The sequence below is a fragment of the Molothrus ater genome, chromosome 1 (genome assembly GCF_012460135.2).
Source record: "Molothrus ater isolate BHLD 08-10-18 breed brown headed cowbird chromosome 1, BPBGC_Mater_1.1, whole genome shotgun sequence".
NCBI classification, from domain to species: Eukaryota; Metazoa; Chordata; class Aves; order Passeriformes; family Icteridae; genus Molothrus; species Molothrus ater.
The window spans coordinates 39,849,494-39,921,582 of record NC_050478.2 but is presented as its reverse complement, the minus strand read 5'-3'; the positions used below and the strand labels follow the sequence as shown (position 1 = coordinate 39,921,582).

The following is a 72,089-nucleotide window of genomic DNA, read 5'->3' as shown; positions in this document are numbered from 1 at the left end:
CAGCTGGTGCAATTCAATGTACTTCCAGAGGAATGAGTACAGAAGTGAATCACTACAGCAGAATAATAATAACCTATATATTTATAGAAGAAGTGGCAAAAATAGCACTTGTCAAAAAACATTACTCAAAGCTAAAGCAAAATGCTTATCGAAGTAGACCACATTCTGTGAAGAGAGCTGTGATTACTATATTATGATTACACTAAAGGCAGGCAATGCATAGACTCAGTTAATTTTAAATGCAATTTAAGCAAGAAATACTTGGTAACTATGATACAGATGGTAACAGTCCCAAAAAGGAAGGGATCATGTTTATATTTTCCTCCATGGCAGTATTTTTGGAGTGACAATGGCTAAGTCAGAACAAATACTTAAGTGGATCCTGCTCAGCTGGGTATATATCTGATCACATTTCAAACCTTGCCAGTTTTGTCTTGGATATAATTATCTCAGGCTCTGGAGAATTACTGAAGGAATTTTACTTATCAGAGGCAACAGGCGATTTTAAAGGAGGGGCATTCCCCATCAGCCTGTGGGCAAAAGGAAACCAAAGGCTGAGATTGTCTCAGACAACATAAACCTGACTTTTAGATTTCTTGCTTTGAAATGAGATATTAGATCTCCAATCTTCCCTGTTTCAAAACCATCCTGCTCAGCTCCTGAGAAATTTTACTGTTGAGAAAACTTGAGAGACAGAATAGATGAGGAAATGCTACTTTCCTCTTTGGCTGATTTTTTTTTTCACTTGAATAGAAAACTTTCATAAAGTTGGAAAAATTCTGCTCCAAGAGGAGTAAACAGGAGGAGAAACATGCTTGCTGGCTGGCATCCTTCAGGCCAACAATACTGCTAAATCTGTGCTTTAATCACTGACATTTTATGCAACCGTCTATAATTAAAAGCAGAGTTTTCACCCAAAATGTATCTTATGCAAGCAACATATGTTTTGTGCAAGTGAGCTTAACTGTTCCCATGCACTGAAGGAGCAACTCCATTCCTGGAGAGCTGAGACCAGCCTCCTTCCAAGGCTGCTGTGCTCCAGGAAGCCGAGCATTAGCCTTGCCAGGCTCATGGGGAGTGATACCCTCGCTGTTGTAAATCAGCGTAGCATGGTACTCACTACACTGATTTAAACCCCCAGAGACTGGGACTCCTGCAGGAGCAGCACTGTCTGACTGCTGAACCTTCACACAGTGCCAGGATAATTGCATCCAGAAGCAGTTTTCACCCACAGTGGCTAAATGCAAAGCCCTGTAGCAGAGCCAGCTCCCCAGATGTGCTGCTGGGTCACTGCATCCATTTCACACTGAGCAGCCTCCCATGAACCATTTCAGGATGGTGCACCTCAGCATAACAGAGTAATGACAACTGGCAGAAAGGGCTCTACTGTCTCTTTCAATGAGGTTAAGGAATAATTCAATAGCACAAAAGTCACACTGTTTAATTGAAAGTTTTCATAGCTATTAAAATGTTAACAGCGTTCCAGCGTGCCTTCCCAAAGATCAATGAAAGCTGAATGTGTGTGTTATTTCTTTGAGAACTAGCACAGTCACGAAGTGTTAGGGTTATTGGCTTTAAATGGAAGCCAACAAATTATAAAACATCTAAACCAACAGCTTTGATTCACACTACTTGCTTTGCAGCTGAATAGGCTAAAATGAAATAAAACTAGTATATATGCCTCAAGGTTAAAATATATTTTTTCTATAGAGTAGTAAAGTAAGACACTTTTTATTTTAAACTGAAGAATAACATCAAAAAAACAAAAAAAAAACTTCAGGAAAATTTAAACACTAATTGGATCTGTTTGCAAAACATCAACAACTTCTCCAAAAGTAAAGAAGGTAACTTTTCCACATCAGATTGAACCAACTCTTCTCAAATGCTTAGAAATCTCTTCTAAGAGACAAGAATTGGCACCAACTTCAATTTTGTGCTGCAACATCACAAAACACAGTTTAGTAGGATAATATCGCTCTTCTTGTTCTCTTAATATTTTCCCCCTGGCTTCTTTTGTGCAGAAATGTCCTGAAGATTCTTTTTCCATTAGTTCTGTTTTGCTTGAAATACTGATCTGGTGTTGATGTGCTCTGTGAACTCATTACCTTATTCTCTGACTAATGTGTCACTGGCTGTCCCTGCAAAGCTGACACGATGGTGCCAAGATGCCTGTAGAGCAGCAAAAAATGTTTTCATGGTTTGGTTATTTATACTTAATCATTTTAGAAATACCAGAAACCATGCAACTGGTCACACACTGTGTCACCACTTCTATTACATTCTATTGATGTAGATTTTGTTCCAGTCTTTTCTACAGTGAACCTGTGCTTTATGTACATGTGTATACTGTGTATACTCTGCCTTCTGTGCACAAGAGGCTTCTTGTTCCTCGCTGGAAATTCTGACATTAGCCTTGCACATGGTCACTTAGGATGGTGCACTGGCACTGAAATGCTCAGGAAGCCTCACTGGCTGATTATACTCTCCTAGCAGAGACAAGGGTATCTGGGGCTGTGCAGTAACAAAAATTGCAGACCAAGTCTGCAGATGTGATTAGCAAATCTGTCCAAACTCTGTTTAGTAATAGGCAAACTCTTTCCAATCACCTAGTGACAATCATTACATTTGGATTTTTGAAATCCCATTTATTCCATATTTACCAGTTCATGTTTTCTCCAATTTGCCAGAAGACTCTGTCTTTAATGTTGTCAGTGGGCTGGAACAAGATTATATTGAAAAGTGGACAGTGGTGCTGGGCGTGATTTGAGACAGACTTGCAAAATAAGCAGTTGATTGGTGAACCTCTGGTCTGCTCTATGAATATCAAGATTAGTGGGATAATGAATACTATTTGCTCTCAAAGTTGAAAACACTGTATCCATTTAAACAGCAACAGCATTGTTTTAGCTGTCATAAGGCCTCTGGCAAAATACATGGGAGAAGTTGACATGCTTTTGTAGCCAACTGACATAATTGGGAGAAAAAAAAAAACAAGCAAGAATTTTTTCAGTTTCTTCTGCAGTTTGAAAGATCTTGTCTATTGGGTCCCCCCCCTTTTTCTCAGCTATATCCACAAGTCTAAGAAAAGACAGTACCTTTTACTTTTATAACAACTACATTAAGCAAGGGGGAGCAAGTGCAAATGTGCTTGAGGGCTTAGGAGTAATGTAAGGTCTTTGATAATTCAATTCAAAACCAGCCAGCTGGAAAACCTTGAGTGAACTTTAGAGTTCTTTAATGGTAGATAGGGATGATCAGGAAAAACATATGGCATCCCCCTATATATAAAATTTTGCAAGTGTTTTGCTGAATGTCATAACCATCATCATTGGTGGAACATCTTAGCAGATGTTCACAACACTGACAGGTCTCAGGTGAGTGAAAATAGTTTAGACAGCTGGATGTATAAGGGGATAACATAAAACACAGTTTATTCCATCATAAAATTCTGTCACAGAGTATAATTTTTTATCCTAGTCTGTCTCAAGGTTTCCTGTTGTTTCCCCACCCCCTTTTCCTAACATAACTGCAAATACAAGACAGGAAGGTGAACTCAGATACTCCATATCATGTAACAAGCCACAGAAGTTTGTCTCTCAGCAAACAAGCCATTCTGTTGTCAGCTACTTTTGAAGAGGTTGCAGATGCACAAATTGATCTTCATGCTGAATTTGATGAGCAAAAGTGGAAGCACTTCAGTATGTCACATATTTATAAAGCCAGACTTTCCCCGCCAGATGATTAATTAATACTCCATTAGGATATGATATCTGATACCAAGACCTTTAGTTCTAATGGGTAGCCAAGAATTTGGATACTCGGAGCCCTTCATCCTCATTCAAGATGCTGAAGTAAATGCAGTTTTCCTCCGGCAATAGTCTTAGAAAACAGGAAACAAAAGCAATGCCCTCTCTTTAAAAGTGGTTACTAGCAAGCTGCATGTGTTTTGGAGGAGCTCTTTAGGCTTTGCACTTACAATGCCAGAGCCCCCCTTGCCCTGTGTGCAAAAGATACAGACAGCACATTGCCTGTAGAAAACAGCACTCTCAAAACGTGAGACTCCTTATCTAAGCACACTTCCTCCCATTATGGGAATCACGAGTGGGGAAGACAAACTGTTCTGCAGGGCTTGGAGCTGGATATATCTGCAGATTAGTCCCCAGCCCTTGGGCCCTGCTGGGGTATGTCGTTGTTCTGCATTGACACAGAGGACTGAACCTTCCCTTCAGTGAATTACAGGAAGGAAAAAATCAAAGTGGAAAGGCAAGAAACACTTGCCACAAACACCCCCGGAGCTGGGGGGCCATACGGGAGATGATCTGGGTGAGCACCACAGCAGTCCCATGCATGGTGGGGAAGGTTCAAGGTGTGGAGGCAGGAGCAGTGCAAACTCTTGCTGATGACCAGGCTGACAACCCACCAAACTGGCGAAGCCATGCCTTGCCCTCACCCCAGGCAGGGCCTGAAAAAGCAGCTCCCATCTGATTGATTCTCACCCCACCCGTAGCAATATCCCCACACACCCTCACTCAGCATCTGTGAGCACCAAAGCTCAGCACAAAAAGATGGGGTCCTGGGCTTGTCTTCATTCTCCCAGGCTGCCCTGCACTTTTGAAATGAAGAATTATTTTTATTAAAGAAAGATGCTTTGATTTCTGGCTTTTACCATCTTCCTAAATAGGCATTTCCAATCTCTGTCTTCCTCAACAAGATGCTAAAGGATGCCTCCTTATTTAAGAGAAAATTTTAATCTCCTTGACTTCCAAAACAATCTGATAATCCAGGCTTAAGTCTCCTCATCAAGGCCAGATTTATAAACACAATCAGACTTTTGCTTGAGGTTTTGCAAATTTGGTTTTTAGTTTCTGTAGGCTTAGAGCTGCACAGGTCAGTTTGAAAATTTGGGAAATTAAAAGAAATTAAAACCTCTACACCAAATATTCCTTCCATTGCAGCTGACATGAGAGAAGATAGATATTTTGTATGAAGCTTGTCTTCCCCATCAATTTGGTGGCTAAATTACAGCTGCTGGGTCAAGGACAGATGAAGAGGATAAAGCTAAAACCTTCTTGGTTTTAGTCTCCTTTAGATCAATTTGAAAGATCAAGAGTTTAGTCTTTCACACTTTCCATGGCTTAATAAAGGATGCATCAAGGATGTTCGAGTTCTTGCATCTTCATGAAGGACCGAAATTGATATTAAAGACTTTACAATCTCTTTTATCTGAAGTTAATTAGCCACTGAAAAATAAATTAGCAGAGTCTAAGACAATTTGACTTAAAAAAAACCCATTTCTTTTATTAAACATCCCCTCGTTTGGCTGTGGCAATTCACTACTTTTCTATTTCTCCAATCACTGTAAAATTTTGCAGGACTTCATTTTCAAAAGTGAAAAAAAAAGAAAGAGAGAAACACTAAAAGTGAACCATCTATTTTCTGAACACATTTCCAATCAAGCTCCACAGATTCTTTCCTTCAAAAGTGAGCTTCATCCAGGTGTATTTGTTTAAAAATTGAACAACATTCCTATATCAACAGGAGTTTCTCAGTCTTTTTTGATATCAAACACCCCAGCAGACCAGCCTCCCATCTGTTTCCATCTAAGAATGATGAGGTCCTAGGGCTTACATTCATGGTGCTTGAGTACATTTAATAGAATTAAGGGTAATAATAGACCTGAAAAATTCTCATTGCCTTGACTATGATGAGGATCTTAGGTAGACACAGCCACTGTATCTAAAATAAGTTACATAAACCTGCAAAACAAGTTTTTTTAAATGCAGGATGCCTGCTTGTAAACTATTTATCCATAAATTCCTCATGAGAGCAAGTGACATAATCTTAGCATTATAAACATTAACCTTAATAAAACTCTGGTTTAAAAGTTTTTAACTTAAGACAAAGCCTGAGACTAATATTTTAAAAGTAACTTAATTTTTTAAAAATCTTGTTGGGCAAGGGAAATACCTCTAAACTGGGAGGGAGGCATGTCTTCAGTCAGCTGAAGAAAAATTTTGCTTTTAGTAAAGTCGGCTTTACTGGCCTTGCAGTATAGCAACAACATTTTCAGTATGGTAATAGCTTTGAAACAATAATATTGAACCATATAATTCCAGGAAAAAGAACAGGAGTTATATTGGCCTTCACAGGCCTTGGGATAAAACAAAAGACAGGTTTGCTCCTACTTTTAAGATAGAAGAGTTCATGTTTCTTCTTGCCCTTCTAAGCACTGATGAAACAATATGATCTTTTCAAAATTCAGCGAAGATCCTAATTAAAATTAGATTCTCTTATCTACAAAGCCTTGAAGCTGTCATAATTTGAGTGCTATTCTTCTTGATCTACTTAGCCCTGACAGCTTAAGTCAATGTTGAATTAAACTTGTGCTAAACCATCCCCTTTATCAGCATCTTTTTCTCTGATAGGAATCCCTAGGCACAACTGAAATAGGAGAACCTTTAAAGTAGACTGGCTAAATAGTCCCCCCCAAATTACCATGGATTTCTTTCCCTCATGCTCAGGGAGGATGCTGGCAGTTAAAAATACTGTCTGCAAGAGGACCTTTACCTTTACTGTGATAAATGAAAACTGCTCCTTTGATTTTAATGGAATTACATTAAACTACTGCAAGTAAGGATCTGACCCTCTACACTTTTGGATGTCACTCAGGCAGACATTACAGCAGGATAGGTGGTGTCCCAGCTGAAAAATTTTAAAAATACATACAAAGCAGTTAGAAACATACAAGGGATGACTTCATTATACACACTATATTTTCCCTCTGTTTCAAAGGGCACATGCAGCTGGTTTAAAAACCTTTCAGTGGGAAAGCAGAGCATGGACATTATTTATGATTCACCTCCTAGAAAGAAAAATATAAAATAAAGGCTGGGCAGGGAAGAGCCAAGTATCAGCTTGAAGAGCAAAGCTGTGGAGTAGCAAAATGGCAGAGGCAGATCAACCCAGAAGCCACCAGAGAAGCTGGAAGCTTTTCTCCCCCACCCCACTCAGTGGGAAACAGCCTCACAGCAGGAGCAGTGCTGGTGGTGGGATGCCTTCCACCCACCCAGCTTTCAGGAGCTCCAGCTTCAGGAGTGTCCAGGTAGAACCACTCTGGCCAGCCCAGGTGGGACTGGGTAACTGACCATCAGAAGCATAAACCTCCTAATACCTCTCCTAGCTCAGCTCTGCCCCAGACAGCCTTTCTGGAGCAGAGAAAGGATCAATGGTGTTATGGGAGGTGGAACACAAGGCATGGTGTCAGCAAGGGCTGGGGCAACTGAACAGGAGAATTCCCTGCATCTCCCCCACCCTCCCCAGCACCTGCCTGAACGAATGCATATCTCCATGCAGAGCATCCTCTCCAGGTAGGCATCTTACCTCAGCTTCTCCCTCCTATTCCTCCACTCTCTGCAGAGAGTTCAGGGCTTCTCCCATATACAGATTGCCAAATTTCTGGCGTTTATTGACTTTTCCAGGCACTCCAGTAACCCCTTGCCTCAAATGAAGTTCTGCTTCATCCACCCCAACCTTTTCTTCCTGGAAGCATAACACACAGATTCTCATCATCTTTCACCTATCCCCTCTGAATGACATCTTCACTCCAACAAGAAATGAAGTTTACATGTGGCAACACACAATGTTTGAGAGATGAGTAGATAGTTTGCCTCTGACAGACACAGAGAACCCTCCTGAGTGTGGCTGCCAGGTGAACAAGGTGTGTTTTGCTCAGTTGTGTGCCCTGCAGTCAGGCAGGGATGTACCAAGAACGTGGCTGACTCCTTGCCTGGGGAATCTCCCAGAGAAAAGCGACGTGACAGGCTCTGATGTGACATGTAACATACAGTAATCAAGCGCTTCTTCACTACGGCAGAAACATTGTGGCATTACTGATAAGTAAGAATTTAATTACTCCTTCATTTTTACAGAAGAGGCTCCAGTATTAAACCAGTAAGAAAACAGAAAACAGAATAAACACAAGACACTTATATGAATACTTCAATAGCATATGATTATGGCAAGCAAACTCTGACCTTCTCCCACCCACTCTCCAGCAAGTGCGCAGAGAGCTTCCCAGGGATATTGTTGCCATCCAACATTATCATCTGTACACACAGTCACTCACAACGTCCAGCACAGAAATTCTGCTCTCCCACCAGCAAGACCTAGCTGAGTCAAGTGTTGCTGGACCCACAGAAGTGCACAAACACACACACACACACAAATGTGTATGGGAACAGGAAGCTGGAACAGCTGAGGTCCATGTGTCATGAACCACTGTGGTTTTCCACAAGGGATGAGAACTTGTGTTTCAAACCAAGTTCATCAGGAACAGCATCATCGGGCCTGCAGCGAGAGGTGCCATCTGCCAACTCTCCCTGAATTCAGGTGGCCCACGCAGCTCAGGCATCCTCTCAGTTTGTGTGGAAAAGCTGGTTCTCCATGGAGCTCAGTGCAGCACCTGCAGCAGAAGGAGCACACTCGTCAGACACCCAACACTGAGCTCACGTAACGTGAGCAGTCGTCACCCATCCGCCTCTGCAGCTAAAACTGACTGCCGTACCCAGAGCTGCCATCACCACGCTGTGTCAAAACAAATCTACTGGCAGCACATGGAAAGGCATTTCAAGACTGATTAAAGACTTGCCTGCAGGATTTTCCAAATGTAAAGCCTATTTAATCATTGCATTTCTGTGTGCTTTCAGGAAAAGCAACTCGGCTTTGAATGACTCACCCTTCTCAGCCCAAACCATTTGTTCTCTGTGCTAAGTATGGCATCTATTTACTCAGGCAGTCAGGGGCCAGGCATGAAATGTGTGTCAGGTCTCCTCAGGTCCACGATTATGTACTGTCATATTTTTAATTGAGGTAGTTTCCATTAAAGACCTTTTTTCCACACCCTCAGGACAGCTTGGAAACTCAGAGCTCGTTCCTCCCAAAACAATCACCTCCACAGTGGTGCTCACAGAGGGAACACAATACTGCAGAAACAAAAATAATTGTGGAAAAATACTGGAACACAAGCATTTAAACAATAGTGGTGGGTATTTTCCAGAAGCCTGCTGACTCCAATGATTTTGCTATACAGTAACTTTGTGGGTGATGGCTGCCTGAAATGCAATCCATTACTGGAAGCTAATTACATGCAGTCAACCCACTTAAATTCCTTTTTCTTCACTCTAAAAGCCTGTCCTCATACACATATACTTAAGAGATTCCAGAGGTCTATGTGGAGCCAAATACAAAAAAGACACTACATGCCTTTTGTCATATAAACAATAACAAATTAAGGTAATTGTCATGGCTATCTGCCACCAGGATAAGGAAAGGATAGTTCCTCATTGCCACGCTAGAAGTCTGAGGGTGCACCACTGCCGAGCTGTGTGCTGTCATTATTTAGATGTTAAACCCAAATCAACCCTTTCAAAAGTACAAAAGCAATTGCCAGTATGGTGGCTCAGTTCACCCTGAATAATAACACATTTATGAAGGAAATGCTGATCTCACTGAAGGCAATTTCAAAACTTCTGTCTCACAAACAGTCCAAAGTACATTCCTGAACTTAGGAAGAAAGCTTGCTAACTAAGAAAGCACAATTTCAAGTTCAGCCAGGAATTTTGGTACATTACACAGGGTGAGAACCAAATGGAGAGATGGCTTTTCTTTAATTATCAATTAAAGATCAAGTAATTATTATTATTATTTTCAGCATTGCAATTTACATCTACTATCCTGCAACTATAGTTTCAGGGTTGCCACAGCTTTTGAAAACAAAAAGATGTTTCCATGTACTTCAGACCTTGTTGTTTGAAGGAATACCTTTATACCTCACCCAGCTCTCCTAAACAGATCATCCTTTTTTACTTCAGAACTTCAGAATAGAATCAGCAAATTTCACTTTGTTCATTTCTTGATTAGCCCTGTTTTTAAAAAAAGGTTGTTCATACATACATCATCTACTCTGAAAAACTCCCTAATATATTAATCAGTTCAGGAATTTTGCAAAAAACATGAGAAAAGAACAAATCTGCTGACCCATGAATACATTTCCCAGTGAGGTTTACCATTAATAGCAATTGGAAATCTTTTCTGATAAGTGAAAACAAGCTTGCTTGAAGATTCAATCTGAAGAGCCATGAAGTTTATTCAACCACAAATGTAACACTAAACAACAAAGACTAAAGACAAGGGAAAATATTCTAGTTTGAGTACAGCTGCAATGTGGTTAGACACCCTTGTCTTGAAAACCAAACAGGCTGTGCTGGTCTTTTTCAGTTTATAGTACTGGAAAGTTTGATGTACCAAAAATAACTTGAATCATTCTGAAGGAAAGCAAGCTACCTATGGTTTTAAATGATGAAGTCTCTCGGATCCTGGCCTGTGATGTATCTGCTACTAGTGGTAAGCAAGTCCCTTCAAGAGTGAGAGGCTTCACAGATCTCATCCAAACAGCAGTTTCCCTCCTTTTACAATTGGCCTAAAGCAACACATCTGGCAGTTCTGAGGTGAGACTCTGAACAGACTGCTTTCAGTGAGGGTGGCATTTCCCAGACATGGCATTCCCCAAAGCCTTTGTCCTTAAGGACTACATGAAGACAGGGACAGTAGGTTTTGTGTCCTGTAACAGCCACCAGACCCAGAGCTTCTGAAATAGAATAGTGAAAAGGTGTGTTGGTTGTCCCATACACTGTCACATTAAAAACACAAAGCCAGCATCTACTCGAGAACCTGAAATCTCTCTAGTATTACCTTAATTCAACAAATGTTTTCCTTTGCCACTAAATTTAATTAACGGGGTATAGAGATACTGTCTAGAGGGCTTATTTGTTGCAGTCACAGGTTTTTTTTTCAGATAACATGATATATTTCAGTATTCTCTGTGGCTAAGAACTCCATTTATAAGAGACTTTGCTGAAAGTGAATGCTAATCTGGCTTAGGTACAGAAATAAAAAATTGGTAAACCATGAAATGTAGCATTGAGCACAAAGTTAATCCTCAAAGGAAGAAAAAAAGAATAGGTTTTGATAGAGCTTTTTTTTCCCTCTCCTTTTTGTCCCGCTTTGATGCCTGAAGGCAACCTGAAAGTTATGGGGTCTGTTCTTCCTTCCCAAATTTTCCCTTCCCTATATTAAAAATTTCCAAAGCATATTTGAAAGAGCATGATTTTATAACAACATCTATGTGCAGAAAATGTGTATTTTTCTAATATATACCTAAAGGTTTTTTTTACAGGTGTGCAGACAGGCATAGAAACGGACCTCAGTGCAGACAAGGTTTAACTAATACGTTCAACTTCAGCTCCTAACTACCAGTGTTAGGGCATTGTATTTAAACAGACATATTTTTTGGCAAATTAAAATGGAGCTGTGAAGAATTCAAGAGATCACAAACTCTTTCATTATAAGGCAGGGACTACTAATTGTGAAGGATGAAGATACCTAAACAGATGGTTTAATGTGGACTTTTTGTTTGGTTGGTTTTTTTGCTTATCTGGGTTTTGTTGTTATTGTTAGTGGTTTTGTCACGTTGGTTTGGTTTTGGTGTTTTTTCTCCTCAATGTCCAGTTTAATCTGCCCCTAGCAGGCTATGGAAATTGCTGCTTTGTTATGAAATCTGCTTGCAGACTGCTCCACCAAACCAGCAGGATGCTCACAATGTGCTTTTAAAACCTCAATCAGCATTAAGAATAATACAGAAGTTTGATTTCCCAAAAACTTAACTGCTTCTCAAGTTTCCTTGCAGTAGGGAAATCTTAAAACCATCTCATTTTTCATTCTGGCATTTCTTTTGGAATTAGCAGCTGTATTCAGACACACAGCCAACTCAAGGAATTTCCTCCAAGGGTTATAACTATCTCCTAGGAGAAAAACAGAGCCAAACACACTTGTAATGCCAAGAACCTACTCATTTACAAATGCAAAAGAAGAGAACTGATCCAGGAACGTGAGCTGCAGTTGCACTGTCCAGTTTTCATTAACAGGGCAGTTCCTTATGAGCTTGAAGGCATTACATCATCCACCTAAATATCTTGCTTTCTAGGAAGTTGTATTGCTTTCTGAGCCAGCTGGAAAACAAAAGGTTGTTCACAACGGTCTGTAACAGCTCAATATGGTAGCCAATGGATGTGACTAAGGATCTCAGAAACAGTATGAGCTGTACCAGTGTCGCTTCATTTTCTTCCACATTCTGTGTAGCTGGTACTGGGATCAGGGAGCATTGTGAAAGGCTGAGGATGGAGGTGTACTTGGCTTAAATGCAATATGAATCATGGCTTTGAAGCAACAAAGCAACTCTTTTCATGATTAAATAGGGCAAATGAAAACATCCAAAGGAGATAGTGTTTTATGTGCATGCGTGTGTATGTACAGCTAACTGAACACTGTAGTAAACCCCATGGACCTGGGTAAGGCCCCATGGAGGATCGAAGAATAGGAACTGCTGAGACAGCAACATAAGTTCCTGTCTCCCTGACCCCCGCCCCAAAGCTTATCTCTGTAACCCTATAGGCTATGTTACCTAAACCTTACTATTGGTCAAGTTTGGATTCCCCTTAACCCTATAAAAGGGGCATGCTTTAGCCCATTGGACAGAAGAAGAGCTGTCGCTGGGACCCTTCACAGACTCCCCCAATAAACATCGCTGTGGAACGCCAGGACCTCTCCTTCTCCTCTCTCATGTCTGCTGCAGCCTCAGCCAAGGGCACCCTACCTTAGCAAGCAAGAGCTGAGATCCTAAGAGAGCTTGCAATCACTAAAGAGCTGACAATCACCCAGCTTGCCAAGGGGGTTAGCCCGTGGCGATCGGCCTTGAGCCAGCCTAGCTTTTGGGCACCCTGTCTCCCTGAGGACTGGGCTCCTGGGCTATCCTGCACTGCTTGATAATAAGGCCAGAATAAAGGCTTTATTATTGAACACGACTAACACAGGGAAATATGACTGAGCTTCAGAGATGTATATCCATACATCTGCACATGAACATGTACATACTCATGGATGCACTGGCATGCAAAAAACACCTCCTTCATATATTGCTATGGCATGGCATGTATATGCCTCTGTCTGATGCTTGTTGGTCACTTTTGCTCCTCAGATTCATTCCAGAAAAACAAAACCAAAGCTTCCAGGCATTTCCCTGTCATAAGTGGCACTGGTGAAGTACTTATATTTTCAAGAATTCATCACACCAGTTTTCACTTGAAGAAACAACAATGAAGGGATTTCTTTGTGAAAATCAAGTCCTTAACCTTGTTTTAATGAAGAACCTGCAGAGAAATTTCCATTCTTTCTAAATGGACCACCAGGTGAGCTGTAAGAATAGTATCAATTTACATAAATATGTCAAGCAAGGTTTGATTTAATTTTTCCACAGATCCCCAGTGGAAAGCTGTCACTCCTTTAGTTAACACAGTCTTGGCACAACAGGGCACAGAGTGCTCGAACCTTGTCCACCAGTTAGTGCTGCAATTCACATTGAGAAGACACCAACACTTACATGGGATTTTTCTTTTCCTAGACTTCATGCCTACCCCATGCACAGAAAATCTCATTTTTTCTGCTACAAATACCAGCCTCTCAGGAAGACAGCTTGATTTTCATCCCTCTGGACATAGGAGAGCACCAGTGCCATACAAATCAAGCCCACCTTCCCTTCTCCTCAACAAACACCCACAACAGCCTCTCAGAGAGTAAGAGAAGCACAAACCTGTAAGCATTTCCTAGGGAAACCATCCCTGCTTCCTAGGATGAGCAGGGACTTCCCTTGTTGAGAACTGTATCTATATAATGTTAGCATTGTTAACTATTAACAACCTCGACTTCCAGGAATTTGTGGAGTCCTACCTTTGAATATGTTTTCTTCTCTACAGTAACCTGTACTTCATTTAAATGCATGCTCTCTACAAAAATGTTAAAAAAACCCCTAGCATCCATTGCCTGATATTGTTTAACCAAATTGCTGTTTTCTATTGCAAGAAACAAGAGCTCAGAGCTTCTGAATTTCCCTTTTGTTTACTACTCCAGTTATTACAGTGAGTTCTAATGTCATCTCACCTCCATGACTGGGGATGTTAGATGTTTTCTCCTATGGAAACAAACTTCATATCCTTGATTATCTTATTATCTTTCTCTACATATTCAGTACTTCAGAAGTAAGTTCATTTTCCTTGAAGACAAGGAAAACTGAAATGCAATGCTCCAGATGTGTGTTCATCACAGATTTTATTCAGTGGTTTATCATGCCTTTCCACCACGCTGTTTGATTATTTCCCTCCTAATAATTTCTGGTGTTTGTCATTGAAGAGCTTCCCACTGTGCCTCCAAGACGTTTTTTCCATTTGATTACAGCCAATTTAGAGAATATCCTCATGTTCAGATGTGCCATATGCAGTACTTTGTAATTATTCACACAAAATCCAATCTTCTTTATATCATCATCTGCCAACTTAGAAATGTGAGAACCTTCTGTATTTCTTCACAGTTAGCTGTAGGCTGGACTGCCCTCCATAACTGTTTATAACCCACAAATGTTATCAGCTCATTATCAATTCCCTTCTTCAGGAATACACTGTACAGCACTGCTCCCATTCTGATTTCCGTGGGACACCTCAGAAATATCAGTAACCATTCTCCTTCAAGTCAACAGATTATTTCTACTTACTTTTGTTTCTTATCTTTTAACCAGTAACTAATTGATAGGTGACTTTTTCCCCTTCTCAAATGCTAGCCTAGTTTCTTTCAAAACATTTGCCCTACCTAGTCACAGTGCTCCTTTAATACCTGATGAACTCTCGGCTCTTGCTTTAGTTGGACTCTTGTTTCTCACTTGCTTAGGAAAAAATGTTCCCATTTGTTTTGCCCATTCTATGGCATTACATGTAACCTCAGAATTTATATTCTCCTATATTTTCCTTCTTTAGATTTCCCTCCTAAAGATTAAAGATTGTTTTTAAAAGAGATCTCATTTACTCTTGTTTAGCTTGTTTAGCTCTTTTTCTAGGTGTGGAAGTGAAATGACATCCTTTTAAAAATTGATTTAGATTCACTCTGAGACCCCACTGCACTTTTAAACATGTTGCAAGACTCCATGACACCTTCAAGTGTTTAAGCCTACAGCTGCTTCTTTTACTTACTTTTTTTTTGATTTCTAATGCTTCTGATTGTCCCCTTTTAACCTGAAAAACAAATGTGGTAGATTTTCTGCATGGCATCTATTTTTCCTGGGAAGACCAGAACGTGGATCACCACATTTTCTGTTCATACTCAACTCCTGAAATTCATGGCAATTGCAGTGCAAAATCTTGCTACCGAAGACTTAAGAATATAATGTACATTAACAGTGAAGAGATCTGTATCTAACAGTGTACCAAATCAAGAATAAAATAAACACATAAAGCTTGAGCTTTAATACACACAGACCAAATGCACTACCACAGATCTTACCCACAGAGCATAACACTAGAAAACTAGCAGAGAAAAATCACCATTATTTTTAAGAAAAAATAAAGTTGACAGTTATCCTTTACCATTTAGAAACAAAAATATGGATGTTTTTGTAAGAAAATCAGGGTAGAGAAATTAATCACATTTAAGCCATTAAGTCCCAGCTCTTCTTTTCCTGAAGCATCTTAATAGAAAAAAAATCACTGTATTATGTATATCCCTTCTTATTTTCCACCATATGCTATCTCCTGTGAGTAAGGAAACATCCATTTCCTCTCATCTGTATTTACATGCTAAGGTATTATAGATAAAAAGATATCAAATTACTCATTTCTCAGCAAAATTTGTTTTGTAAATGAAATAACTCCTTGAAGGGTTTAACTTTTATCAAAGTCTAAAAGTTTGTGCCATTGACTTCAAAGGGCAGCACCTAGGCATTTCTAGAGACAGTAGTTTTGGAAAGAAAGGTGTGAAGTAAACACAGTAAAAAGAAGCATCTTCTTATCTTCTTGGAACCATCCCTCCAAAGCATTTCTACAGAGTAATGCTTAACTTTGTTTACATTTGTTTGGGTCAGAATTTAAAGCTGGAAAGCCAGAAGTTCAGCTGGGGTAAAACTATACCAGATCCTGTCTCATGGACCACGTAATAAAGAAAAAAACCAGAAAACCTAAAGATAACTTATTTATATTTTTCTTAGTCAGTTTTGGGAGGAGGGGTTCTTTTTGAATACGTTGCTTGAAATTAAATATTTAAAACCTTCCAAGTGTTTTTAAAGTGTTTTAAGATTGACTAGGATTTCTTAAATGTAGTTTAAATAATTTGGTCCAAATTTTGTGGAGAAATTCCTGCATTCAGCTGTGAATAAACAACACCAAATTCTTGATTTTTAGCACCTCCAGCTTAGAGTAATCTTTTAGCTAGTTCCCCCTGCTTTTTCCCACAGTAGCATATTAGCTGGGATCCTAAATATCGCTTGGGGAACACAGTGACAGAAATGAGACCAATTTTACTCTGAAGGAAATTTTAGAGAAATTAGGGGAATTACATCAGGAAGTAATTTTGCTCAGCCTACACAGAGACACTACATGTCCTGTTCAGTAGAGTTATATTGCCAGTACAGTGTAACATTTAACTGCTCTCTTCAGACTCACATAGGTATTTAACCCTACTGCTTTTGGGTCCTGCAGAAGGCCACAGAGAGTTTGGGGGGCTTGGGTAGATAGTCACATAGAGCTTGGAAACGGGAAAGCATAAAATGTTATCTAAGGACGATGTGTCATCAACAAGAGCCTCTTCTTAGAAAATAACATTTTTACTTATGGGAGTTGGTGGCAGGGACAGAAATATCAGACAGTGGATATTTTATGGACAGACTGTGCCCTTTACAAACATTAACATTCTCTTAATTTGCCAAAAACTGCTCATGGAGGTATGCAAACAGCTAAGTCAGTCACAAGGACTCCCCCTATGAAGGGTGCAAAGATGACATAAAAAGTTGACTCTATGTCCATTTAATTTTTTTTCCTGTTCTGTCATTTGCTTTGAAACAAGTTTTAGCTATTATTTCAACAGTGTTCTGGAGAAAAAAAAAAAAAAGATAAACAAGCTTCTGCCCTTGTAACAGAACCGTAACGGAAATAATAGATAAACTAATCTGAGAGATTACTCTGGAGGGTTTTTTCATTTTTTTAAGGCTGACCTTTAACACTTTCTCTTGCAAAGCAGTGTTTTATACATTTTTTTACTCCACCCTTCTGTAATGCATATTCCAATGTCAGTTAGACTGGATCTATAGGGATGCAGAGACTAGCATCATTTTATTATAGTAATAAAGGACAGGAGGAATACGTTCTTGTGGATTTGTTCCCTTTGAAAATTTTATCTATGAAAAGAGAAAAACACTGTGTTTTTAAAGACAGCAGAGATATAAAATATCCATTTCATATGCAAGGCTGAGTTTAACTTCATGTGGACTTTCTATTTTCCCAAACGTTTAGCCACAAAATCATACAAAACCATACATATATCCTAACACACAACAGAATATGCCTAGCCTATATATTCATTTACTTCCTTCAATTTTTTCAAAGGCTACTCCTTAAAAATAAGAAGTCACATTTACTAATGAAGTAATATATAGCTTAAACCCACCAGATTTTTTTTTTTAATTATCACTGGTGAAACTCCAGTTTGACCAGCATATTAAGCTTGCTGTTGCCTTATTGCTGTACTCCCCAGTGCTGAGGTCATGCCTGGAGCTCATGCAAGGCAGTAAGTGGGTGTAAGATAAAAACCACCACATGCCCCTGGCTTACCTCTCTTCGACGTCCTGAGGTGCAGCTCCTCCAGGTTGCCTCCTCCCCAGCACTGCCAAAATGCCCTCCGAGAGGTTAAGCAAGCATCAGTCCCTTACACTCAGAGTCAGGGCACTCTGCTCTGCCCACACTGTGCCCCTTACCCACCATGGCAGGCAGCCCACAAAATGGGCTACCATTCACCAGCTACTCACCTTGCACCCATGGGTGAGATGTGCCCTTTGGGGACTCTGCAATCCTGTACCTCTCACAGCCCACTTCATCATCACTCCTCTCCTCTACTTCACGGGCACTGAACAAGCCAAAGGTGCTCTGGCACTGGACAGGTTTCTGATCAATAAATAACTCTGCTTTACATGGTTCAAATTTAAGCTTTTATTTGGTTTTTAAATTAAAAAAATAAATTTCGTTATTAAATAGTGGAATGGGTCTAAACTAATGTCTACATATTAATTCACTTGCTTTAGTATACCACCAGAGAAATAATTGAAGTTTACCACCTGGACAAAACTTTCTGTTAGAAAGCTCAACAGTGGCGTAATTCAGTTAAACAGGAAAAAGAAAGCCCCAAAAGTCTTAATGTTTACAATGAATGTTAGAAGTAAACCTCTGGTTTTAGTGTCATCCAACTCTAGTTTCCATCACAAAGGCAGTCATTGTATTCAGAATACTATACCACAGTGCTAATGTCATCGGCTTCATCTGGTTTCTTTTGCCTGCTTGGCAGGGATTTCAAGTACTCCAGGTGCCTCCTTGCATCCTCCTGGTTCTGTCGGACGTAATAAACCACATAGGAGATCACCATGGTGAACCAGCCAAACATGGTGACCAGCATGGCATAGTCAGTAGTCTTTTTAGGGAGGTTGCAGAGGTCGGCGTCGTTGGCAGCGTTGAGGAAGGGTCTCCCTGCGTGCTCGTCCAGCACAGATGTCTTGCAGATGACGTTGTTGGCCGTCTCGTGGTTGGAGGCCATGCTCCGCAGCACCTGCTGCAGCGTGCAGTCACAGTGCCAGGGGTTGTTGGCAATTCTGGCCCTGGCCTTCAGGTTGTTGAAAGCGTTTTTGTGCACGCTTTTAATCCGGTTGTCGGACAAATCCAGAGTCTGCAAGGTTTCTGCCACCCCTTTAAAGGCATGTTCATCGATAAACTCAATCCCATTTTTTGATAAATTGAGGACTCTCAATTGGTGCAAGTCCTTAAAAATTTCGTTTGGGATAGATGTTATCTGATTGGAGTCCAAATAAAGTAAGACTGTTTCTGGAGGAAGATCTCTGGGTATCTCCTTGAGGTTTGCATTGCTACAGCTGACATTCAGACCTCTGGAGCGAGAACAGAGGCAGCCTTTTGGGCACATACTGGCAGAATGAAAACACAGTATCATGAGGACAAAACTTTGTAAGAGCAGACACATGGAGAGGGAACGAGTTAACCACAGGTCTACCAAATGCATGCTGGGCTGTCAGCATAATCACACGACCACTTCTCATTCAGCCGACAGGGTGGGAAAAGGATCGGCAAAGCTGAAACGTGGCTTCATTTTCTTCGGCGGGATTAGCAAAAACTGGTTACTAGCACACGGGCTTCCTCATGGTCAATATGCTTCTTAGAAGTATGCCTACAGAGAAGAAGAAAAAAAGGTTTTTTATTCCACGAACTCAAATTCTAACTTTGTTTTCATTAAAAAAAATAGAAATAAAAAGATGTTAAAGGGAAATACCACGCTAAAGGAATGATTTATTATCTTAAATAACTCCTATTAGCATTAATCTGAGTTTAGTGCATAAATCCCCAGGACATTTTTAAGAGGATAGAGTACACTTACTACAAATTGCACAGGTTTGGTCTTTAATACTTATTAGAGAAGGCACTGGTTTGCTTTTATCACCGACTCTTCTAAAACAGCTATAAAACTAAATTGCATTTTCCCTTCTGAAATAGAAGATGCATCGATAGGAGCTAAGACTTGTATCTCCAGCAACAGTGACAGGTTAAGTGAGGAATCTGTGGTGGTTAATGTGAACTTGTCTCAAAATAATTTATGCCATTTTAAGTCCAAATCCAAGTACTTCAGCAAGAAAATATTTTTACTATATCAAGGAACAAAAATCAGGTAAAGCAAATGCTGCTACAAGATGCCACAATCACCCACCACCTCCTTGTTTGTCTCCCCCTCCTTCTCTTTTGCTTTAGAATGCTGGATTTCTTGTACCTCCCAGCATTTGGTGAGAGCCACAGACATAATTTCTACCTCCAGTTTTTTTGAAAATTTTCTTTTCATGTAACAAAAAGAAATGGAACAATTGCAAAAAACTCACATATCCCACCCTCCAAAAAAAAACCCTCATATGAGCCAAACACTAAAATATCTTATTCATGGCATGTAATTTGCTAATAGGACATATGAAAAATACTGTTTCTGCTTCTCCCCCTTTAAGTTGGCTTTAAAATAGGAAACATCCAGATGCTTCTCCATTTTCTCCTTTAACTGGAATACAATACAGAAGTCTGAAATGCTGACCTATATGGTTTCAAAGACAACCCTTCCTGCCCACCACCACCCCTATTATGGTAAACTATGAATTTAAAACAACAGGTCCATTTGTTTTCATGTACATGCTCTCTGTCTTTGTAGAAGCTCAGATATGTGTAGCTTTCAGGTTGTATTTACATATAAATGAATTATGTTTTTTTCTAAATCCACACTGTAGCCCACTGAACAAGAAAATCCCTGCATGGAGGATATGTGTGATTTTACATGGAAAAAGAGAAATTGCATTGCAATCACTTTTTTACTTGCAGAACTGACATACCAACTGCAGTTGCTGACACATTGCAGTAATATGGATCGGATGTGTCAAGCATAATTTCAAACTCATAGCTCGAGTTCTATTTAACCCTTTCTGCTGAGGCTCTGTATGTCAGTAACCCCACAGGAAAACAAAAATAAAACAACCCAAACCAATCTTAACAGCATGTATATTACTTGTATGGCTCGGGAATGCTCACACAAGCTCAGCATACTCTCACTGCAACTACTGGAGAGAGTAATTTATCACCACTAATCTTCAACTTACCTATTGTTCAAATCAGTGATTGCCCAAGAACCTAAACAGAAAGCTTACACTTGGATTCCATAAAACTTCTATTCTCAAATTAAAAAGAAATGTGAGAAATTGTGAAGTTAACCCTGGAAATGTGAAACTGCTTAGAAGGGAACTAAGCAGAGCATGAAAAGCTCCCTTTGAGGAAAGAGAGGTGAGGTAGCACCTCCCGAGTCAAGGAAATCCTTCAAAACCTCTGTGGGAAAAACAGGGTTTACATGAAACAACCCTGTTGCAGTGGGTGCATCTTTCCCATTTCTCCCTTTGGCTCTTTGGTCACTGGAGTGCCTGCTCTTCAGACCAGACAGAAATATGCTACAGGAGGGGATAAGCTCCAGAAGTTGTTTTTTCCCAGCCTGCCCAAAAGCGCTAAGTACTTGCTAAAATGTGCAGCCCATTCGGAGGCCAAGCTGGAGCTGGCAGCTGTTCCCCCTGGCACTCGGAGCCGGCAATCTGCTGCTCCCTCCAGCAGCCCCGGGTGTTGTGGCAGGACAGCCTGTCCCCTGGAAAAACAGCCACCTATTTTCTTTTCCCTTCATGTTCATGTGTCTCACTACTGTGCTGCTGCAGCAGAAGAGTAGATGAGTGGTGCATCTCATCTACAGAAGGAGCATCATCTCATCACTTCTTGTACACAGTGGCTTCCCACCACCACCACTGGAGCTCTACTGCAGGAAGGGACTGGGGGGAAAGAGCAAAGACCTGAAGTAGTCTCAGGTGTTTCATTGTATAGAAGCACAAAAATGATACTGTTCTCATCAGAGTGTCACAAATGAATGTCAAATTTGCTTCATTACAGGCTAAAAAACCAGTCACCCTGGAAATACAGCGTAGACTCTGCTGAATGCTCCACTGGTTACACCACCAAAGAGCATGTATCAGAGGCCCCAAGCCCCTTTGTAGAACATCCTGATCCCACAGAAGACAAATGAATCTATTTAATGCATTAATGTGTTTAGAGAAAGAAGTAGAGTCATTAGAGTCTCAGTGTTTAATGAAGCAGTGCCTCTTCTAAAGGCCTAAGTAAGTAAATTAATATAGAGAGGAAAGAACTCTCAATGTTTTAAGTTGCTAGATAGAGCAAATACAAGTTTAAACCTGCAATTAACAACCCACTCAACAAAACTTGTCTGAATAAGAACAAAGCTCAGCAAATTCCCAGTAAATTAGCCAGAAGAAACACAATGGGACTGAGCATCAGTCAGGGTAAACAGAGCTTCGTTTGCTTCAGAATATGCGCTTGAAGGGATATCTGAGGTTTGTTTTCAACAATAAACTTAGAGCAAGAACTTTCTTTACTTCTAGTGACTGCAAGAAAAGAAAAGAAAACTAGGATTCACATATTTTTAATGCCAGTAGGAAGATCTGTGGCTTCTTGAGCTGTATCTAATTTCCTCTTGCTTGGAACACAATAAATAAAGAAGATGTCAAAGTTGGAACAAACACAATAGAGATATACCAGAAGAAGCAGTAATGACTACAGACAAAAGGATGAAAGACACAGAATTAAAATAAATATGTGAATTAATTATAAATCTGCAAATAAAGCAAAAAGAAAAAAAGAAATTAAAAAGTGAACGAAGGAATAGGGAAATGACAGCAATACCAGGAGCACTTGCAGCACTGTGGTATAAAAAGGCCTTTTGTGCACATTTCTAAAATACAAGTACAAACACCAAGTCAAATATTGCAGGGGAATAATACTACAGACAAAAGATTGCACAGAAGAGCTCTTTACAGTCTTACAATTTAAACAGGTTTCCAAGGCTTCCTCTTCTCAAGTTCCCCCAAGACCATTCACTCAGTGCCTACATCCAACAATGTAGGAAAATGTACAAATCCTGAAATCCTTGGGGAAAACACACTGCTTTTAATACATAGTGAGATTTCTACTGAGCTTCAGGCGTCAGGTACTTGCAAGTGTTTGTCTTTACTACAAACAAGGTGCAGAGACTGTATCTTAGCTCCTGAATGCAACACTACTAAATTATCTAATTGAATAATAACTTCTCCCCACAAGAACCAGTGTTGTGAGGAAGCACTGGTGCCTCCAACTACCGACATGGGAAAAGGCTCCACAGACTCAAGAAAGTCTAACAGAAAGTCCAGGACAAGACAGCCTGCAATATTAATTTATCCTGTTTTGTCTTCAAAGAAAGGCAAGGAGGATAGGAAATCCTATAACCATCACACAGAACAGACAAAAAATGACACAGGCTGAGATGTTTCGATGTTTAGGGCAATACTAAGACAACAAAAGGTGCAGAAAAAGACAATCCATCATATACGTTTAGTTAAATATGTCTGACTAGGAGAAGGGGTTTCTACTGCAGTGTTGAGACTTTCAGAGTCCACATGGCAGCTTTGGTCATCACCCAAGTACTCACACATCCCCTGCCTCTATAAAAGAGAACAGATGGAAATAAATGGAACAGATACCAAATCCTTACTTGAGAGCCAGCCACTGGTCTCAGAGGATGCAAAAGCAGAAACTACAACCAACGTTGAGAGGTATTCTGCCTACAGTATGTTGAACACACCCACACACACAATCCCCTAAACCCTCAGGTGAAATCAGTGGTGCCATTTGTTGATGACACTCTTCTTGCAAATTTGTTTTTTTCAGATGCAAGAGAGGGATTTACTTCCTATTTGTCCAGCAGATGGCTTCTCCAGGCATTCTGTATCTACATTTTAGTAGGGTCTTTCAAAGATTACTTTCTAGCACTACCAAAATAACCTGTGACAGAAAAATATCTTTGTTCAAGTTGTTCCAGTAGGACAACACTTGGAATTTCACCTGAATTCTCAGATGGTGTCAGGTAAATTCCCAAACATTTTTTTTTGAGGAAAAATCAAGACCATTACCCTTCTCCTGACAGTTCTTTATCAAGCAAGATCTCACACATAAAGACAAAACCATGACCTAATGTAATGTATTTAATATAAATGTTTTTATGGGAAGATTCCTGTTGTAAATCACAGAATGAGGGCCACAAATTAAGTCTGTAGAACAGGATCACACAGGTACATGCCAACACAAGAGCCCCCAGACTCACATACAACATCCTCACTTGTTTTGCCTGCTTGTCAAACACTCATGGGAAGAATAAGCAGCAGCTCTCTGCTGTCTCTTCAAAGCTGGACCCACTGATGAAAAAGACTTCATCTATAACTCCAGCAATGTCAAAGGGGTCACAGCTAACTACTAATGCTCAGCAACTGCACACACAATTTGTACTTAAGGTTACTGAAGGCTCCATGATTAGAAAGGAATTTCTTTTTACTGTAGCCGATGTGCTCAAACGAGCAGGCAGGATCAGAACAGGGAAAAGGAAGAAGCCAATGGATCAACCACAGGGGGTGAGCTGTTGGCTGCATCATGACAATACTCAATCTGTCTGGTCTGTCACTTTTCAACCACCAGAAAAATTGGAAAAAATTATGAACAATCCAGCTTCCTAAGAATGTGGATCATAGGGACTGATGCACAATTCACCTGCCTAGGCTTACCATGCTTCCAAGGATATACAGCTGTAAAGCTTAAGTGACTTTGCTACTAAATTTAGGCACAGTACCCAGAGAAGCCCTCATTTGAAAATGGATCCCAAATGGCACTGCAGAGCTCCACAATCCCTGGGATCACAGATTCCACAACAAACATCACTGTGTTTTCAGTTAATACTGAAGGTATCCCCACAAACAACTGCAGCCCCCCACATGAAAGATGCACTGCACCTATCAGGGTGCCTCCCATCCTCCTCTCGTACAGCCCGTACAACTCACATATGAACCTAGAGACAGCTCCAATTTCTATGGGCACCTCTGCTGCCTTCAAAAGAAGCTCTCAACTCCCAGTAAGCCCTCAGGAGATCCCTGAAAAAGAGCTCAACTTTTCAAGCCTGGTCTAAGTAAAGTCCTACCCTTCAGAGTAACAACTTTCTTGCGTGCCAGCATCGGAATTTTGATACAGAATTAGAAAAGTCCAGGAAATGAGACTCCTACAGGGCTCTTTTTTTAGACATCTTTAAAGCAAACTTGCACTTTGAATAAATATTAAAATTTTATAACTGAAAATCCATTAAATGGAGCACTGAAAAAGATCATTATTTTAACTTCCAGAAAATTACTGAAATGCTTTATAGTTTTTAAAGACCTGACATTATTATAACTTTTTTCCCTCCTTTAAGACATTGACTATGTTGGTTAATAGAAAAGATGCTCATTGATAAATCTAGTTTTCTATTTTCTATTAAAACAGGTCTTGACTTTGCCATATTGAGTATTTTTGGGTTACATTGGGTTTAGCAAATCAACCATTGAAATAGAAAATATGCCCCTTTCTAATACATTGTTTCCCATCAGTTCTGCTTCCTGTAATGCCAGTCTGCTTCTTATAAAACACACACTCCCCACCCTGCTATCCCCCATCCATAGAGCTGTGGTTGATGACTTTGTTTTTTTTTCCCACTGTCATAAAAGCCATGTACTACTTTATCTCTAAAAATATTACCTTGCAATTAGTATTGACAAAACAGCCATAAAATGGAGATTATAGGCTAAAACTAACAGGTGATTTTCCAGCCCGAAAAGTCCAGTTAGCTAGAGGACTAAGGACAGGACAATTTTATCTGAACCCAAAGAAAGAGATTTGCCACCACTACTCCCAAACAATTGCTAAGGGCATATTTAGGAAGAGTTAAAACAGAGAAGACATTTGGAGAAAGAACTGTTTATACATCCTACCCTTAATGAATCTTACACTCCTGGTAAATACAGATCTCCCAGTAAGCTGCACACTGGGCTGTCCTGTGCACCAGGTTGGAGAGATCTGAGCCTCTGGAGGCCAGCAGACTCTATGCACATTGGGGAAAAAACTCCATCAAATCCTGCCTGGCTCCACCAACACCTGCAGGCTGAATCAGCCCACAAATTTTAAAAACACAAGATTGATGTAAAAATAAGAAGTTGAGGGGTTTTTTTTACACACCTATGGATATATGATAAAACTACATCATGGCAATGTGACTGACGAGTGGGCACTGAGCTGAAAAGTGATCACACTTGAGAGCTGGAGCTGGACAGGAGCAGTAGGACCCAAAGGGGAACATAGCAGCCACTTCTGACTTCTGTGCTGTCTGTGCACTATCGAACATCAAATTGCATGGGTACCAAGTGAATTCCTCCAAACAAACAATACAATCCTTTAAAATAACGCCACCTATGTGCTGTTAGCCCACCAGGACCAAGGGCAATCTCACTAGCTGCACAGAGGGACTGAGAGTCAGGCAACTCAACCCTCTCCATGGCTCCAGGACAACATGAAGAAATTCCATTCAGCAGATGAAACAAGAACCCCATTTGGATTCCCAGGACAATCTGTGCCTTTCACACATCTCTCCCTGTCACTCCTCAGTTGTGGAGGCCTGGCTGCTCCACAGCTCAGCCACCTTGAAGGTAGGCAGTTAAGATGCTATGAAGCACCAAACCAGAGAGGTGCCATGACCTGCTTGCAAGGTGCCAGGTCATTTCAATTCCCAGATGAAAGTCTCCAGCAGTGGAAGAGTTTCAGGAATTCAGAATATGGCAAGATGAAAAATCCTAAAGCAGTAAAAAGAGAAATTAATAGAAGCCAACGGCAAATGAGGTAGGAAAAAAGGGGTGCAAAAGATCACTGATTCTATGAATAATTGAAATGTCATGATTAATCAGTGTGAGCCTGAACTTAAACTACATAATGGATTCATTATCTAATGAAACACCAAATGTACTCAAACTGAAATATTCTCCCCTAGGACAGGACTCAGAATGCCAATCAACATTTTGTTCCCAAAAAACATCCAGTTATAGGCATCTATATATAACTGCAAACCTTTTCCAGTTGTAGAAGCAAAGCGTGTAGGTAAAGGTTTATAGATCCTAAGCTATGAATGCCCTCCCTTACCTGTCACAGAGTAATAAAATGGTTGAGGAGAGCCAAATGAACGTTTTAAGCTATAATTACTTTATGATTGTGAGATCACTGAATGTATCACTCCTTATTACAGATTAATATCTTAATTATACTGTGTGGGCAAATGAATCAGCACTTTAAGACTGATGGGTTGGGTTCATGTTCAGAAATGTATTTGACTTTTTTTCCTTTTCACATCAAATCAGGAATTATTTCGCAAGTCTCAGCTGATAAATAATTGTGTGAAACTTTGCAGATATAATAACAGATTGATGACATAAAAAATATTACCAATCATCTCCTATGATGCTTTGCTCTTGGAAGTCTTCTGTGGCAACACATTTCTTGGAATGAAATTTGGTAACTTGCTGGAAATTAAAGAAACAGCTGCTGGGGATGCTGTTAGACCTCGTTCTTTTGAGCCTTAACAAAGATTGAATCACCTGCTTTTTAGAAGGCATTCCGTGCTGCCTACTTCTCTTTGTTATCTCCTGCATCCTCTTCATCTGACATAGACAACAGATGGCTCCTGTCCCTTCCCTGAGCAATATACCCTGATGGGAAATATAAACAGCATTTTGTGTGCACACCTATGCCATTTGAAAAAAAAAAAAAAGTTACATAGACTTACACTGCATATGTAGTTGCAACATAAAGCAAGTTAAAAATGAAAGGCACAAGATGTAAGATGCATTATAATCTTTAACATCATTTATCACTACATTCAGAAGAAATTGTCTTGACAACCTATAGAAGAAATGAACAAAGATCAAGATATGCCAGTTCCTGCTCAGCAAACACATCTGCAAGAAGATTTTTTACTACTATATAAGAACATGAAAAACCACATTACAGATGCTAAAGGAAAATGCTCCAACACACATAAACGACTACTTGTGAAGAGCTCTCCAAAGCCTCATCACTTTTTTCTAGATTATTAGTGTGCATCGGAGTTTGGGATTATATTCTACCAAGTCTCAGTCACATTTTCTGAGAAAACATCAACAACCATTCTATTAGGAAAGAAAATCCTTTCCAGTTGCAACTGAGTCAATCCTCCACATGATCTATAGTAAGAAAAAAATATACTCTGAAAGCTTAAAATAACCTGAAGTGGAAATGCTTCATCTTTCTTGGGTAAAGAGATCCAGACTAAAGTCCTTTCTAAAGTCTGGTTATGAGGAGAATACCTAGAAGCCTTTCATTAATAAGGAATGCTGAAAGTTTTCAAGAAATCTGATACAACCCAATGGAAAATGCTTTCATCATGAGATGTCAATTTCACAGTATTTGTCAATTTATTTTTCTCCCATATTATAAAATAACATGATCAAAGTGAAAGAGACAAGTGCCCAGTTGGAGCCATACTCTTTCCAGTAGCTAATGATGGATGCTCCTTCAACTTAATTAGGCAGAATCTATCAGATCAGAGAAAATCTTGTCTTGATCTCAAGATAATTACACTGATTACCTCAATGATTACCAGCATAATCAGTGGCAAGTCTTGCAATTTAATCTTGATAACTGCATCTGGTGTCTGCAGATGGTGTCCTTGCCCAGTTGAAGACCTCATTCTATTTTTGCAAAGTACAAATCTAATCCCTGCTAACAAAACTGTGTTATCAGAAACCAACAGGCCTTTAAGAAACTAAGGCTATTGCAAAGAAAAGCAAGATTCAGACCACCTAGAGACCCTTCTTCCTCTTTTAAGGATGTTTATTTCGTTCTGTGTACTGTGATCTTTAGGCTCATTTGAGGTTCACCCAAATGCTCCTGCAACTTAGTAGAGGACAGGGCTTGTGATTAGGCTGGGAGGCTGTGCTGATAATAAAGTCAGCAAGGCAGAAATGAGCGTGCTGACCTGAGGGGACTGTTCAGAGAGGCACACACTGGTGGCTCTGCAAAGCTGCCATCAATGCCCAAAGCAGCAGCAGGACAGCAAGACAGCTGCTGGCAGCAAAAACCTGGGCACGAGGGAATGCTGCAAGAGGGGGCTGTGGAGTCCGAAGCACAACAGGGAGAAGGAAAACAAAGCAGAGAATGGGCTGAAAGCTGCTTTTCCCAGCTGACCCTCTGTCACAGAGCAGCTTCTCAGGACAATGGGTCACCACAGATGAAACCACTTCTTGGTTTAGACAGCTTAACAGAAAATACAGATGTGAGCAGAGGAAGTGCCACAGTGACAGTTCAGCACCCACTTTCACAAACTCTTGCTTTTACTGGGTCTAGATTACCCTGCTGTGTTAAAACCCACGAAGCCAAGGCTGCTTCTCTTCCTGCACTCTTCTCTTCCTGTCACTCTTCCCAGTGACACAAACACAGAGCAATAATTCATGGCACAAAGAATTTGAAAGGAAAGAAGCCAGCAGAAGCTATTACTAAAATGAAGCAACCTGAATAATACTAATACACAGGATGAGACTAGCAAGAAAAAGAACATACTTCTGGAGCAATTACTCTGAAAAAATCTTAAAGGGGAGAAAAAAACCCCACAAGATAAATTAGCAAAAGGGGACAGCAGTTAAAATATAGTACCTCAGCAGTTATTAATTCAGCTCCTTGTGCTTTGAAATATGCTACCTGTATATTACCAGGACCTTAAAGAAGCATGCAGAAGTAGAGTAACTCATTTAGAAAAATGCAAGAAAAATAAAATGTGTACCAGCATATAAAAGAAACCAATCAAGTTTGAAAGTTCCAATTAAAAGCTCTAAACCTAAGAGTGAATGCTCAAAACCACAAGCTTCTCCTAATGAAATTAAAATTGTGATTTAACAATATAATTCAGAAAATAGCAAAAGAGACAGCGAGTATGGAATAATTATGAGATCAATAAGCAATTAAGCAACTTTAAAAGACATTCAAGTAACCTACAATCAAGTGACACACTGAGTTAGCTGCAAGCCATTTGACCTTGCCTGGCTGATCAGTGATGCTGGTTTTGCTGTGCCAATGGTTATTACACCTGCTCACTGCCATTTGCATAGCTGGAGAGCCAAGAGCATTCCATTTCTGCACTAAAGGTGTCAAGCAAAGTATCATAACCTACTGCATCAAACCATCCACCCAAAAACCACATCCCCACTTCTAATATTTCAATCCATGAACAGCTTCAAATAACTGTAATTTCTTTTTCATTAGCTTGCCAGGGAAACTTACCCTTTTTTTCTGCCCTAATAATAGATTTTCTCTCTATATTTAGGTATCATTATAGCTCTAAAAGCTCAACATGTGATAATCTGGAATAGTCAGACTCAGAGATTTTGTACTTTCATGAAAGCAAGACTAGTAGGTTCCCATCAGGACCCACTTTTAGTTCTGCTGGCTGCTACTACCATTAGAAGCTGTGGAAAAAACTAGCCCAAGTACAATTTCTGCAGCCCTGCTTCAGGTGAGGATCTTCCAAGAAAGAAACATCTAGCAGTGTAAAGCTTCAATGCCATCTTGTGCTGGCAGCACTCCCCTAATTAAGAATTTAAGGCCAGATGGAGCCATTAGATCATCTAATCTGACCCCCTGCCTACCACATGACGTGTCGTTTTACCAGTAAACCTCATATTGAGCCCAAAAATTTAGGTCAGACTGAAGTATGTCTGAACTGAGAAGACTTCTGTGTGCCCAGGGCAGTACCTTTTGTGCCCACTGTTCTTGCAGCACCCTGTATCAACAATCACCATAAGAGTTAAACTACTCCAGCAGACACATCTGCTCCACCAGGATCCAGACACCAAGCAAGGGTGTTTGTTTTCAAAAGAAAGGCTATACTGGAAGATAATGTTCCACTGTTCATTATCAAGAGTTCTATGTTACCACTTTCTCCAAATGAAAGTTAAACAAACTGGCTATTTTTTAATCTGCTGGTGAGTTACATCAGGCCCTCAGCTGCCATTAATGAACAGTTCAAATTACATGTGTTACACCTAAGCAACAATCAGCATGTTTTCATTTTGAAAGAAGTGCTCTGGAGCATCCCCAAGGCTTCTCAGGAAGTCAGGTAATTTTTTTTTTTTTTTTAACCCTGTAGTAGGACTTCTCCAAAGTCATAATAAAACTTGCTGTATTAAGTGTCTCTTCTGAGGACATAAAATGATAGCAAGTCATTATTACAACTTGACGTTGCAGGCTGAAATCCTTTAAGGGTTGGTTCTCTGACCATTACTCAGCAAAAATCTTTAGCCTGTTTGCAGCTCATCAGCTGGTAAGGGGCAAGAGAGCCTTCGACATTCACCACACTGAAATAAAAGTTATCTCCAACTGCTAAATGAAAGGAACAGCTCTAAGAAAAAAATAAATCTGCTTCTCTCAGTGGAAATAAGCACCAGTCTTTAATAGACATGGAACCTAGCTGTGCAGAAAACAAAAGCAAGGCACAGCTGCTTGACACCGAGTGTGCAGAGATCTTCCAGTTAGTCGTTTTTCCCAAGGAGAAAACAAAAGGAAGGAAGAGCCAAAATGAAGTGTTGCAATGGCTACCTCCAAGAAGAGAACAAACCCTTGAGGTCACATTTTCGCTAAAGGAAAAGAGGTCTTTATCAGCAACACTAGAGCACAACAGGAACTTGGTTCAATAAAACCCTTATTTTAAAGACAAGAATGTATCAGCTCTTTGTGTGTCCCCTCTGTATAACCTCTGAGGTTATACGGCCAAGTTGACTTTGGCAGACCTAGGTGATACAAAAAGCAGGAGTTGTGAAGGAAAAAAAAATCTTGATTTGCTGGGCAATGATCCAATAAGCAAGACACCTGAGGCTGCAAGTTCACAGCTGAAGAAGCTCAGGTAGAAATAATTTATAGCAAATTAAGTTAGGTCATGATAATGAAATTTAAAGACATGTGGGGCACAATTAATTTTACTAAGGCTTGTTGAAAAGTGAAACCCAAGCAGAGCAAACAGGAAGGCTAATTTAACTCTGGTTACTGTTGGCACCTGGCACTGAGATAAACTTAACTTGACACACTTGGAATGGGAAAGAGAATATAAGAATAGGATTTAAAAAAAAAAAATTAACACCATTTCTCCACATTGCAGAGGAAAACAGGGCAAATTCAATCCTGTGACTCAAGGCTGCTTGTTTCCCAATTTTAAAACATCCTGGCACACAGCCCTCAGTGGCAAGTGCAGTGAAAACAGCTGATTGCGAGGGTTGGGAAAGGATGGATAACAACATCTGCAGTGAGAAGCCCCTGCCATTAAGGAGCAGGAGGGAGGATGGAAAAACCTAATGGGAAAAGGTCTCCTAAGAGGTGCAGTGCCCTTGCAGGGCACTGGAAACCAGCAGAAATGGCAGGAGGGATGTTGTCATCGTTGAGGGCTCCGCAAGGTACCTCAACAGGTTATCCGGCCAAGCCTGGGCTTTGGCTGCACTTGGCAACAGACGAGGTCCATGGTGTCCTCAGCTGCCCCTCCTGCCACCCATGTCCCCCACGCTGTGAAAAACGCCAGGTGAAGGGGAAACAAGAGTCACTATAATGGATGAATGCAGCAGTTTGCAGGAGGGGGGAGGGAGAGAGTAATGAAAAAGTGTTAATATTGAAGTAATAAAGCTTGTGGCCATTTTTCAGTCTGAAATGCACAACACCATAAAACAATGCTTAAAGGCACTCACTTCTGTTCCAAACCACCTGCACGCTAAGGCACCCTGCTATTAGCACATAAGTTGTTTACTACCAGTCTTATTTCAGTCAGACTCCAGGAGAGCCATAAAGCTGAATTTCTTCACTCAGTACAGGAGTCCAAATGGCCTCAGGTTTTCCTTGGTATGCCAAGCCCCAGCGTGTCACCTGCGATCCCTGCCCAGTCACTAACCCACTCATTTCTAGTAAGATGTATAAAAGTCAAATCAAAGCAAGGGGAATCTGTGCCTGGCACATGGCACACATACACTCTCCTTCTTGCCTGCTTCTCCTCGAGCTCCTGAAGCAACAGCTACTCTCAGTGAGGTGTGCTCAGCACAACTATGATGGTGGCTTTATCTGCCAGTAAGCATCCCTTGTGTTACACTTTCCCAAAATGGTCTGGGCAGTGGTTGGTAAAATGAGACTTCTATTTCCTCTCCTGAAACAATTTCTTCAAAAAAATGTAATGGAGAAATAATGAAATATAATGGCAAAACAAATAAATAATGGATATTCTTTTGAAATTAAGACATTTTCATCTTTATTTGTCACTTGCCTCTTTTTTGTTTCTTTCGTTTGCTCTTTTGTTTGGCCCAAATAAAAGCATGTGAGTTCAAAGCAACTCACCCACTTTTTTTCCTCTGTCAGAAGCAAATATTATGATTCAGGGACACCTAGAGAGATGGCCCAGCTACAAAGAAAAGTCTTTGTCTCACAGAGAGGACTACTAATTCAAGGAAAAAAAGATAGAGGCTAGAAGAATGGTGTTATCTACAGGAAAGTTTAAGGCTGACAGAAAAGCCTGTGGAATTGCAGGAATAGCGAAGAATAAAGAGAAGTAGAAGTTAATCTCAGACCTCTGCAGGCACCATGAAAGGAGGAAGCCAGATGTGAGAGTTTCACATGAGAGACCACACTGGCTCACCAGCCCATGGGTGAACTACTTAAAGCCCGGAGCCCAGTGAAACTGCCAAGCCTTAACAAGTTCTATAAATTATACTATCTTTCTGGGAGCTACATGACAAACCATGAAACAGCCCAGCAGCAGCAGCAGCATTCTATTGACTAATAAAATAGACAGAGATACACTAGTATGGTGGAAAAACCAGTTTTGCCCATATTTACACACCTTCGCAATGAGAGTCAATAATGAACAGCACCCTATTAACTGTCCGCCTTTTTTCAAAGGCACCTTTACCTCTTATGCATTCAATTCCCACATCTGAATACAAGTCAGGAGTCCAGGACATACAAAAAAATCCAAACGGCCTAAACAACACTGTTGAGTCCCAGGTTATGTACTACGAAGAACACCACAACAACAAGTAAACTAAACTCTATCACTTGAGAGCAGCATTTTCTAATCTTTTACCTTGTGCTTACCATCACGGGAAACATTATCTTACTAATTCTTCTTTCCTTAGTTGCCATAGATGCAGTGCCACAGTTCTGCAGCAACATGCAGCCATCTTCATAAGCTGGTTCAGATCTGAGCACAGCTGCACTTCTGAGTGCTTCCCTTCTTGCTTTCAGTCTGGCAAAGGTATCCTCCAGTCCATCCTGCCCTTCCCCACTGGACAGTGACGATAACAAACTAGCTCAAGCACATTAAAACAGATTAGGCTTCTGTAATGAAGTGGTGCCATACACCTTTCAGTGTCACTTGTTCTGGCCCAGGAACAGTTTGCATGCACCCCAAAAGGATGCTTTCTGAAAATTACAAATCTTCCATCTCTTCCAGCTGCAAGGAGAGCCCATCCTTGCAATCCTACATTTAAAACCATTGCTAGCCCGAGGAGCAGCCCAGTGTTAAACTTCAGTCAATACAGTGCTATCAACCTGTCTTCACACTGATCCATGATATGTGAGCAGCAGTAGGGTGTTCACAGTGGTAACAGCCACATGTTATTGCACCACCAGGGCTCTCACAGTGCTCTGAGCTCAAAAGTGTACTCAGAACACAAAAGGGAGACAACCACAGCTATGGTTACCAGTGTGTGTTACCAGCCACCACATAGCTGCACCATGGCAAGCAAGGGGACTGCAGGCTGGCAAGCCCGTGGCTCCTTGGGGAATGAGCCTCAACAGCCCCAAAAAGCTCCTATGATGGCTCTGCCTTCCTTTTGATTAATATATTCAACCTCTCCTTTCTCTTTCCACCAAAAAACTGTCATTTTGCAAATAGCCCCTCTAGAATTCTTCAAAGTTGCACATAAAAATGCAGCGACCTCTGCAAACAGGGAGGAGTGGGCAAGTCAACCATCCATCCAGGAGGTGTCTTCCAAGTTCATCTACCATACTAACTCACCACATCATCATTTCATATTATAAAGTTACTTTAATGGCTGTACAAAAAGCTCCATTAAGAATGAATTATTAGTTCTCCATCAATGACTAACATCTGCCTTAGTAAGGCAATCATTTATTAATAACAAAATAAATAGCTAGGCTTCTCTTAGAATAAATTTTAGTAGTAAAATGAGAGGAAAAAAGACTCATAATTATAAGATGTTAGTACGTATTTTAAGTTACCCAAGTATTTCCCAGGCAAAATGCTACACCCTACCTTTACTCATTAAAACAGAACCTGGCCTGAAGTTTAACAAAGAGGAAAAAAAATAATATCTTTTCCTATACAGTGGCATTCCTTCAGTTAAGTAGTTTCTTATTTCTGCTGCATTTTTCATAGCACCCATATCAATACTGCTACTAAAATTTTAATGGCTATTTAGTGTCACTGGAACATACATATTTTCTTTATTAAATATGAATATCAAAAATTTTTGGAAAAATTAAAAACATTATACAACATGAAAAACTTCAACCAAAATACAAAATTTAAACCATGCTGGTATTTTTCTGTCTTTATAAAAATATGGTACTGTTATCAGTTCCTCCTTCTGGAGCTTTCAGTCAGCTCTCTTCAAAACAAAGAGAAGGTGATCGATTCTCTGGTGCACTAAAGGTTGCAGCTCTTTGTGAACAAGGTGGCCCCACTGAATGCTGCTTGGCTGGGCTCACACTCAGGAGCTGAGCAATGATCTGAAGCAGAAGCTCAGATGGTTGTGGTGAGGTCCTGCAATGTGTTTTCACAGGAGACACCCGATGTGGGCTATTTTATGAATGGTCCACCATGAACAGACACACACACTGCAATTTTGACTTCACAAGATGTGATGACAGCAGCAGATATGCTGAGGAAAATAAACAACCTTTTTTTGTGTAGCAGTGCCAGCAGAAAGCAGCCCAGAAGTTGGTACAACTACTCTTGGGAATAATTACTGCAACACTTCTAGCCTCCCACTAATTTTGAGGCAGTGCCACAATTCACATGCACAGCCATTCTTGCTTCCATGCAGGAGGAGGAGCAACCCTGGCAGATCTCCATGTGCTGCTAGGCTGAGTCCTAAGTGCTGCGCAACCCTCTGAGAGTCACTGGCTGTTTCTGGAATCTAAGAAAGGGAAAGGCTTTTAAAAAGTTACTATGAACTTAAATCTGGTGGAGCCATGCTGGAAAGGTAAATGAACACTGCTTGAGGACGAGTGGCTCCTCAGCTCCCACTGCATTCAGTGTGGATGCCCCATGTCTCTCTGGAGGGCAGGGCTGACCAACCTCTGCTCCCCATCAGTGGCACATGCTCAGCAGCCAAGGGGTGTTCTGTGCTTTGCACCCGTTAGCCCAGACTGCTGCCGGGCTTGGAGCTCAGAAGAAGGCAGGAGCCAAAATCCTGCCTCAGGCTGATGGCTTCACCCAAGAAGCAGCATTTTCTGGTCCTGCTGAGCTCAGGAGCTGTCAGGTTCCTACTGAGCTGGAAATAAAAGCTTCACTTTTTTTTTCCTCCTTCTTTCTCCCCATTTGACAACTGCACATAAACACTTGTAGATTGGGACTGTTACACCCCTGCAGGCTTAAAACAACCTTGTTCAGGCATGGACGACAGCTCTTGATGGCAACACGAATGTGACTGCAGACTAATTCCCCTTGTTGTTCTGACACATGAAAACCACCTCTGAAATTGCTGCACTGTCTGTAGTCACTCCTGTTACACATCTCTGCACAGTCAGCACTCAGCCAAGCCAACACAGGAAAGAAGCACACAGGAAAAACTCGCACCTTCATACTGCTTTGTGCAGAGTTCTTTTTTAGTGTAATCATGGAAAGACATTAATAGCTTAATTTAAATACAGGTCTATCAACACACTCTAAATTTTTTTAATACATGCACTCTGCACAGGACTGGTTTGTGTCTAAAGCACATTAAGTGAATCTCTGTCTCTGGAAAGACAGACTACTAGGAAAAAGGCTGTCAATTGAAAAGGTACTTCTTCCTTCAATATTCTATGCTCAGAAAACCCAGGGCCCTGCAACCATTGAGAGAATCTGGAGCCATAAAGGCTTGTTGTCAGCAGAGGAGGATCCAGTGAAGGGACATTTAACCACACTGGACATACACAAGCCCATGGATCCAGGGGGGATGCATCCATGAGTGCTGAGGGAGCTGACTGAAGTTTACAGGAGGCTACTCCAAACGATCTTTCAAAGATCATAGGGATCAGATGAATTTCTTGAGGACTGCATGAAAGCCAGTCCTATTTTCAAGAAAGAGGATCCCATAAACTAGGCAGGCCAGTTTCACCTCCAACCCTGGGGAGGTGATCAGCAAATAAATCTGGGAACAATTACCTTAACATATGGAGTAAAATCAAATGACTGGGAATAGTCAGCAGAGATTTATGAAAGCAGAAATCACATCTGAACAACCTGATAGTTTTCTGCAATGAGATGCCTGCTGAGATGAGAAAGAAGTGGATGTTAATTTATCTTGACTTCAGCAGAGCTTTTGATGCCGTCTCCCGTAACATCCTTATTGACACACTGATGAAGTACAGACTAAACATGGACATGGTGAGGTGGAGAGAACACTGGCTGAACTGCTTGGCTCAAAAGGCTGTGCACAGCAGCACGAAGTCCAGCAAGAGGCCCATCACTAGTGGAGCACTCCAGGGGTCAGTACTGGGACCAACATCATTTAACATTTTCACAACCAACCTGGAGGGTGGGAGAGAACCTCCAGCAAGCTGGTTGATGACAAAACCAGGGAGGAGCAGTTGATGCACCAGGTGGGTGTGCTGCCATCCTGGACTGGAGGAGACAGGAGAAGGACCTGGACTGGCTGGAGAACATGCTGGCAGGAACCTCATGCAGCTCAGCAAAGGTGATCAGTTCTGCACCTGGGTCTGCTTAGCTCCATGCATCACTACATGCTGGGGCCTGATCAGCTGGAAAGCAGGCTTGCAGAGAGCAACATCAGGGTCCTGACAGACACAAAGTGTGTGCCCTCACAGAAAGGTGGGTAACAGCATCATGGGCTGCTTTAGAAAGAGCATCACCAGCAGGTTAAGGATGCTCCTCTCCCTCCACTCAGCCCTGGTGAGACACCTGCACAGAGCTGTTAGTCCTGGGCTTCCTGGTATGTGCAAAACATGGACTGAAACAAGTCAGCAAAGGCCACAAAGGTGATAAAAGAACTGGAAGATCTGATGTATGAGAGGCTGAGATTCCAAGGACTGTTCAGCTTGGAGAAGGCTCAGGGCAGGTCTCATCAGTACGTATAAACAACTGATGGGAGACAATAATGAAGACAGACTCTTCCCAGTTGTGCCCAGCAAAAGGAGGCAATGGGCACAAACTGAAATACAAGGAACTCCATCTGAAAGCAAGAAAATATTTTATTTTTCTTTTTTCCCTCTCCCTACTGTGGGGGTGGTCACATCTGGAACAGGTTATTGAGAGAGGTTGTGGCATCTCCATCCAAGCCTGGTGGACATAGCTTTGAGCAACATGCTTAAGCAGTGGACTAAGTAATCTCCAGATATTCTTTGCAGCCTCAGCCATTCCATGATTACTTCCAATCAAGTTAAACAGAACAGCTGAAAGAACTACAGTTCAAGACGAAAATACTCAAAAGCAGCAGAACTTAAGACAGAGGTAATTCTAGGCTTTGCAGCATAATGCTTAACTCCTACAGATGCACATTTTTATTTCCTCTTTATGTTACACAAGACTGTACAACCTGTGTGGTCTGAAAAGAAGAGATGCAATTCATGGGGTTCTTCACTTGCAACACAGTTAGTTATAAACACATATTCCAAACAAGAACTTGGCTGAAGATGTTTTCTATCACTCAGATTTTATGAAATATCTTACCACTGAGTACAGTTTCCACTATGACTACAGTAAGTAAGCAGATTCAATTACAGATGTTCTCTTTTAAAAACACTATTTGAAAGGAACATGGTGTAAAGCATTAATTGAAATGAAGTTCCTTTCCACAAGAACAGTGCTTCCTGAGAAACAGTTATATTAGCCAACTAACACTGAAGAGACACAATTACAATGTTGCTCTGTGACTCTAAATCAAAATAGTATTCTTCTTTTTTAACTCACACCAGCATCCAAAAACAAAGGACCAAAACTGCAAATGTTTATTCATTTTTGTAACTGAAGTCAACAAATTGAATTACTGAATTGATAGCATGACAATATCCCCAGTAAATATGCATAAACTTATCTGTAAACTCTTGAAAGGAGAAGTTTTTTAAATGATAACAAGTCACACACAGTCAATTTATTTAGGTAAATAAATTCCTAAGAACCTAATGGACCAATTAAGTGATTAACTGAATTCAATGCATCAAACACCAACTTAGGTGCCTACTCTCATACAAGCTGTTTTAAAAACACTGCTCTTAAAGAAACCAAACAGAGAAACAAAAGAAGTTTGAGAGTTTTTTTTTTAATGCTTTTGAGCACCAAAATAACACTCAAGCTGGCAAGAAAACAAGGGGAAACTTTCATTCTGTTTTCTGTACACAAATTACAGAAGATAATCCTCAAAGTGTAGCTAGAAAGCTTCAAAAGGAAACAAGACCACTGAACAAGCATTCTAAAATTCCAACTTTTGTTATTAATTTTGTCAGTCAAATGGATTGTAATAGGAAATACATTTTTCCATCCTTCATTTACAATACTCTCTTAGAACATCTGAGGCCAATTCACAACCCTCTACAGGGATATGACATTTGCCAAGAGAAAAAAAAAACAACTCTGCAGGAACAAGCTACCAAGGTTTTCCCTGAAGCTTCCTGTTGGGATTTGTAGCCTTAAAAGGAAAAAAGGCTTTTTAATGCTGTCCTCAGCTTGCCAAACTAAGAGCCCTCGGGTGTGCTTGGTGTCTGTCACTGCATTCGCTCAGGGATTCTGTGTGGCTTTCTCTTGCTATCTTCCAGCAGATCCAGCAGGGCTGTTTTCATCTCCTGGCATGATCCAAACCCTCTATCAGGCTATTTGCTTAACCCAGAAATCCCAGAGCCCCCCAGGAGTCCGAGCTCTGCAGGAAAGCTCAAGCACCAGAAGACACTGCAGAAGCAAGGCATACCACCTCTGCCCAATACCTCTCAGGTCCAGATAATCTGGAGGTGAGAAGGGGGGCACCTCTGCTTGACCAGACTTTTTCCAAAGCCACCGAGGGAGTCATCCATAAGGATAACCTCCACATGTAAGCAAATGACCTACAGGATCATGCAGTTCCTGCCTTGGGAAAAAAAAAAAAAATCAACTACCACCTGAATTTTCAAGTTCACAGTAACAGAAACAGAAATACTTTTGAAATTCATGTAGTAATAGCACTGATAGCAGAAAAATTCCTCTTAAATGCCTTGGACAATTTGGTTTTACACTTCAAGACAACAAGTTTAATTTCTACTACTGTTTTACAATGAAGAGAAGCTCCCTTAGGTACTAAGCCTAATAAAAGGAGCCCACCACATACTTGCCCTCAGTCATTAATTTTGAGTACTGAAAACCACTGCTCACTGCTTTTCTCATGGTGGAAAAGGGCCATGCAGAGGAAATTCAAATGCCCAGATAATTAATAAAAATACTATATAATATGGTATATTTAAGCATGGCTACATAAAGTAAGCAAGATTAAACAGTATGGCAAATAGAAGTGAAGTATAAACATATTTTCCCTTATAAGACCAAACAGAAGTCACATCCATTTAAGCAAATATTTTTCTATACTGATAGAAGCCAAATACATGGGGTAAACTGCTGTGCTTTTTTTCTGTTTGCTTCATATAAAATCACACAGAAAATTTGTGTTCACATAACACTAACGACAAAATGCTCTTTGCTATTTTACAAGCTGTTTGTAATGAACATTTTAGCTCTCTCAAAAGGTGAAGAATAAATCAGCCAAACTCTTTATGCATGTCCTATGAGGATACCCATCCTCAGTAAAAACAAATTTCACTAGCCTTAGTCAGCAAGCTGCAGTGGTATGTGCCAAAACTATGACACGCACCAAAAACTTAGAGACTTGTTAACTGGTAGCAAGATACAACAGAATATGCCCACCGAAAACTACTCAAATTTCCCAAATGGCCTTTGAATGGCTTTCTTTTTTGAACAAGAACTTGATGCTTCACATTATATCTGTGCACACTATATTCTCCTTCTTCCCTGAATTCTAAACATTTTTCTTACATTTACTTCTTCTGAGATTCAGTAGTGACAGTTTCTTCTTTACACTCCTACATATATTTTGCACAAGCTGTTAAACAGAATTAGTCCATGCTCCTCTTTCACATTTTTCCTGTGCTCTGAAGGAACCCAATACACAGACTTTTGAGAAATCCTAGCTTTGACCCTTACCACCTAGCTACTAACTTGTGCCAACATGTTTTGCCAGGATGAAGAAAGATCTTATGGACTGTAGTCATGCAGACCTTCCAAATGACCACAAGAAACATTTAGCAGGTGAAAAGAGGTCCCAGGTGGCTGGCTACAAAGGGGTATGAATACAGCCTTTGGAAGACAAGTTGAACATGCTGAGTGTAAACTCTACACTGCCCTTAGCTACCATGACACCCCTTACAAACAGATAACCACAAAAACATTGCCTGGTATCATTTCACAGTTTGCACTCTGCACATACAATAACCCAGGTTAGTTCTAAAGGATACCATCAGCAAGAGGGATGGCTGGGACTTGTACCTAAATACAGAAAGAGATTATTCATTTACCTTGAGCATAAAGGTACTCACTCCTCAAATTTCATGACAAGTCTTCACTGCAAATTTCCCCTTATCATTCAAAATCAGCATGAACATGTTAGAATCACCTAGAGAAGCCTTGTGGTCTTCACAGACCTAGCAAACAGAAAGATTGATGTAAGTGAATTCCCTCTGCCTCCTCAAAAAAGGCAAAATTACACCCTGATAATTCTTTCAGTTGGAGTTCACTAATTGTCTTTTAGTTGGAAATAAGAACAACCAGTTTTGTGGTAACAATCACTAGCCTTAATGTTTGATTTTTTAAAAAATAAAAATAAAAATACCAGAAGAAATACTAGGAAGAAAGCAAAGTGAAGCAACAATGTAAAACTCCTGGATTCTGGAACAGTAAATAATGCAAGTGTGGACATCCTTCCTTCACCACGTGGTAGGACCACATGGCAGCAGGAGCAAAATCATCATGTGCAGTATCTGAAGACCGTGCCACAGAACAGAAAATAAAGGTGGATAATAAAGAATAAACCTATTATGCAAGTGCTGATATGTTTAAATCTGGAGGCACACTAGCACTTCCTGCAGAGCTTTTTGCCAAGTACAGAATCCTTGGGGAAAATGGCTTAATCCCCAGCAATGACGCAGTGTGAGAAGCCTATCTGGGACACACTTAATGCCGTCCTCCACACAGAGGGTGCACTTCCAGGAATAAAGAGTTAGTCACCATGTCTACCTCCACCACCCATCCCCTCATCTTTTGCATATCCTGCTCTGCAGAGACAGGCATTCACACCTACAGGATGCTGCTAAGTCATGCGGGGACATGGCATGCAGGGAACTGCTCTTCTAAAGAAAATGCCTGCAAATACAATGGACATCTCACTAAGATTTCTTCTTTCACATGGATTCCCACAGGTGGTTTTGCTACACCCCGTTCCTGAATGGAAGCACCAATCTGCTTCTGCACACCTTCTCATGAAGGTTAGAAAGGGGCAGAGAGCATCTTCTTGCATATACCAAGACTCGAGGGAGTCATATGAAACAGATAATTTAAATGGTTTAAAATCACAGAATCACTGAAGTTGGAAAAGACCTCTAAGATCATTGAGTCCAACCATTAACCTGGCCACATCCATGTCCATTACTAAAGCATGTCCACAAGTGCCACATCCATACATCTTCTGAACACTTCCAGAGATGGTGATTCCACCACTTCCCTGGCAGCCTGTTCCAATGCCTAGAACACCACTTCAGTGAAGAACATTTTCCTAATATCCAGTCTAAACCTCCCCTGGTGTAATGAGGCCATCTTCTCTGGTCCTGTCACTTGCTACCTGGGAGAAAACAAGGAGTCCCTTAGGTATAGATTCATCTTCAAGTTATAGGAAACTGGTTTTTTTTCTTTTTTTTACCCTTAAGTTTCTCTGTGGAATTGTGATTTATGCTGAATGCTGTAAACATTTCTTGTTAGCTCATTTCCAAAGCTCATCTCAGAGTGGGATAAGATCACATGCAGCAATCCCATGAAGCAAAGGAATGAGTCATCGGTCTGAAAGTTAAGGAACAGACAAAATTGTAGATTCGGACCAAGGTAAGCATAGTACTGAATGAAACACCAGTTCTAAATTACATCTCTGGAGAGAGCAGTCTAGAACAGCAACTCATAAACAGACCTACCTAACACAGCATTAAAAAATACATATAGGGTCACCAGTGGGATACTTAAGATAAAAGCCCTATGGAATTCAAGGAAGGGGAAAGTCTCCCTGAAAAATGCTTGAAATAGCTGAAGAAATTCAATTACAGCAGCAAACACTTCTGTAACTAAGTTGGTCAAGTTTGTGTCCGGTGTTTTTACAGGCAGGCATGAAGACTAAGGACTATGAAAACTATGGACTATGCCATTTTTAAACAAAGTGAATAATTTAATTTCCAGTGAACTCTATTAATTTTAGTTCTACTAAAAGCAATACAATTTTACACAAAGAAGAAAAAAAAGGCAATAGTGCAAATGCTCTCTCATTTAGAGTACAAGTGGTTTCTTCTCTGACTGAACAAAGAGCACTCAAAAAATGAGAGTATGTCTCATGAACCACACTGACAAAAAAGGCTCAAAATCTGTTTATGTGATTTTGTTGGTCTATATGCAAGTAATCTAGGTAATAAGCTTAGACTTCTACCACAGCAACTGAGTGGAAAGCATGTCCCCAGAGATCTATAGCCTGATTAGTGATGGTAAGCAGAGATAGCACAGCCCCAGCTGCTCAATATTACACCAAAAAAAGAGAGGTGGGCAGGTTCAGAGAAAGCTGCACATATTGGTTTCACTCCTATTAACAATTTACCCCTACTATCTCACTCACCCACTCCCTCTTCACCAAAGCATGAAATGACAGTTGCTTAGATTTAAGCTGTTCAATATTCAGTTTACTGTCATTACAAAACAAATTGACAAAATGCCACCATTCCACACAGCAATTCCCAAATATCACGCTAGCCCTGTGAATCTTCAGATGTTTTGCTCTCCTGAAGTCTTCTGCTCTGTCTCCACTTAACCAGCCACAGCACTGAGCTTCAGCCACAGCTCCTTCTCCTTCTCTGCTCCAAGGCAGCACTGAGGACCACTGAGGGTGCAATACACATCAGGGGGATTTCCCCCCCCCTCATCCTTCACCTGCACCTGAGCATTACATCCCATTAATTTCCCTTTAGCTCCTGCATGCTCTACAGAGATCATATCTACCATCTCCAGGGAACCTTACCCACACCCAGTGCATGACTGCCTGAGCTGGTTTAGCCCTCACTGAGAGAAGGAAAAGAGAGTGGGAACAAGGAGAGCCTGGGAGTAAGGCCTTCAGCTCAGCTCTTCAGGAAACTTCTCCACACAGTGACTCTGCTGGCTCAGGTGCACCATTCACAAGTTTAAATTGTGGTGGCTCTCTCCCCACTAACACTTCAGCCCATTCATGCTGCAACATCCTGAGCACTGACTGCATCATCTAGGCACGGTGAACACCCTCCAAGTGTCTGGCTGAGAGGGTGAGGACCTCATCAAGGGAAGCAATACCAAAAATGTATTAAGAGGATGAGTGCTCAAAACAGGGCAGTGCCATTTAAAAACTTCCAACACATACTAGAATGTCCCAAGGATGGAATACTACTAAATTTTTATATTGATAAATCCAAACACATGATTCAACAGCTTAATAGGATGATAAATTTGAAGATTATAAAGACTACATCCCTTCTTCTCCAATCCGGACCTGCTTCTTCACTTACTGATTTTTTAAGGAAGCTCAGCTTCCATCTCTATTTCATGGCTTCTAATTAGCTTATTTCTCATTTTAAGTATTTACACCTTGGGAGTTGAAAAAGCAATGGGATAAGTGATGAGCAGAAGGAACAAAAATTGGCTGTGCAGGATAACCACTCCAGGAGCTGGACCACCTAATCTGCAGGCAGGATGGAAAGCAGCTTGGGAATGTCTCCTTCCTGTTCATGAAAACACAAGGGGCTGTGACTTCCCACCAGACTGCAGCTGCATCACACCTACCACGCAGTGACTCAGAACACCCCTGCCACACACACAATTAAGTTCTGTCAAGCCACCACTGACCACCTCTAGTGCACAGCACATGGCACGCTTTAATTTAGCATTAGCAAAATACCAACAGCCCCTGGAGAGACTTGGATTTAATTCTACTTCAAAAATATGTTCACTGTACTGGAAGCAAAGTAGCACCAATGAATAATAATTACTAACTGTCAGCTCTTTGAACATTTTCATACCTATACTGAAAGTCTTGGAAAGGATGGCTCCTCTCTCCCAACATGAATGCCAGAAACAGTATTTTTTCTGAAAAGAAAGAACACATCAGATTGCAGATGTTAACTCTACATTTTCTTTCTAAACAGTCCAGATCCTGAAAGAAGAAGAAACAAGAATACAGTATGTAAAACTGCAGCTCAAATGTTTTCAGCAGCCCAGCAAAATCCTATTGCACACATTTTTGTCAGTGAAGAAACAGATCTGCTGTGAGGCACAGCATGTATTTCATGGCAACAGTACAGACTCATGTTTCTGCTTCCTGGGAAGTCACTGCTGTGTGAAAGGATATGACTGGCTTCACAGGGCAAGGTAAAATTTACTGTCCTGAAACAGACTGAAAATGGAAAACAGGTGTAGCAGTCACAGATAGAAACACACAGAGCTATCAGAAGGGGTTGAGGAGCAGGAAACATCAACACCAATTTATACAATTTAAATACCACAGGCGATGCTTTTCTCCTCCACCTGACAACTTCGCTTTTTCCTTTCCATTTTCCTTGCTTTTCAGCCCTTTGGAAACCTCACTCACAAGGGAGAAGATGTCACATTTCCCCTGGAACAAAATTGGCTTATGACACATTGTATAATTCCAAAAATACATCATGCATTAATTTGACATACTCCTGTCATCAAGACCTTAATTTCTAATATCTTCTTTTCCAGATACTATTAGAAAATTCCTCTGCCTCAGTTACCTAACTTGTAATACTTTAGGAAGCAAAGGGTCTTCTTGTTCATCCCAAGATCCTTCACCTGGAGGATTCACAAATCTTTGGGGAAGGTCTGCTTTAGTATCCTCCTGAACATACAATGTTCTCACCTAGCGAGTGACTGCTGATGAGCTGCTTTTCTCACCCAACACTTTGTATTTTAATTCCTGTATTTCCTTCACTAATTTCACCCCTCTGCTTCTGTGCATTAATTTTTCCCCCTACTCTTTGTTCCTATCAACTCTTTCTTTTCACTTTGTTTTGCTGTCCAGATCTGTGTGCCCCTCTTTGCCACCAGACTACCATGAGTGCTACAGGTTATCTTGAATTCTGCAAAGGAGTACAGTCATGATTTCTGTGCAATACCCTACAAGCTTGGGAGTGTGTCTGGCAACTGTTCAAAATGTTCAGGTAGAACCCTAAAATTTAAGTGGGACATTTTCTCTAAAATAGATGTGCTTCTGCTACATAAACTTTATGCCCTCCTACCTTCTCTAGAATTACAGCTGCTTCACTCTTGATTGTAAAAAGGCAGGAACAGAGAGAGATAGGATATATACACATGCTGAAAGGCTTTATAATGTCTTCTGATGGACAATTAACTGTAGTCTGTGAGTCAGAAAACTGGAAGAGATCTACCTCTCACAATTTTGTGACCTTTCTGGTTAGGAGCTATTCAACAGCTCAGGTAAGTTGCCATTCCATCTTCACAACAGACCTCACCTGGTTAAATACTACAGCGATACTACATATCTCTTGCAGATAGCAGAATAATTACATACACACACATCAGATGACACAGTGCTATGTATTTTTCACAGAATGTCCAAAAGTCCCATTCCCTGGTTTCAGAGTTTGATGATAAACAATGTGAGTGGACTCCATAAACCAGAGATCCACCCCAAACTGTATACTGATGTTGCTGAGATCAAACTTGCCTCTCTAAATCAGCCCTAAATTAAAATATAAAAAGGACACTTCATAGAGATAATAAATACTGATAGCTATTTTTCACAGCCTTCAATATACACTCATTTGCACTTGTGAAAGACAATTACAAAACCCTACTCTGACTTTATGCATCACCAAACCAAAACAGTAAATGGATTTACCCATGTACTCCCTTTGCACTGCTCTCTGTGACTGCAGAGAGTCTGAGAGAAATGCAAACCAATATTGATAAATTGAAGAGTTCCTTTCTGTGTCCTATCCCACTGTTTTTTGTTTAATTGCTTCTTTATCTCACCATCAAAATCAGAGTACCATTTACTGTCACAAAGCTGTCCTGGACAAAAAGGAAAAGCAAAGTTCTTTTTTTTTGAACCCAATTCCTTAGGTGGGAGCATTGCCCGAGCAAAAGCAGCCAGCTGGCTGGGCTGTGTAAGAGGGTAGGAGGCAGGGGATAACAATCTTAATATTTTTGGATGCAAGTTTAGGAAAGAAAAAGCAAAGACAGATGCTGTTAACTGCAGAGGACACCTGAGAAGTCGATCCACAGCACTCTACACGAGCCAAGGCTGATCTTACTTTTCCTTCCCACATACCTGGGCAAGCAGCCCAGCTAAAAGCACACAGCACCAGCAAAGAGACTCTGCTCTGAATGTGCTCTTTATACCACATATGTTAGCCAATTTGACCAAAAACACCTGTAAATTCTGTCCAGAATAAAAAAAAACCTCACCCAACCAGAGCCAAAGCACCACTGCCAAGCTGGAGAAAATGACCCTGACCTGGGGGGCAGCTCTGGCAGAAGCAGAGGGGGAAAGACTGCAAGAGGTCTTCTTCTGTTTAAACATACTTTTAGTCATGTCTTTGTCAGTAACTATTGTTTTTCTGCCAAGTTTGCATAATCCTTTGCACAACAAGGTACGTTTAGCACATGATCTTATAAAAATACCTTTCTCAAAAAGAAACTATTTCTGCAGCTATGAAATCTAAAAACCTTCAGGTTACAGATTTTACTTTGGTCTACTTCATTACACACCTCATGTGCAGACTTATTACAGGAAAACGTTACCTAATTAAATTTATTATGCTTTGTGGGGCTGTTTTGTTAACTTAGTTAATTAAAAACTTCTCAATTTATGTAATTTATCATGGCATGACCATTGTTAATGAAGCTGACAAAAGATACTGTTGGATAAATTCATGCAAAGGAGATGAAGTAGAGCAGAATGAAGGATTATGTTCTCAGACTTGCGAAGCAAAGAAGCCTGAAATAAATGGAAGTTGTGAGTGTTTGGAGCAGACAGTGCATTTATTGTAATTATTTCAGGCTGCATGCTGATTGGAAAAGATTAACATAAATAGGAGCTGCTATTGCAGATGTTTCTATTCTTGCTAGGAAATCCCTTGAATATAGGAAGCACAGAATAAAAATGTGAAGATGCTGTACTACAGAAATGTAAGTTTTTTTCTATTATTTTTTCTGTTCTGGACATACCAGAAGAAGTATAAACAAAGCTGTTAATCCTTAAGGACTTGAAGGAAAAACTTCACTTTACTAACATGATAAAACCTCCAGATGTCAGCTGACTACCCAGCAATGAATGCTTTGCACATTCCCTCCTCCCTTCCAGATGTGCCCTTAAACTGCATTGCACCCAGGTCACTGCCAGGTCACATGGCCTGCAGCTAGACCATAGTCAGTGAAATAAAATCCACAGTAATTAACAGCATTTAAGATCCTTGTTCCTCCATTCACAGCAGCAAATTGGATACATAAATAATTCACATGTAATTCTGATATTTCCGACTTCCTTTCTATATTAACCAATGGCAAAATTTCCATTCAGTCTAGGAAAAAAATACAGAGAACTCTTTTTCTGAAAATTTTCCACAATTTAGAAGTAGATAAAAATACCCAATGACAGTCCTGGAGGTGTGTATAATAGCTGTCATCCTGTCTTCTGCTTACCTTCCTCACATCTCATAATTTGTTTCCTTGTCTCCCAAGGATCCCAAGAAACAGAAACCAAGAATTGAAGTAAATGACTCAGGGCAGGACTTTTTTGACTGCAACTTCAATCTGCTCAGGTCACTGCAACACTTTTAAAAAGAAGTATTATACAACTATTCAAGCTCTTTGGTTCTTTGTGGACCAGCTGCATGAAGTATCCTCCATATTGGCAAAGATCAGCTTGAGTCAAAGATGCTGTGTCAGTACAGTATCTGGCTGAACGTTACTTCCTATGGTTCTGCACTAAACATGAAGCAAAAGGATCATATGGGCCCCTCCATTCACCAAGGTACATCTCCTTTATGCTACGTTTCACAGTCACAGGGCACTCAGCTACACCACCAGTACCCAGAGATTCCCCAGAGCCAGAGACCAAAGGAGTTCCTCAGACCTGTGCTTCCTCTATACTGGATGATGCTAGGAACATGTCAGACCTAAACACAGTTTTCTTGGCTCAGAAGAAACATCTTCTGCTGCCTGGGACTCGCTCTTGTGCAAGATCAAGGTCCACCAAGACACCCCAGGGTGCTGGACACCACTGCTGCCAGCCCTGCTAGCAGATGGCCCTGGCTCTTTCCCAAAGGAGATCAGGCTGTTGAGGAGGATGGTTGCATGGTGACCAGTAGCTTGAACGCTGCCAGGAACCAGAACCCCACTGAGCACGTTTTTCTCACAGCACAGACACTGCCGTGGCACCCAGCTATGACAGTTTCAGTGACAAACTCCACTGACAGCACAGCACATCTCATACTCCAAATCTGTCCCTCTTTTTCAATGTTATGAAACAGTATCATCAACTGCAGCTCAGGTGCAGCTTTAAAGTAAAATGTACTAGAACAAAAACAACAGCCCTGTCTAACATTTACAGAGCGACTTTCAGCGGAGCAGATCCCATGGGATTTCTTAAGCCTTTCCAAGCCAAGCATATAATGCCACAGGTTTTCACAAGTGTAGCTAAGGGCAGTTTGGGTGTCCATACATTTGATTTCTTCGATTCACTGCCAGCTGGAAGGGATCAAACACTGACAGAACACAGAAGCAATTCTATGTAACCACACTGCAGAGGAATGAAAGCATGGCCAGTGGCAGAGGGAATTCACCACAATTGCTTTGAAAAAGGAGGGGGGGGGGAAATGCTGTTTCCTCAACACAGTAGGGTGGCAACAGGAATTCTACCCTATTTGCAGGGGGAGCGAAGGATTTATGGGCACAATTACATATTCTGCAAATCGCTTCCAAAGGACTGCCCTTGAATGACTGAAGTGAGATCCAAATCTCCCCAGACTAACTACCTAACAGAGCTCAGCAGGAATGAAATGCATTGTATGACTGTCACTTCTATCATTTTGAGCAGAATCTTGTTTTAGTAGTCTTTCAGATGACAAGGGTAGATATGAATTCAATAGATGATACTAAAGTCCCAGAAACAGTTATTTCAAGTATTTTTATATTGCACATTAGGAACAATACCTCACTTTCCATCTGGAAATATCCTGTGTTCAAATCAGTACAAATAACATCCATTCTCAAGGTGTTTTCATTATTATTTTGCATAAGTCTGTAAAAAATTGAGACAGCATGCACATTATGGACATAAATCTATTATGCCGTACACCCACATAAATCAAAGCAATTCCACCAAGCTCAGACACAGGTTTACCTGAAATCTTTAAATATGAGTGATTTTCAAGCAAAAAAGGAAAAATAAATCCATAATACTGATGCTTCCAAACTAAATACCAATCTAATCACAACCTCTGTACAACCCCAGTCTCAGGTCTGAACCTAGGCACATTCCTGTGGTTTCTTCTTCTCAAAAAATCCAATTTCTTTCCCACCAGCTCCAGCAAGGGTACAGGAAGGCCAGCTCTGGGCACCTGCACTGAAAGACTCTTGCTGCCCTGTTTCATGCAACCCTTAGCCCACATAAAGGGTCAAGTTGGTGCCTTGGAAGAGTTCTCTGTAGCTGACACCTCGAAGAGAGAGTAAACAGCTTTTTCTGAGAGCAACAGAAGTGAAAAGGGGAGACAGCAGGATAAAAAGAAAGTTCTAGAAAGTTTAGAGACTGTAAAAGATTCTCATTAGTATCAAAATACTTTCAAGGAAAATTACACAAAATTTACTTTTTATTAACCTTACTACAGGTCTATGTTATAATAAAACATCTTCCTCCCCTTGATTGGGAAACAGAGATTTTATATTGTTTAAGCATTAAGATCTTCTGTCACCTGAGAACACTTTACCTTCTTATTTAGAAGGACCATTTTCCCCTAAGAAAGAAAAAGAACTATTCACCTCCCATTTCAGACCTCCTAAGCCTCTTCTAGGATCTTTTTCTTTGTTGTACCAACATCTTTCCTGGACTTTGTTCTTTAAACATCACTTTGGTCCAGAGGAAAACTAGAACAAGGTTTTGAAAGTACTGGGGAAGCAAAACAAAACAAAGGAGAAATGCCTGGCAAGTTAGAAAATATTGCAAACCCATACTGAGAAAATCACATGGGGACTCCCTTCCACCCAGTGCTGAGAACACAAATCTCATCTATCCATTTCACCCCTGCAGCATACCACTCATTAGGGAAAAGGAATCAAGCACTTTTGCTCAGTAAGGTTTTGGAAAAGCCCTCGTGTAGTTCTCAATCACACCGTTGAAGGCCTCATGAAAACAACAGCAACTAAAAACACTGCCTACTTACACTGACATTACTCATGTTAACAGTCAAACTGGTGTTTTAGAGTGCAGTAAGTGTAACTGAATCTGGCAGCAGCAGGTACTAAAAACTTGCCATCATTCCTTTTTCACCCTGGACCAGCCACCCAACCCATAAAGAAACTCTACTTTTGTAGAAAAGTTCAGCTCTTGAACAAACTTTTAAGGGATGCCCATCACTGCTGACAGCTGTGAGCCCAGACACTGAGCTCCTGTCTGAGATGCCTCCCTGGATGCATTAGGGGCTCCGTGACTTGGCCTTTGCACCAGGGCTCATGTCTCAGCCTTGACAAATCCTCATGACCTGTGTATGTCCAAAACACTCGTTTTCTCAGGGCCCAGCAAGATACCTCCATTGAGGCTACCAAGAAAGCAGCTGTAGGCTTAGCAAGGACATGCTGTAGTATTAGTGGCGTGTTTTATCTTTTACCTCTCACCAGAAGTACAAACCTTAAAGGAAACGTTTCTGCAGGTGCTGATTACTCTGCCTTTCATCTCTTCAGATGAGCCTTCTTACAGGGGTATTTTATCTGGTACATCCCTGCCAGCTCTTTATAGTCATCACTTCCCTCTCATTCCATTTTCCCTAAATCCTGACACGCAAACCCAAGCTGAAGAACACCAACCCCGTCACACCTGATGAATTAGTAATGACAGCAGCCAGTGCTTTTGCTTAGTCTGTTTGGTTTGGGTCTTTTTCTGCAGGGGCAAAGAAATCAAGTTCACCCTTCAAATGAACCAAGGGTCAAATCCCTAATGAAAAATTAAAGGCTTTCACCATTATGGGGAGCTACAGCACAGCCCAGTGTTTTCTTTGCTTGTTGCCACAACCACTGAATAGCAATGTTCTCTTTATGGCATCTGAAGAATACAGTGTTTCTTTCTAACCTGAAGGAGTACAGGCAATGGCACAGGAAACAGTTTTCAGAAGGTTTACACGGATAGGCTTTTTCTTTTTTCCCATGCTGGTGTGAAAATGTTGAGAAGAATGTAATTATTTATGTTGCATTTGTTTTGTAAGTGAAGATACAGATCACTTGCTTTTAATTTCCCTTTTCCAGGTTCAACCTTTATTTAGTAGGAACTATAAAAATTCATTTGAAAAAGTAATATATTCAAGACTAATAAAGTTCAAGTGCAAAATATTTTTAGAGGCAGCTTAGGTACAGCTATTAAGTTGTCAAATAAAGCCATCTAGTCTAAGTTATACTGGAAAAGGGTCAAAGTTTATGGCTAATTTCTCTGATTGAAACTGTTTCCAGGAGCAACACTTCCATGCCAAATGCTGCTAGGTAATTCCAAGAACAGTCAGGTGTATGAGTAAAAACAGTGAATCTGAGTAATATCAATGTTAGCAAGAAGTTCACCTCTCACCAATCTCCAATTTTCACTACCACAAACTTTTCATCGCTGCATCAACTGACCACAACAAGCTCAGTATCTGTAATTAAAAACAAACATGGTTGGTTTTTTTCCTAGATGGGAATATTGAAGTGCAGTTCCCTGATAGCTGATCCTTAAAAATTCAATCTTTCTCTGTCAGCTGTGGTATTTAAAGTCACTAAAATGTTACCCTGTCAGTGCCCTTTACCTGCAAGTGGCTGGTCCAAAATGCAGAAACAAGGTGGGAAGGGCTGAGACCAGACGCTTTTAAAGTCACATTAACTCCTCATACACACATCACATCTACATTTACAAAAATGTCAATTCTACTTCAATACTGATATTTAATAAATTCCATAGTCAAACCCCTGGTCTTACATACTTTTAGAAGAAAGGCAACAAAATACCTTTAAAAAATAATTTGAGGAAACGGTGGATGCATAGGAAATGGAGGAGGCTACTTGGAGCAGCCAAGTGAATGGAAAAACACATGAGGTCACAGAATCAGCCCCTAGCCCACCAATGCTTTACATCAATGAAGAACTGCTCTGCAAGCCTGATAATATTTTTAATCTCCCTTTGCAAATGCCCAAGCATTTACTCGGTATTCAAAGCTGCACTCCACAGCTTCAAGAATCAGAATTTAAAACTAGCAGTCTCAGCTCACTGATAAAATACTGCTGCAATGGAACAAGACACACTAACTCCAGTCAACAAGACACCTTTTGGGACCCCACAGAACACCTACTCTGCAAGCCCACAGCAAGGGGAAAATAAAGGACCTGTGCAACCTCACTCACTTTACATTATTCTAATGATTTTCTAGTTAATTCAAACATCCATAAGCTTTTAAAATCCACTTACTTATCATCAAAGCATTGCCTGCCAAGTCATGCATGCCACAGTGAAAAAAACTACTCAGATGACAGTGCATGGAGCTGACACTGCATAGAGATTGTTTCTCTCAGGGAAGTTCTTTGGAGAATGGTCAGGGTCTGTAAAACTATGTTTGTGGTGATAACACAGTCATGGAATGTCCAGATTGGAATGGTACTTTTATACAAACTAATCCTGAAAATAGTGTAAAACGTATTTTATTGCATCTGACCTGTGGTCAGATTTCACCTCCAGAAAGATCCCTAGCATGACCGCTTTTTACATGGAAAAAATAAATACACATCTGTGAAATTAGATGTGTATTTATAGCTGAAATCAGTGACAAAGGTGTAATAGCAAATATCCCTTATGGCAAGCTTGTAAGAAAGGGCTGTTCTCAGAAAAAAAAACCTGAATTCAAGAGGGTACATCAATTATTGCTGCACAAACCAGAATGAAAAAACAGCACACAGCTGATATGTCCATAGTTGTTCAAACAGCATAACAATGGGAAGGGCTGAGATGGCATTAGACAACACAACAGCATGCATTTCCATTTTTAACAGATTCATGCAATTTTTTTCCTTTTTTTGCCCAAAACCAAGGGAAGTTGCAATGCCACTGACACTGCACTGACTGTTGCTTTTCAATGTGTTGAAAAAAACCTACTATAATTAAGTAATTGGTTGGCCTGTGTCCATTTCATTCCACACTGCTGCCTTGCCTCACACTTGTTTAAGGAATAGAGAAAAAATTGTTGAAAATGTGGCAGATAGTGGGAAAAAAAAACCAAAACAACTGTTAAGCTTGACTTGTTCAAATTAGGTGGTATTTGTACAGATGGAGCACCTGCCATGACTGGCAAGAAGAACAGTCCTGTCGCTTTGCAAGAAACATTTTTGGATCGAAAGTTATTGAAATACCATTTGTATCCATCAGGATTGTTTCCTGAGCCAAAGATTTAGGTTTCTTGCATGTCTAAATCCTGTCAAGTCCTACTCTAGCAAAATAAAGTATTTATAGAATCACAGAATCATTTAGGTTAGAAAAGATCTTTGAGTCCAACTGTTAACTCGGCACTGCCAAGTCCACCACTAAACCATGTCCCTAAGTGCCTTATCTATACATCTTCCAAACACCTACAAGGATGGTGACTCAAACACCTGTTCCAAAGCTTGATAACCCTTTCTGTCAAGAAATTATTCCTAACACCCACTATGCATCAGAGATGCCAATAAGTACACCAAGTAACTGATGAAAGTGATGAGCAGAATACAGATTAAATGTTTTCTGTCAAAGGGCAAAAACGGTGAAAGACTCTGGAAAGAGAAAATGACCAATACATTTTCTGAACAGAAAATATTAACCCTTCAATGACAATGGTCTTGCTTATAACCAGGAAGGGATCACAAATCCAGTGTATAGGGACATGACAGTGTCAGCTCTGCAGCCTCAAAACACACAGGAAAAGAAAGGATTACCTGGATTGCATGCTGTCATCCATGTGCTGCTTTTCAATCAAAGCTGAGATGTTCTTATTCTATTTGAATTGTGTGCTTTGGTTATATGCAGTGTGTTTGAAGTGACAACTAAAGGTCTAAGAAATACTGTGATCTGAAGTTTGAGGAGTTATTTCATTCTAAGTTAGAAGAGCCTAGCAACCAAAATTTCCCACTTGTATCTCATTTTATAACAGGATTTAGACCATTCCTTTGAAAAAGGTTTCGGTCTGAAATATTTCAGCTTTGAAAAAGAGGAGATGTCCTTGTAGCAGCAGAGTAAAACTGGTACTCCCACCTGAAGAACAGGACTAGGAACACCCAGAGAACAACAAAACTGAAAATGAGGACTTAGAAGCAGATCTCCTCTGGTACAAGCCTTCCCTTTTAGTGCTTGTGCAAACTGGGACTGACACACATTCATGAACAGTAATACTCTATTACAAACTTTGTTAAAAATAGACTGTTTAAAAGTCACCAATTCTCATCTCGATGACTTGGTGTCAACAAAGCTGAAAACAAGGGCAAAAAACATTTAGAAACACTATCACTCTATTTGAAGGTTGCAATGGCAGAATTAGCCTGTTAACTTCATTTTAGGAGAAAAGAACTAAGGGTCACTCTTTTGACATTTATAACAATAATTACATTAATAAAATGTAAGAATCAAGATAAATTTTAAAGACCATTTGCAGTACACCTAGGGAAAAAAACCCAAAAAAACAAATCCAGCTCTAGCAAGATTTATAATAAAAGACTGACCCCTAGATTTACCAACTTCCAGTGTAAACAGTCGGTCTCCTGCTGTTGAGGGCCTTCCCTCTTCTGCAACTCCTATTGATTCCACAATTTTTGCTCCTGGCAAATGCCCTTTTTTTTTTTTTTTTTTTGCATAGATGGAGATAATTATAACAGAATATCAACATTTCCAAATAAATCTTCACATGAAAAAAAGCACTACAGAAGTATTTTCACAAGTGTAAGAAAAGGCTTTCTGGGTTTTTTGTTTTTTTTTTTAATAAAAGAGTGTATAGAAAGCAATATATAAACACTGCTATGTGAAGAATTAAAAATAAAAATAATTGAAGTGGAAGTCTAAAGAGATTGTGCCTATTTTCATTTACAAACACAGATTAGAAACAGGTTAAAAAATCAAGAATTAAAACACCGGTAACGTAAATTTATTTTGGCTTTAATGCTGATAAGATGACATTTCATCACTAAGATATATAACCACTATTGCTTGCTTAACCATATATGACCTAACAAGCAATTTCATAAAAATTTTTTGTTGCAGATCCTCTTTAAAGAGGAAGAAGCATTTGTCTCTGCTTTTAAAGGTGAGGGAATACTAGCAGGAATTCAACACTGTTGACCCAGTGCTTGTCCTTTTCTTTTAATTGCAATGTCTTTACAATGGCAAGCACCATGGATTTATTTCCACATCCAAAGGCTTCATCCTTTTGCTGCAAATCATTCACAAGCACACAAAAAATGTATACTTTGTAAGCATTACAAGAATATTTTGCATGAATCAAATTCCACCAGAACAATACACATTTGTAATCTACATATGGGAAACAGCCTTCACACGCTTTTCATGTATCCCACTAACTCCCAATGCAAACATTCGTAATGAAATGCTGAATACTTATGATCGTTTCATACAACGTGTCTTTAGTGAGTAAAGTTGCGAAAGTGTGTAACCCAATTTTGGTGAACTGCAAAAAATACTTTGTTTAAAACCAATGCTATTGTTTGGTGGAGGAAGCAACTTTGACAGAAGTGACAGCAGCACTACAACTAACAACATCCACGAAGTAAGCCCCTTAAGAGAGCCCGACACCTAAGACATGCCATCTTTAAAAGCACATGCCCTATTAACTGAGGTTGTGCATCCAGAGGATGAAGTGGGAACATGAAGTGACCTCCCAGGAGGACACTGTGTGCTAAAACTTCCACAATTTGAGTGAAATACTGGTTGTCATGCAAGCACCACAATATAGAGGTAATATTTTCCAACTGAAAACTCCATAGAAATCCTAAGTCCATCCCTTGACCCTTTGCTCCCTTCAAGTCCACCTTCTATTTTCTTTATACATTGTTTCCTGCTCCTAACCTTTTAAAATTCTGTTCATCTCTTCTTTTACTGTCACTTGAGAACCTGACTTCTCATTTATTGTTCCTTAAATAATTAAATAGTGTCCATTTGCTTTCCTGCTTCCAGGCCAGAGTAGCATCCCATTTATGTATTGTCACTCACTTCTATCACTTTTCATTTTTTCCTATTAGTGAATCTTTATAGTACTATTTGGCAAGCAGAGGTTAACTTTTTTCTTCTTCTCAAAGGATAAGTTAGCAGCTTTATGAAATGGCTATTAATGAAGTGCCAAATTAATTTAAAACACACACTCTAGCTAGCTGAAAAGCAGAAGTAAACCTTAATCAAGTATATCAAGATCTGTAGTGGTAACTTTCATCTCTGTTTAAGTAAAAAGTCCAATTATCCAGATCAATGTATCTCTGAAAAGGCTTTTTACCAGTCCCATTTCCTCAAGAGGCATTTTTCTCTCCTTTCTGTAAGTGGAGCTGAGATACAAAAAGCCAAATTCAATTCCTCAGCAAGGCTTCTAGTCCCACTGAGATCAACCAACGCATCTTCTCTGAAGGCCCATGGCAGGGGCATGGCAAATCCATGGCACAGCACGGAGCCAAGCCAGAGGGCTATGGTACAGCCCAGATCACCTCAACTTCAAGAGTCAAACTACTCAGATCAGCCACTACTTTCTCCCTGTTGTCATCTACTTCTCTTGTTTTGTGGGCATCAGGCCTTCTTCATCTGTTCCCATTTGTCTATCTCTCTTTTTTTCATCACTACAAAAGTTCATACTCTCCAGAGAAAGAAACACCATTTAAATTCAGCAACCATTGCCTTTTCCTTGCTGATGGAAAACAGAACTCAGGAGCAGGGATGATCCTTATGAAAAGGACTTCCCCATGTCCACTGCAGAAATCAGTCAGAAATACGCTTGTTTTTTAAAAAAGATCTGCTTGGTGAAGGATCTCAGTGGAGCCCAGAGAGAGAAATAAAAGATGCTCTGTTGTTTGGTAACAGTAAGCATTGCATTTGCATTTCCAAGCTCAAAGTAAGCATGTAAAGCCAAACCAGCACTGGATACAGGTGCTGATGGAGATAAGCAGTGCAGGTCATCAGTGGCAAGTACAGACACAGGCACCAGTCACCCACAGAAATCCCCATGAAGCAGGATCATGCATCTTTAAGCATTGTGAACTAATGACATCCTCCTCCACAGCAAGTTCTACAGCAACTGTTTATCTGATGCTCTGATGAAGCAGTGAGTAAAGCCAATACCACATCACTCTCCTTTTCCCCCTAGGATGCACCCCCAGGTCTGCTGTGCATCCAGACTAACAAACCACGCCAGAATGACGGAAGCACGGAAACTACTTATGAAAAGTGCTGGACTGAAACTAGAAGCAGAGATTAAATTCACCAAAACATCTCTAAATTTGATGCTACTTCACCTACAGCACATTGGATTTAAGAGCAAAAGATATACCTTGTTCATCCATATATTCACAGGCTGTAATCCCTTTAAAAATGCTTATTGAAGGTGCTGAGAAATTCCTAAATCCTTTCTGCTTGTACTTTCAGTAGACATACTGGCATTTTGGCATTTGATTCATACCAGTATTGAAGTGCCCCTATCAAAATTGCATTTTCTAGAGGTTACTTTTAGTAAATAAAATATCAACTTAAAAATGTGTGGCCAAACAAGCCAATGTAAATGCCACATATTCTGTGAACTCAAATAATTTATTCTTGGCTCAAAATACCATCATTTTGAAATAAGGTTCTGTTTAACATTATTATAAGTTTCTAAATTGCTTCACAAGAGTTTTCTCTAAGCTTATGAACAAAGTTTATTGAATGAGGCAAAATTAGAGGCATTATTTTGCTAGCCACAGAACACTAATTTAATTTGCATTCTCTAATGAGTACTGATCAAAGGACCAGGCATGCAGATAACAACAAGGACAGTAGCTACATGCAAATCCTGTAAGTCATTACAAATGCAGTATTCCACTCTGAGAGGAAGTACCTTCCTTAGTTCATCTTCTGATTAACTGAAGTGGCAACATGAAATATTTCAACCCATATTCCTTCTTGTTTAAATCATCCACTTCATTAAAAAGTTTAAAATCTTCCTGCCAGTGAGCCATGTATCCTTTGCACTACTCACATAAATATTCCTAGTGAAGTGACAGGAAATATCCTTAAAAACAAGACTCAGAAGCACCTTATTATTAAACTGAACATCTAAAGGTGCTTTTGAAATTAAGCAATACATTTTTTCTCTGGCTTTAGACACTTGAGTTAGCACTTCTGAATACAGCTGAATTTTATAAATTCCAGTTCTCCTGCTGGGAGGATATTTCTTGAGCTGACATATCATGCATTTGCTCTGTTACTCTAGTTACTGTAATGCTGTTTCAGTGTGAGCAGGAAGAATTTCCTACCTCCCAAAAGACTTGAAATACAGGTCCATAAAGCACATGGAAAAGACAAATCACACCTGTACCCTTAAGTCTTGCTATTCCATTTATATACAGCAAAGCTCTCATGGACTTTATTAGCTCAGGACTGGATCCAGAGCACAGACTTATATGCCTATTAAATGATACTTCTCTTTCAATTAATCTCACATTTGAGGCAAAACACATTGATTCTTGATAGCTGCAGGTACAATCCTCATTCACTCAGGCCCTGATGTCCAAGACACTCAGCAGCTTCAACCTGCCCTAAGGCAACTGGAAACTACAATCACACAGGAGCTCGTTTTGGCTGGACTGAAGTCAGTGCAAATTTTACAGCAAATCTCAGGGGATGGCAAGATCAGGGTTCAGTGACCCAGCCAGCAATAGCTGAATAAATGCAAGAGATCCAGACTTAACCTCACATTCTTCTCTTGCCAAAGTCCAAATCATCTCATTAGCGCCAATGGGCACAACCCTACACGGTGCTGCACGCTGGAACTCTCTGACCATGAGCCTGATCCTGCTATCTTGAGCCATCAGAATATTACCTGAAGAAGTCATCCCACAGAAATCCAGGCAACTTGCACAAGTAAGGGCTGCCACAATCACAGTTATAATTAATCCTGAGCAATTTTACTATTTAGAAACTAAACCAGAAAATTAGACTCTGAACGTAGCAAGGGTTTTGCAAATTAAGTTCATTCTACAGCTTCTTTCCCTTTAAATCAAACTAGGAGCTTATACTTTTAAATTAAATTACTAAGAATAATATCAATAGGTAAGCCATATGAACAGTGTGGTGCTCTATATCAAAGCCTTCAAGCTACCACTTTCAGGAGGGTGGGACACACACCTTCCAGTTTAAACCTACAAATTATTAGACAGATTACCATAAGAAGAAATTTTTGACAGGTCTTTTCAACATTCAGAAAAGGCTACCCCCGTCAGAGTTTTTAGCTTGAGGAAGGGTTGTTTTCCTTTCCTTACTAAATCTGTAACATTTTCTCATGGCTATTACATTTTAATTAATTCAAATAATCTCAAAAGCTTTACCTTATTCTGTCATTTCCATATCTATGTAAATAACTCTAGAATTACTTATTGGAGGAGAGCACTAAATGTTGTTTTCCTGGTTCTCATTCTGACTCTTTAGGTAGTTGGTCTATTTATGCTTTTCAAGTTGTTGGGCTGTTTTCATTCTGTAATTACACCATTTCTGCTGTCTAGGGACAATCAGAAAGATGGGATGATAACCTGCAGCCTCAATCACTTTCACATTTTCTAACCGATACTCTAAAATCTCCTAATTTTTGAAGGCAGAAGCAAAAACGGAAAGAAGAATTCTCGCTGGCACATCTGAGGCATTTTCCAAATTTTTGGCGAGGGAAATTCTGGACGTGTAGCTTGCCAGAAAGGCGAGAGAAGAGCCCGCGGTTCCCACAGTACCCAGTACCCGCTTGCTGCAAGAGATCCCCACATTTCTATGAGGGCTCAGAGGTCGCGACCGTTCCCCTCTCGGAGCGCCGGGTCGCACGGAGCCCCCCGCGGCCGCGGGACCCCTGAACCCCCGTTCCTGTCCCGGGCCGGGGCACCCCGCACCCCGTCACAGCCCCCCGGGCCAGCTCCAGCGCCTCCCGCTCCGGTTCTACCCGGTGCCTCCCCGGGCAGCGGGGGCGTCGCAGCTCACCTGGGCGCAGCAGGCACCGCCGCTGTCCTGCAGCCCGGCTGCCGCCCCCGCTGCCATTTGTTGCTCGCGTTCGGACGGAGATGCCCTCTTCCCCCCTCCCCCCCGCATCGCGGCCACCGCCGCCCGAACCGTAGCGACTGGTCCAGATAGGTCTCAAAGTGGAAAAATCCTACGGCAACACACAAGGCGTCTTCCCTCCCGTCCCCGCCTCCGCCGCCCCATTTCCTCGGCAGCCCCGCTAGGCGCCCCAGCCGCCGCCCGCAGGCTGAGCAGCGCGACCGAGCTCCGGCAGCCCGCCCGCACCCGGCCGGGCAGGGACAGCGGCCGGGCGCCCGGGAACACACACGGATGGGAGGGGCGCTGGATTTTCCACCCCTTTTTCTGATGTTGCTCCGGTACGGGATCGGGGGCCGCGGGTCTCAAATCCCTCGTTTGCTCCCAAACGAGAGCGTGTCAACCCCCTTCCCAGAGCCTCCGCCTCTGGATTCCCTCCCCATCTCCCGCTGCCTCGGCGGAATCCCGACCCCGTCACCCCCCAGGACTCACGGACACCGGAGGTTCGCCAGCACGGGCTGGGGAAGGGGGCATCGCCGGTGGCCCTCGCCGATCGCTGCCGGGCAAGGTGGCACGGCACGGCGGTACCCCTCGGAGGCAGCAGCGCTGATCGCCTTCCCCCCGCTCCCTGCCCGTCGAGTTTCCTCCCGGAGCTGCCGCCCCCCACCCAGTGCATCCGCGGGGCGCCGCAACTCACATCGCGGCGCCTTCCCGCAAAACTTCTCGGCGTGTGGCCCCGGCGGCTCCGCTCCGCTCGGCGCAACAGGCAGCGCTGCTCACCTGGCGCGGGGCCGCCGCGCCATGGGAGCGCCGGGCGGAGCCGGGGGCGGCGCGGCCGGGCGCAGCCAACGCCCGCCCGCCCTGCTCCTCCGCCGGGCGCCCGCCGGGAGGGAGGCTGTGCCTGCTGTGCCTGCCGCGCCGCCGCTCCCCTGCCCTGCGCTGCGGCTGCAGGCACGGAGGCAGGCGGGCAGGGAGGGAGGAGAGAGCGGGGAGGGGAGGGAGAGAAGGAGGAGACCTCCCTCTCGCTCCCAGCGCACGGCGGGGAGGTGCTGCCCGTCTGCCTCCCGGGGCTGACTGTGGCTCTCGCTCCCCAGCTTTAGGGGCAGGGCCGGGGCCGCCCGAGAGAGATAGCCCGGCCTGTCGGGAGGACCGTGGGGTGCGTTCAGAGGGTGCTTCTGCTCCCCCCAGTGCCCACCAGGTTCCCCAGCAAAATACGAATAAGGTTAATTGTTTTCCTCATCTGAGTGAACAGCTGTCATTGCCAATGTATAATACTTGCTACGATAGGTGAACTTATGCTATGGTCAGCCTCACCAACCTTTTGTGCTGATCCAGTTATTCACATCCTGCTTCAGGCTTACCGCGGTTCCTGCGAGGGTGACTTTATTCTCCAAGAGGTGCTTCTGTGGAATGTGCTGTGTTGCAGCAGTTGCATGGCCTGTCATAAACCACACTTTAAGAAACATCACCAACTGGTTGCCTCTCTCATTCGAACACTTTCTCTGTTGTGCACTTTTCTACTCTGGCTCTGCAAAGTAAAACTTTCTATTCATTTTGTGCAGCAAAAATTTTGTTGCTTGTCTCTAGTTGAGAGCACCTGAGCAGATGGGTTTTAGAAAGATCCATCTTAGCTGGTTTAGTTTAATGTGAAAGCTGCCTAAGATGCTGCTGCATGGAACAGAAAATGAATTGGCATTGATTTCCTCTGGGCTGTTTTTTTTTGCCTCTAACTATACAAAACTGTTTTATCTCCATATCGGCCATTGTCAAAAAGAAACTTCTAGGTCAGAAGGATCAGTGCTATGGCCACAGAGAGGTGGTCTTTTGAGGGAAGGGGGAACAAAAGAAATGCATTGCCAAATGTCAATTTTCATCATTAAACCTCACTTCTGTGAGTTATTTACCTCCCTGAGTAACCCGAATTATATTAGCAAGATAATGCAGGACCAAGCCTTTGTACTATAGCAAAACTTGCTGGTTTTCTCCTAGGAATATTTGCAAATTAGTTCGTGAACACTTATATGTATGCCTATCATTTTAAATTCTTATTAGTAAAAGAGAAAATAAGAAATACAAAAAGCAACTTGATAAAAATCACTTTCATTAGTTCCTTGCACAACTCACACTGACTGACTCAACCCAGCTTTGAAGACACAATCAGTTAAAAATTAAAAACCTAGTACATGAGCATGCATTTCTCTTTGTAGTGTATTTGTGTCACAAAGCTGATGAAACTGACTGATGCCATGACTGCATTAGCAGCCCTGTATTATTTGCAATGGGAAACAATTTTCAGGCTTCGTGAGTTTTATTCCTTTAGCTGAAACCAGCTCAGATTCATTTTAAGGAAGTAGAAAAATATTAATCATTGTTGATAACCCAAATCCAAAATCTAATGTGCAGCATCCCTTCCTGCAAATACAGCTTGTGTTCATGTTTTTACTGTTTGGTATATAGATATATGGCAGCTAGGTGTAGTACCCAGAATGGATGCACTTGGCTGCAATACACCACATTACCAGCATTGCAAACTTCCTTGTAGTGATTTGCTGTTGTTGAATATTTTTAATGAAAAAAAGAGTTAGCAAATCTTTTCATTTGGTTTGACACACTGCCCTCCCACCCCCCCCCAAAATAAAATTAAAAAAAAAAAGAGAGAGAGATAAAAATTCAGTATTTTCCCTTTAAAATTGAACCTCTAGTGGTACTTTATGGAATTAACTGTTTGCATTGTTAAATATCACAACAATATAAGAGAAGACTGATCTTACCATACGTAACTTAACTTTCTGCATTAGCCATGATGTCATTCATCCTAATGATTTTAGTCCAATTGCCAAGGAAAACAGAACTTCACAAAAAGATAGAAATACTTTTTTGTTGTTGTTGAAATTGCACCTAATAAAAAGTTTTTTGACCAACTGCACATGTGTAGCTGGTTTGCAGGTTTGTATTTAAAGACTCACTCCTGGGAGCAGCTAAGCATCAACAACTTCAGTTGAAACGAGGCTGTTTAGTAATCTCTGAAAAGAAGGACACAGTAGTTTTTCTGGGAAAAATTACTGTAAAGGGATGCACAGGTACTTGATGTTAAAAATGTCACAGATTTTTAAGGACTGAAATACTGCTGATGTCATGGTGGTTGTGTGCAGAAGAAAGATTATATTATTATTCTAGGTGAAAGAAACTTTGCTCCTTGAACAAACCCAGCAGCAGATTTGCTGACTGGCTTATAGGCATTGCCTGTCCATTTTACAGAAGTAAAAGTGAAAGAATTAGTCCTCTGTTACGAAGGAGTGTAAGTTTAAAAGATAAGGAGAAGATAATTTGGCTGCCCTTAGATAAGAAAGAAAATGTTATATTTGTTGACTTCTACACATAGTTAGGAAAATCAGGGAGCATTAAATAACAGGAGATAGCAGATGGTTCTTCGGTTTCCCTCATAAAATAATTTTGATGAGTGTTTGTAAATATTTAAGGGCCCAGTAGTACTGATCTTTACACAAGTTATTTTTTTCTAACGCAAAAAACCACACATAATTCAGCAAGGCTGTTTCTGAGTAAGAAGTATTCATATAAACAAGACTTTACAGGATTAGATCCTTAAAAATGTATAAATATTAGCAAAATATTTCAATGGCTAAATTAAAGAATCATCTGGTATCATCTATTCCCTTTATTTTCAGAGACATTAATAGCTTTTTACAAAATCAGCAAAGAATACCACTTCTTCCAGTGCTGAGATAAATTGAGTGACCTTCTCTTTATCCCTTGACTAATATTCCTTTCATTACAGGATCAATTCTTTTCATAGCCAAGAGTAGTATGAAATTAATATTCTAGATGTAGGTACATTAAAGAGCTAAATCTCACAACATTTTTAACTGTAGTAGTACAGGCTTAGGAGTTTAGAGGTAATATTCTGTTCATGGTCTAGAGTATGATTTTTTTTTGTAGAGAGCAGTGCAAAGACATATCAGGGGCGCATTCTCCCTGGGATTACTCCATACTCCAAGGGAGGACATGGGCAGAGCTCAGAGCAGTAGGCTGTTTTGAGCCAGGAGAACAGCAAAAAGCATGAAGTTTTGCAACCTGGAAATATGAAAAGCAACACAAACCACAATGTTTACACTATAGCTGCATTCCTAGATTGTATACCTGTTTCTGCCCTCTCTCTAGGCTTGATGGTACCAGCAGTCCTCATTCTCCTCTCAGCCCATGGGTACTGCTACTGCATGTATAGGTGATGAGCTTTTGCCCTGAGAAGATTAGTGATGAATCAAAGGCCTCTCTACAGAGGGCCAGTACAAATCCATTGTGTCTCTTAATCTTTTTAAGCTCTGTGCTGGCAATGTGCTGACCATCTAAGCACAGCTACTCTCACAAGGCTCTGAGGACTGGGCATTAAACACTCCCTTCAAGAAGCACCAGTAGTTTCTGTTGTTCCTGTATTTGGCAGATTCCATCATTTGAAAGAACATTTCATTGTTCTTTGACTTAGTCCCTTTATAGGAAAGAGATGAAGTGACTTTTAAGAGAAAGTTTCTGTTTTAAATAACAGAAGATCCTTAGACTGTCAGTAATTCATTAACTCTGAGAGACAAACAGTGGTTGTAAATAAGCTCAACTAGTTCAGCTCATACTCCACCTAGCTCTGATTTAGAGAACAATATAAGTAGGGGAGTATACTTTTCTGCTATGTGCCTGCCATCCATTAGCTGAAACTGATGCTTTGGTCTTCTCACAAAATAGCATGTGTTTCTGGGATACTTAAATATTAGAAAAAGAATAAATCTATTTAATCCTGGTCAAAACAGGTTAGTGGCAGTTCTCAACACGTACACTTGTGGAATTTTTGGTTATTTGGAAGATTTATATAAAAGATTACAGGTCTGCAGGAGAAAAGCAGCTGTATTGATAGGAGGTACTTGGATTGCTGCAAGGCAGTTAATACCACATGACGTTTTGATTTCAAGTCTTGCATTACATGGCATTAACAGGTCACCTATTGCGAGGATTAAGAAGTGTCTCACTGACAAATTTCAAAATGTAGCCTTTTAATGGGGAGATTTCATTCAGTGTGAGGAGATTTCCAAGCATCAGAAACAGTCTTGCCTGATACTGTTTTCTTTTGTTTTCAGCATTTCAGGCCATGAGATAGAATCTTTGCTTTAAAAGGCTTGCATATAGCACAATAAATAAAGAAGATATATTATTTCTGCAGTAATTTGATTTGGCTAAATGATCACTGTCCAACAGGCAGCACACTAAATTAATTTCACTACAGTCCAAAAGCTTGTAGGAATGGACACTGTCTCAGACAGCAGAGACTCAAAAAGTGATTATCCTAATCACCCCTTACATGAGAGATCTGAGTGCATTGGTGAGGAAAGGATTCAGTACAGTCCTTGCATGTTTCAAAGATATCAAGCACAGTTCTGGTACCTGCACTTTAAAGAAGATGAGAAAATGTTGGAGAAAATCCAAATATTTTGTATGTCAAGTACAAGTCTCGATATAGGAGGCCTAAAGAGCTGGACATATTCTAATTTAAAAAAGAGTGAGAGAATGCAGGGAATAGATAACAACAATGAGCTTTTTCACTCTTGCTGACAAAAGCACAACTAAATCCAATGACTGGAAGTTTCAGGTTAGATGTAATCAACCTTGAAATCAGATGCAATTTCCTAGCAGTAAAGGTAATTAAACTCTGTAACAGCTTATGAAGGGAGGTGGTGCACTCACCATTGTTTGATCTTGTCCTAAAAAATGCTGTCTTTCTTAAATACAGCTTTACTTCATCTTCTGGGAGAAATTCTAATGGACAGAGCAGGCTCAGGGAGGGAAGGAGGGTCACATCAGGCTACATCCCCTGATGATCCCTCTGGTCCCATCCATTAGAACAATGCATCTGTGCAACTTCTTCCATTATGGCTGGAACAAGATGGCTTGAATTGCACCCTGCCCACTCAGACATTTTCAGGCTGGCATTAAGGTAATAAGTATAATCAAATCCCATACTTGAGAGCTCCAGTTGGCTGCCTACAGCAGAGAGGAAGAATCTCTTCTCCACTCCTCTGAGAGATATTTGGTCTCATATATTCTGCAGAAGAACTTTTTGCCTTCCCTTGAACCATGTATTATTTATCTTGCTGTAGCCAGGAAGAGATTAAAGCAATGCAGAAAATTATTTTAGACATCTGATGCTTGGGTTTGAATTAAGCCCAGTCCAGAAGCAGTAGAAATTTTAATAGCTCAGATTGGCAAGCATGGTGGATATTTTGCATGGATTTTTTTCTGTGGTTGTCTGGGCATGCCTAATTAGTTCTCAAGTATCATAGGAAGCTCAGGTACTGTTTTAGATTGGTTTCTCAAGGACTAAAATACTACAGGCTAATGAAAGTGGTTCTCTCAGCCTTGGCATACATGTACAACATTTAGTAGGCACCTATATGCAAGACAGATCAGACAGGCTGATGATCTCTCTCTGCCTTAAATTGTAAGAAAATTTAAAACTTGTACATAACAACAGCCTCCAATTTCCAGGGCTCTATGACCATGGTTACACCATGAGGCACAAGCACCAAATAGTCTCCAGTGCCCCGATCAGAGATAGAAAAACTCAGTGAGAATTCAAAAATCAAGCAATTCCCACCAGAATTTAAAAATGCACAAGCACAAAATATTGCCAGTTGCTTGCAGGTATTTGCCTTGCAAGCATCAGAAGAAGTTATCAGAGGTACCTGCCTGTAGTAGAAGAGACCTGTCCTCACAGCCTCTGCCATCAGTAGTCCCATCCCTAGGCTGACAGACACAACTGCAGGACAGAGCAGCAGCTTGGTTGTGGAAAAGCCCTATTGAAAGCAGGTGTCTGAAGACTTCCAGCCTTAAACTAGGAGGTGTTCCATCTTCATGACATGAGGGTGCTCAGCATCCCTGCATGAAAACTTGGATATTTAACACCTTCTCTGGCAAAACATTTATAAACACACCATGGTGTTTTGGTGTGGTTGGAAGGTGTGAGTGGCTGCATCCAGGAAAAGAATTACTGAATAAACATAGATTAGCTGTTTCTCTGTGTAGACTAACGTAATTAGTGAAAACTTGTTTCTAGCATCTTACCCAAAGAGTCATAAAAAGGAGTGAGAGAAGACCATCTCAGACTGGTGAAACAAGGTAGAAACACATCTCCATGACTTACTGCCTCTGAATAATATACTTGTAAAATATATTATATGTATCACTAGTAAGTGCAATGAATAGTGTGACACTGCAAATTATTTAAAACAAAAATGGTATTATAGATCCCCAAGATGTTTGCACCTGGAGGTCTAAAAAATCACAGTCGGTATAGCTTCATATAATGCTTATCATTACAGAAAGTGGATATTTTTTGTTGCTGAAGGGTAGGAGAAAAGGACACATTATAGCCTTAGTTCATCAATATATTCTTCGCAGTTTAGATTTATCACAGGTTTCTCTTAAACTACAGTTTTATTTAAGAAATGGGCTTGTGTCATTGAGTGTATGTACAGACTGCAAATGATGTTTTCCAAGCAACTCTTCTGTTGCATAATCTTTGCTGTCATTTTTAGTAGCTGGATGGAAAAGACGTTTCCATAAAGAATTGTTGTTTATGATGGGACATATAAGAAACAACCAGCACTATCCCAGAAGCAGATTGCAGGGTGTCTGGCCAGAGAATGAGGAAATTTGGTGGATTTATTGTCTTCCTTAAACAGAAAAGAAAAAGAAAACAACTTTAAAATGTAGTCCAGCAACAACTGACAGTAGCATAACAGCTATTCATTTCAGTCATCTGAGATGTGGACATTTGAGAGGATATTGAAGATATTTCTTTCTTTATGTACAGTGTCATGAGGACTTACGGAACTTGATTGCTCTGGTAGAATTCACATGGTGCCCAGGATGTGCTGTCTTGAGTCTTTCAGAATAATTAGCTTGATTGACTGGTTTTAGGTTGAATTTTTAAAATTATATATATTATTGTTATGTACAAAACTGTTAGCCGAATTTGCTGGGATATTGTGCATATTTACAGAAAATGCATATTTTCCCACATTTTTATAATAATGGAAGCATGGTGTGCCCCAAAGAAGCTGCCAACCTAAGGTACTGATCCTGCAGGCATTTACACATCTGCTCATAATAATGTGCCAAGAGTACTAAGAGTACTGATATTGACTTCAATTGAGCCTTTTAAAGGTTTTAAAGTAAATTATGTGCCTAAGTTTTGTGTTGAATGACAACACAACAACAATAATAATAATTGTAACAATACCTACAGAAACACTGGGAGAACAAAATATGTAGGTTAAATGATACCTCATGCTTAGGCACCTAGATAAAATGGGAAAGTATATGCAATTTACTATCAAGGTAGAGCTTGCTCACAAAATGAAACATGCTCCATAAAAGCAGTTATTACTATAAGATAGCTATGGTTTTTGGAAAAAAAGTGCTTTTATCTTCCTTGAAATTGTCTCATGAGAAAATTATGTTTTGGTGAAATAACAGATGTGTTCTGATATAGACAAAAAGTTTATGGTGTAATAACAGGTATTACAGGGGAAATGACATGATCTGAAGTAACATATATATATATATATATATATATATGTGTGTGTGTGTGTGTGTGTCTTATGTGTAAAAATTTCCTTCTCTTATCAGAAATTAGCCATCCCTTGTTATTACTCTTCTCTTGTGCTAAACACTAGGGAGGACCAAGACTGGAACCCTAAGAAGATTTCTCCACAGTAATAAATCAAACTCTGAGAAGAAGCTGGTGGAGATTTAACACAGTTTGTGATTCTTATTATCACCTTTCAACAGTCTCCTATTTGGAGAATTTTGAAGAAAGTCCAGTGTGAACTCCCGCTGAATTAAGTTTTGCCAGTACAGCCAGGATGGAGAAGCACCATAAAAGAGCTAGAGGTCCAGAGAAAATGACATACATGAACACTGTCTTTCTGGTTTATTAGGAAATTGGAGAGGCAGGACTTTCTGCAAAGAAGCCCACTAAGGGATTTTTTTTTGTTACTGGCACTGATCTTAGGCAAATTGCCAAAGCTGAAGTTACAGACTCGTGATAGATACACAGTGATCCACAACAACAATGGTAAAACAAAAGAAAAGATGTTCAAGTAACCAGAAATCTTTGAAGCATAATTGCTTCATTTCTTCTGGATGTCAATAAGATCAGACATTTTCACTCTTGTTCAACTAATCTAGTTAACTAACACAAGTCCTGGCTAACCTTCTCATTCACTATTGTGTTAAAAGGCACTAAAGGTTGCCATCCAGAGTGTTTAACCCAAAGAAACATGAGATCCCACTTTAAATCAGTGGTCTGCCAAGAGCTCTTTCAGATTCAGTGGAGTATCTGAAGCTGTTAGCCATACTGATCATTAATCAGAGGGGACAAATTGCCCCAGATTCCCAAGAGGCCAGAGAAAATGCCCCATGAGTTCAGGGTTTTTCTGGTTGCAGGAAATGAGCCTGGTCACAGCATTTGTCTGAGCTGTGTTACTCTCTGAAAAACAGCTGGAACTTGGACCCTCTTTATTTTCCTACTATATTTTAAGGGAGTCAATTATTCTGTGGCATATTCATTTAAATTGATTTAAATTGTAAATAAGTAAACAGGATTAGGCCAAGGATTTCGCCTGACTCTTGCTAGCTTGGGGGAAACAGTAAGACAAGGTCTCCGAATAATACTGCTGTCAGCTAACAACTTAGTTCACTAAGAGAATAGTCTTATGATGAAAGTCATCTTAAAAGTGCCTATAATGATTAGAATTAATTTTAAAATGGTCTCTGGGAAATAGCTGGGCAGGGACTTAAAGGAAGATAATGAGAGCGAGATAGAAGTGAGGACATTAAAAGAGACTGATTAATAAAATATGAACACAGATAAAGCTGTGCAGCTGGAGTTTTACACTACCATTTAAAAACAGCCATACGTATAATTCTGACACAGAGCCTATATCACTTTAAATCTTTTAGAAACATATTAAAATTACTCAAAGAGGGACCATTTTCAGAAGCTCCCTGGACTTATGCATGATAACTTAAAAGAATTTCATTGTAAATCCCTCTGTCTAGTTCAACAGTATTATCTGCTTACAGACAACCCTCAGAGGACAAAGTCACAGCTTTCGTCTGGCAAAATTATTGTCCAGTGATGATACATTGTTTGTGCTTGCAGAAATGCAGCATGAGCACAGTAATATTGGATCTTATATGGGATGCTACGTTGTCAGGACAAAAACATCAACTACATTATTGTTTTTACTAATGA

The 72,089-nt window shown here is 40.6% G+C and overlaps 1 protein-coding gene across 10 annotated transcripts; it reads right to left on the bottom strand.

The window, feature by feature from the left end:
- Positions 1-18,107: 18,107 nt before the first annotated feature.
- Positions 18,108-62,631, bottom strand: LRRC3B (leucine rich repeat containing 3B). 10 transcript variants are annotated; one of them, XM_036406369.1, is made up of 5 exons: positions 62,466-62,569; positions 53,077-53,150; positions 45,291-45,357; positions 41,517-41,642; positions 18,108-19,371 (listed from the first exon to the last, which is right to left on the bottom strand). In XM_036406369.1, the coding sequence occupies exon 5, from the start codon at positions 19,204-19,206 to the stop codon at positions 18,427-18,429; it is 780 nt and encodes a 259-aa protein (XP_036262262.1). In that variant the 5' UTR covers positions 19,207-19,371; positions 41,517-41,642; positions 45,291-45,357; positions 53,077-53,150; positions 62,466-62,569; the 3' UTR covers positions 18,108-18,426. The 10 variants fall into 10 exon arrangements, with proteins under 10 accessions (XP_036262262.1, XP_054371415.1, XP_036262264.1 ...); XM_054515440.1 differs by lacking the exon at positions 53,077-53,150 and having other exon boundaries at positions 62,466-62,490; XM_036406371.1 differs by lacking the exons at positions 41,517-41,642; positions 45,291-45,357.
- Positions 62,632-72,089: the final 9,458 nt, after the last annotated feature.

What these genes read in the sequence shown, in the direction of transcription:
- LRRC3B (XM_054515447.1), bottom strand. Translation starts at nt 19,206, where the DNA reads ATGCATTTGGTAGACCTGTGGTTAACTCGTTCCCTCTCCATGTGTCTG.